At 43.5% G+C, this 70,066-nt stretch overlaps 5 protein-coding genes and 1 long non-coding RNA gene across 13 annotated transcripts in view; 3 read left to right on the top strand and 3 right to left on the bottom strand.

Annotated features, from left to right (window-relative positions):
• The window catches only part of LOC115152082 (zona pellucida sperm-binding protein 4), a 6,110-nt gene extending 1,612 nt beyond the window's left edge, over positions 1 to 4,498 (top strand). The window contains exons 4-8 of the mRNA XM_029696587.1: positions 854 to 1,011; positions 1,088 to 1,280; positions 1,609 to 1,756; positions 4,090 to 4,165; positions 4,292 to 4,498. Of these exons, the coding sequence (XP_029552447.1) occupies positions 854 to 1,011; positions 1,088 to 1,280; positions 1,609 to 1,756; positions 4,090 to 4,165; positions 4,292 to 4,395 (679 nt within the window). The 3' untranslated portion in view covers positions 4,396 to 4,498. The remainder of the gene's footprint in view (positions 1 to 853; positions 1,012 to 1,087; positions 1,281 to 1,608; positions 1,757 to 4,089; positions 4,166 to 4,291) is intronic.
• Positions 4,499 to 14,099: 9,601 nt separating this feature from the next.
• Positions 14,100 to 21,244, bottom strand: LOC115152081 (uncharacterized). 3 transcript variants are annotated; one of them, XR_003867419.1, is made up of 4 exons: positions 21,020 to 21,244; positions 15,853 to 16,001; positions 15,382 to 15,558; positions 14,100 to 14,301 (listed from the first exon to the last, which is right to left on the bottom strand). It is a non-coding gene; the product is annotated as an uncharacterized LOC115152081 (long non-coding RNA). The 3 variants fall into 3 exon arrangements; XR_003867418.1 differs by having other exon boundaries at positions 15,525 to 15,558; XR_003867420.1 differs by having other exon boundaries at positions 15,525 to 15,558; positions 21,047 to 21,244.
• On the top strand, positions 20,478 to 26,490 carry LOC115152080 (uncharacterized). Its single transcript, XM_029696586.1, has 6 exons — positions 20,478 to 20,813; positions 24,788 to 25,046; positions 25,232 to 25,420; positions 25,575 to 25,759; positions 25,915 to 26,266; positions 26,369 to 26,490. The coding sequence occupies exons 1-6, from the start codon at positions 20,731 to 20,733 to the stop codon at positions 26,393 to 26,395; spliced, it is 1,095 nt and encodes a 364-aa protein (XP_029552446.1). The 5' UTR covers positions 20,478 to 20,730; the 3' UTR covers positions 26,396 to 26,490.
• A 746-nt stretch (positions 26,491 to 27,236) lies between these two features.
• Positions 27,237 to 42,428, top strand: LOC115152077 (carnitine O-palmitoyltransferase 1, liver isoform-like). Of its 3 annotated transcripts, XM_029696578.1 has the most exons (20): positions 27,237 to 27,268; positions 27,362 to 27,431; positions 35,232 to 35,391; positions 35,652 to 35,791; positions 36,109 to 36,280; positions 36,427 to 36,528; positions 36,684 to 36,821; positions 36,999 to 37,076; positions 37,189 to 37,296; positions 37,528 to 37,612; positions 37,824 to 38,019; positions 38,140 to 38,325; positions 38,507 to 38,612; positions 39,497 to 39,613; positions 39,809 to 39,973; positions 40,169 to 40,303; positions 40,863 to 41,015; positions 41,130 to 41,243; positions 41,553 to 41,645; positions 41,770 to 42,428. In XM_029696578.1, exons 3-20 carry the CDS (start codon positions 35,251 to 35,253, stop codon positions 41,860 to 41,862), a joined length of 2,322 nt encoding a protein of 773 aa, XP_029552438.1. In that variant the 5' UTR covers positions 27,237 to 27,268; positions 27,362 to 27,431; positions 35,232 to 35,250; the 3' UTR covers positions 41,863 to 42,428. The 3 variants fall into 3 exon arrangements, with proteins under 3 accessions (XP_029552438.1, XP_029552439.1, XP_029552437.1); XM_029696577.1 differs by lacking the exons at positions 27,237 to 27,268; positions 27,362 to 27,431 and adding an exon at positions 29,284 to 29,482; XM_029696579.1 differs by lacking the exons at positions 27,237 to 27,268; positions 27,362 to 27,431; positions 37,189 to 37,296 and adding an exon at positions 29,283 to 29,482.
• Positions 42,429 to 43,956: 1,528 nt separating this feature from the next.
• LOC115152079 (selenide, water dikinase 1-like) lies at positions 43,957 to 57,612 on the bottom strand. 2 transcript variants are annotated; one of them, XM_029696584.1, is made up of 10 exons: positions 57,526 to 57,612; positions 54,543 to 54,671; positions 54,135 to 54,231; positions 53,946 to 54,049; positions 51,035 to 51,142; positions 50,779 to 50,933; positions 50,495 to 50,585; positions 44,928 to 45,027; positions 44,429 to 44,641; positions 43,957 to 44,318 (listed from the first exon to the last, which is right to left on the bottom strand). In XM_029696584.1, the coding sequence occupies exons 2-10, from the start codon at positions 54,636 to 54,638 to the stop codon at positions 44,104 to 44,106; spliced, it is 1,179 nt and encodes a 392-aa protein (XP_029552444.1). In that variant the 5' UTR covers positions 54,639 to 54,671; positions 57,526 to 57,612; the 3' UTR covers positions 43,957 to 44,103. The 2 variants fall into 2 exon arrangements, with proteins under 2 accessions (XP_029552444.1, XP_029552445.1); XM_029696585.1 differs by having other exon boundaries at positions 57,512 to 57,553.
• A 3,993-nt stretch (positions 57,613 to 61,605) lies between these two features.
• bend7 (BEN domain containing 7) lies at positions 61,606 to 69,421 on the bottom strand. Of its 3 annotated transcripts, none has more exons than XM_029696580.1 (12): positions 68,777 to 69,421; positions 68,337 to 68,497; positions 67,098 to 67,178; positions 65,798 to 65,875; positions 65,258 to 65,602; positions 64,492 to 64,973; positions 64,267 to 64,374; positions 64,076 to 64,193; positions 63,844 to 63,957; positions 63,700 to 63,744; positions 61,984 to 62,034; positions 61,606 to 61,834 (listed from the first exon to the last, which is right to left on the bottom strand). In XM_029696580.1, the coding sequence occupies exons 2-12, from the start codon at positions 68,338 to 68,340 to the stop codon at positions 61,776 to 61,778; spliced, it is 1,485 nt and encodes a 494-aa protein (XP_029552440.1). In that variant the 5' UTR covers positions 68,341 to 68,497; positions 68,777 to 69,421; the 3' UTR covers positions 61,606 to 61,775. The 3 variants fall into 3 exon arrangements, with proteins under 3 accessions (XP_029552440.1, XP_029552441.1, XP_029552443.1); XM_029696581.1 differs by having other exon boundaries at positions 63,700 to 63,741; XM_029696583.1 differs by lacking the exons at positions 68,337 to 68,497; positions 68,777 to 69,421 and adding an exon at positions 67,456 to 67,908.
• Positions 69,422 to 70,066: the final 645 nt, after the last annotated feature.

Raw genomic sequence — 70,066 nt, 5'->3', positions numbered from 1 at the left:
CTTACAAAATTCTGTGGTACGTGGAGATTCTAGGATTAGCTTGAGCAACAAATTATCAGGATCATTCAAACTGTCGAACGCAGCACATACTCATGTTTTCATTGATAAATTAGAGCCATACTATTTTTTTGCACTTGTGAAAATACAAATTGTTGTTAAATATTTGGCTTATCCTGCTTTGGTATAGGCTCTGAATTTAAATAGGCTTTGATGTTGCATTCCTAACAATACTGTAGCCTACCCAATTTAAATAGGCTACCGGTCTTCACTTCCGAGCATGTTTGGCTATTAAATGAGCGATGGATAAATGGTAGGCTAATATTTGTTGTGTAGTGGGAATAAACCAGACGTGAGAAAAGGAGAGACATAATTTAGGCCTATATAATAAAAGTTAAAGAAACACATTGGGCAACATACATTACCAATGGAAAATGTATAAATGTTATGATTAGGCCTGTGTTCTGTTCTTATTAGCCTACCATTATTATAATTCCAGTACACATTAATTTCCTTCAAATTAACAATATTTGCTTGCAATACAATTGATCAACCGCTCTAAGTACTGTGTACGCACAGTCAGAGATTTGCATGGAGATACCCACACTTTCCTGTCAACAAGGATAAATGCCAACCTTTATGGGAAAACTGGTGAACACAAGGTTTAGAGTCTCTTTTGTGTGCATTCACCTTCGATAAGTGAGGCCCCTGGTTGGTAATTTTAACAAAACACTGGAGTTAACACGATTGTTATTGTTAAATAAGCAATGGGATCTTTAGTCATCACCTTATATGTCCTGCTTTAAAGTCTCTCAGACACCTTCAAGATGTCTGACCACACGCCATTTCTTCCCAGTCTAACATTCCAGTGCAGATATAAGGGCAGCACCATTGTGGCTGTGGTTATTGATGTGAAGCCGGTTCCTCCTCCAAATCCTGAGATAGCTCCTGGACCCCTCACAGTTGAGCTCAGACTGGGCAGCGGAGCATGCCTTACCAAGGGATGTAATGAAGGTATGTGGCACTATATTCATTGATTGGTTGGATTAATAAATGGGTGAATGAATGAATCTTTCCTCTTTTGAAACAGAGGACGTGGCCTACACCTCTTACTACACAGAGGCAGACTACCCTGTCACCAAGGTCCTCAGGGATCCCGTGTACACTGAGGTTCGCATCCTGGCGAGGACAGATCCCAACATTGTGCTGACCCTGGGTCGCTGCTGGGCTACCACAACCCCAAACCCTCAAAGCCTGCCCCAGTGGGACCTTCTCATTGATGGGTAAATATCTGAATAGGTAGAAGTAGTAAACATTTTAGTAACTGTTTCGTCCAGTTGCTGTTCTGCCGTTCCTTGTGAAGATGAGGAAAATGTTCAGCAGCTCTTGGAGTTATTCACTTAAAAAATACCTCTTTATTATCAAAACCAATGTGTCATCTCATTGCCTTGATCAATGTATTTGCCGTTGCTGGTGTAAAGGGGGTAACGGCAAATTGAGAGTCGTAACATGGCATGCGGCATGCCAACCCTGATGCAGACAGAAAGATACTTGACCATGACTCTGTCTGTCTGTCTACGTCTCACTCTCTCTCTCTGTTCATATCATTAGATGTTCTTACCAGGATGACCGTTACCTGACCACTCTCATCCCTGTGGGACCCTCTTCGGGTTTGTCCTTCCCAACCCACTACAGGCGCTTCGTCCTTAAGATGTTCACCTTTGTGGATCCAATGTCTATGACCCCCCTGCGGGAGACGGTATGACCATAGAGATACATTTATGTTACATATTTACAGATATTGTTCTATTTAATTCTGAGGGTATGACTGTGTTCTAATTCTACTGGAACCATGGAGTTAAAATGAATCATAAGAGGGTTGAAACAACTACATTGATGTTGTTGATTATCATGCTAACACTGTTTATTAAATTAATTAATGTGTCACGTCTGTTGAAAGGAACGGACCAAAGTGCAGCGTGGTTGTAGTTCCACATTTTATTAAATCCGTGAAACTTTTGCAATACATAAATAACTGAAATTGACAAAACAAACCGTGACGCAGAGAGAAACAAACACTACTCAAAATATAATCACCCACAAAACCCAGGAAGAAAAACCCCTACATAAATATGATCTCCAATCAGAGGTAACGAGTACCAGCTGCCTCCAATTGGTGATCAACCCCAAAAAACAACAACATAGAAATAGAAGACTCCGAATGCACCTAAAACAAAAGAAACCACAAAACAAAAGGGAGGGTAGGGAGGGTGACAATTGTCTATGGCGGCTCAAATGCAGTCCACATAACGTTAACCTCCAGCAGAGAAGGTGGCTACGGTTCGGGGCGTACTCCCCGCTCCACCCGCTGATCCTTCTGCTTTATTACCACCTGACCATGGATCGTCGTCGAAAGAACCGCACTGTAGATCATTGCTGGAGGCTCTGGGCTGCAGGCCGCCGCTGGAGGCTCTGGGCTGCAGGCCGCCGCTGGAGGTTTCGTACTAGGGAGCGTCGCTGGAGGCTCCGTGCCATGGATCATCACTACAGGTTCCGCGCCATGGATCATCACTGGAGGCTTTGTGCCATGGATGATCACTGGAGGCTCCGGGCCATGGATTATCACTGGAGGCTTCGTGCCATGGATCATCTCTACAGGCTCCGGGCCATGGATCATCACTGGAGGCTTCTTTCGTGGAGCTGGAATAGGTCTCACCTGACTAGAGAACGTCGCTAAGAGTCCTGGACTACGGAACGTCACTGGAGGCCGGGTGCGCAGAGCAGGCACAGGGTAAACTGGTCCGTTGGGGCGCACTGGAGGTCTGGAGCTTATGGCTGGCACAACCCGTCCTGGCTGGATAATCTCCATAGCCCGACAAGCGCGAGGCGTTGTGACAGGTCGCACAGGTTTGTGTTGGCGAACTGGGGTTACCGTGCGTAGAGCTGGGGCAGGATAACCTGGACTGAGAAGACGCACCGGACACCAGGAATGCTGAGCAGGCATACTCCTTCCTGGCTCAATGCCAACTCTAGCACGGCACCTGTGAGGAGCTGTGAGGAGCTAGCACGGCACCTGTGAGGAGCGCACCGGGCTGTAGCTGCGCACTGGCAACACAGTGTGTATCTCAGCATAACATGGTGCTTGCTCGATCACTCGCCCCCCCCACAGTAAGCACGGGGAGTTGGCTCAGGTTTCCAACCTGACTCTGCCAATCTCCCCGTGTGCCCTTGTCTCGTTGTTGGTACAGCGCCTCACAATGACGTCGCTCCGCTTTAGCTGCCTCAATCTCCTCCCTCGGACGGCGATACTCCCCAGCCTGCCTCCAGGGTCCTTTTCCGTCCAGAATATCCTCCCAGGTCCATTTCTGTTGCTCCTGGGCACCCTGCGTGGTCCTTTTGAGGTGGGTGATTCTGTCACGTCTGTCGAAAGGAGCAGACCAAAGTGCAGCATGGTTGTAGTTCCACATTTTATTAAATCCGTGAAACTTTTGCAATACATAAATAACTGAAATTGACAAAACAACAAACCGTGACGCAGAGAGAAACAAACACTACTCGAGATATAATCACCCACAAAACGCAGGAAGAAAAACCCCTACTTAAATATGATCTCCAATCAGAGGTAACGAGGACCAGCTGCCTCCAATTGGCAATCAACCCCCCAAAAAACATAGAAATAGAAAAACTAGAACATAAACATAGAAATAGAAAACATAGAAAAACACAAAACACACCCTGACCTACTCTACCATAGAAAATCACATCTTACTATGGTCAGGACGTGACAGCATGAAATAGAAGTGCTGTACTTACATTAGATTTTTGATAACACTTTTCACTGTCCTATTACAATTGGTATTTGTGAAATTATTGCCACTAATTACTGGTAATTAATGATTTAACAAAATTGTATCGGCTTGCTTGGTCACAATTGGTACTTTCTGGTAGGCCTATTTCTTACAATTACATAAGTAATATAAAAGCATATAGTTTACATAAATATTAAACTACTCTAATTTATTCTTGGGTAGTAATTATCTGGCTAGATAATTATTGCATTTAAAAAAAACCTATCTGTACTGTCTCTTGCAGGTGTTCATCCATTGTAATACAGCTGTGTGCCAGCCATCCCTTGGAGACACCTGTGAACCAAGATGCTTCAGAAAGAGTTAGTTACTTTTCTCTGATAGGCTGCATTCCATTCCAGCAAATAGTTTAAATCCCCTCTACCCTTCCCTACAGTTTGAGTCTTGTCCCTCTTTCTGCAACTGACCTCATAAAATGTTTTTTCCAGGGAGAGACATTCCTGCTGCAGTTCAGAAGACATCCAGAATCAAGTCTAATTTGGTTTCCAGTGGCGAACTGATCCTGATTGACCCAAAGGAGCTTACCAACTAGAAAATCTTTTGACTTAACTCAAGCACTTTGTCACCGTGGTGCTGTCGGCTGTTATGATGACTTCACAGTGAGGCATGTGCAAATAAATCTGACTGTCCTCGAACTTGTTGTTCGTACATTTTTGGGTTATAGTTCCATTCATTCCATTCGGCCATTACAGTGAGCCTTCCTCTATTTTAAAGTGATACCAGCCTCCACTGGTGTGTGTGTGTGTGTGTGTGTGTGTGTGTGTGTGTGTGTGTGTGTGTGTGTGTGTGTGTGTGTGTGTGTGTGTGTGTGTGTGTGTGTGTCAGAGGTGAAGCACATAGTTTGAGCCCCAGTCCGTCACATTGGTGTCAGAAGTGACAGGCTTGGTCCAAGTGATGAGTAACCTTGTCTTGGAGATGAATTGTGTTAGCCCCTTCCTTGAGCTAGTGTATAGGCTTTAGATCAGTGGGCTAACACATTATTTTGACTCAGGATATATTCAAGCTATTGTTTTTAAATCAGAAGGGAATTACACAGCCCAAGCTTTTCATTCAAAATATTTCAGGAGTATGGCGTTGTATTTTTAAATTTGAAAGCCTATTGTGTCACGACCGTCGTTTAAATAACTGGACCAAGGCGCAGCGGGAGTAGAGTTCCACATTTTTATTGCTCGTGAAACTTCAAATAACAACAAAGATATAACGATCGTGCAAAAATGTAGCGCACAAAGGCACTCACACAAAACAATATCCCACATCCCAGGTGGGAAAAAGAACACACTAAGTGTGATGCCCAATTAGAGGTAACGATTATCAGCTGCCTCTAATTGGGAACCATACACATACACCAACATAGAAATAAACACACTAGAAATCCCCCTAGTCACGCCCTGACAGTCCCATACCCCCCCCCCCCCAAAGGTTCGTACTCCGACCGCAAAACCTGGGAGGGTTAGGGTGGGCAAATAGCATTGGTGGCGGCTCCGGTGCGGGACGTAGCACCCGCTCAGACCGCGGATCTGGCCATGGAGCTGGGCTGAATGCCGTGCCTGGACTGGGCACCGGTGCAGAGGAAGGCTCCGGCCATGGAGCGGGACTGGACGCCGTGCCTGGACTGAGCACCGGCGCAGAGAAAGGCTCCGGCCATGGAGCGGGACTGGACGCCGTGCCTGGACTGAGCACCGGTGCAGAGGAAGGCTCCGGCCATGGAGCGGGACTGGACACCGTGCCTGGACTAGGCACCGGCGCAGAGGAAGGCTCTGGCCATGGAGCGGGACTGAACGCCGTGCCTGGACTGAGCACCGGCGCAGAGGAAGGCTCCGGCCATGGAGCGGGACTGGACGCCGTGCCTGCACTGAGCATCGGCGCAGAGGAAGGCTCCGGCCATGGAGCGGTACTGGACACTGTGCCTGGACTGGGCATCGGCGCAGTGGAAGGCTCCGGCCATGGCACCGGCGCAGGAAGCTCCGGGCCGTGGACCGTCACTGGAAGCTCCGGGCCGTGGACCGTCACTGGAGGCTCCGGACCGTGGACCGTCACTGGAGGCTCCGGACCGTGGACCGTCACTGAAGGCTCTGATTTTGTTTTGTCATCAAAACAAAAGGCATACATCACACATCTTAATTTGCTATATCATTGTTGTACAGTTTTCACCAGAAGACGCTGTAGGTCAGCAGAAGATGTAGGACCAGAACAGCCTGTTTGCATTATGGACCATCCTGCAGAATGCCATGATTATCTACAGCACAGGTGTTAAACTCATTCCAAGGAGGGCTGAGTATCTGCGGGTTTTCACTCCTCCCTTGAACTTGATTGATTAATTAAGGTCACTAATTAGTAAGGAACTCCCCACACCTGGTTGTCTAGGGCTTAATTGAAAGGAAAAATAAAAAACCTGCAGACACTAGGCCTCCATGTATAAAGGGCATACGATAGGCCTCGGCATATCAAAAGACAAACACAGTAAATCAGGGTTTTCCAAACTCGCCCGCCCCCGCCACTCAAATAACTCATCATCAAGCTTTGATTAATTTTAAATCAGCTGTGTAGTGCTAGGGGGAAAAAAAGTGCACCCAGGGAGAGCCCCAGGATCGAGTTTTGGAAACCCTGCAGTAAGTAATACTTGCTATGTTAGGCCTTAGACGCAGAGGCCCATGGTATAATCTTCAGTTTCATCACAAAGTCTATTTCATAATTTTGCGAAATAGACTGTGATGATACTGGAGATTGATACGGGAGATTATAACTTGTAAAAAAAATTCAAATGAGTAAACACTCTTGAATTACACATTTTGGAATGTTTCTGTTTTTTTTATAAATAAAGAAACCAGACTGCAATGAAGGTTTGTTGTCATTCTTAAATTCTCGTTTCAGTTATTTACATTACATAATAAACAGATCGTAATCAAGGTTATAACGAAGGACAAAATCATGGCATCTAAGTACCTTTTCAAGTTAAAATAACACCTGTTTTAGTGACTGATGGTACTTTTCTCAAATTCAATGGAATTATCCATGATCAGACATTTGATCTGGATGGTAAATTAAACACAAATTACAGAAAGCATTGAGTGTTATAAGGAAAGACATGCACAAGTAATATACTATTAATAAAAAATAACTTTATTGAAATGAAAAGGATAGGGGAATATATCATTGAAACTTGAAAACAAAGTGCAAGTTACATCACTATCATAACCATAAAATCATACACAACCGCTTGCCCTCGCATTTACTTCATAAACTTCCATTTTATCTAACTTTGCTTTGGTCCAGACGGATTTGGCGTGTTGGGACAACAACCTTTCCTTGGACGCTTTCATAGCACTGGCCATCCGTCTGGATAACCTTCTTTGAGAGCGCCAGCACCCTCCTCGTCTCTCGCCTTCCTCCTTTGGCCATCCTGAAACAGAGCCTGAACCCATGGAGGTAGGGGCAACACACCTCCCTGCGGCAGAGCGGCATAGCCGGAAACAGCTAGGGCTCTGTTCCTATTGTGGTCAGGAACTTCAGCGGTGTACGGTGCGTTCCAACCGGGAGTCAATGAGGGCAGAGGGGCAGCCACGTGATCAACCGTCTCCTGGGGTAGGCGTGAGTATTACATCATCACTTTCCACTAAAACCCTTTCTGGTTTCCATTTCACTGGCTGGCTATCCCTCATGTGTTGTCTCTACAGCTCTAGTAGATTCCAGGGTCGGTGGGAATTTCATCGACCAGGCCCTCGCCTCCTCCCTAAACATCACCTTATACCTGCTCTCCTCTCCTTTTCCGGTCCAAGCACTGGATAGTCAAACATTGGGATCCAGCACCATAACCCAAATCACAGCACCACTCACCCTCACATTGGAACCCATGCATCAAGAAAGCCTTCCTCATCATGAATGCACCAGTACACAAAATCATCCTCGGCTTCCCCTGGCTCCAACATCATGATCCCACAATCTCATGGTCAAGCATAAGAATCACTGGGCACCCGAATGCCGGAGGACATGCTTTCCCTTCCCCTATGGTTCCACGTCGGTTGAGAGTCTTGTGGTGCCCTCCAGCCTAACATCTCGGAGGTATACCAGGATCTCAGGGAGGTTTTCTCCAAGACCCACGCCACCTGTCTCCCTCTTCATCGCCCTTGGGACTGTGCCATGGACCTGCGTGCAGGCTCTGCGCCTCCGCATCTACCCTCTTTCTGAGGCTGAAACCAAGGCTATGGAGGAGTACATCCAGGAGGCACTCCAACAGGGTTTCATCCGCACATCAATCTCCCTGGCGTCAGCAGGCTTCTTCTTCACAGCCTAGAAGGACGGAGGTCTACGCCCGTGCATCGATTACAGAGGCCTTAATTTCATCATCACCAACTGCCACTACCCTCTCCCGTTGGTGCTGGCCGCAATCGAACAGCTCCGCGGGGCCTGGTCTTTTACCAAATTAGAGCTGCGGAGTGCCTACAATCTCATCTGCATCCGGGGGGGGTGTATGGAAAGCGGCATTCAGCACGATGTCTGGCCACTACGAGTACTAGGTGATGCCTTATGGATTAGCCAATGCTCTGTCTGTGTTCCAGGCATTCGTTAACGAGCTGTTCCGGGGCATGGTTTGCCACCAGGTGGTCGTGTATATCGACAACATCCTGGTGTACTCGGTCACCTTGGAGGATTACGTTGCCCACGTCAGAGTAGTCCTGGAATGCCTCCTGGAGAATCAACTGGATGTGAAAGTGGAGTAGTGCCCGTTCCATCAGGTCGCTGTCTCCTTAGTATACCAGATCAGTCCACAGGGATTGAATATGGAGGAGAGGTAGGTTGATGCACTCAGGTCATGGCCAGTCCAAACCACCATAAAGGGGCTATAACGGTTTTTGGGGTTTGCCAACTTCTACAGCCGCTTCATTAGGAACTTCAGCTCCATCGCCTCTCCTCAAGGGCGGTCCCCATAAGTTGCTGTGGAGTCCTTCAGCCGAGGAGGCCTTCCGTATATTGGAGTGGAGTTTCACCTACGCCCCGTTGCTGAAACACCCAGACATATGCTGCCCTTCGTGGTGGAGGTGGAGACTTAAGAAGTGGGCATGGAGGCCGTCCTGTCCCAACATCAAGGTAACCCACAGAAATTGTATCCATGTGCATACTACTCAAAAAATGACAGAGAGGAACTATGACGTTGGCGACTGGGAGATCTAGGCAGTGAAGTTGGCATTAACTTTTCTAGAGTATGTGGGATGGTAGCGTCCCACCTCGCCAACAGCTAGTGAAATAGCAGAGCGCCAAATTCAAAACAACAAAAATCTCATAATTCAAATTTCTCACACATACAAGTATTATACACCATTTTAAAGATAATCTTCTCGTTAATCCAACCACACTGTCCGATTTCAAAAAGGCTTTACGGCGAAAGCATAGCATTAGATTATGTTAGGACAGCACCTAGACAAGAAAAACCACACAGCCATTTTCCAAGCAAGGAGAGGCGTCACATAAACCAGAAATACAGCTAAAAGGAATCACTAACCTTTGATGAACTTCATCAGATGGCACTCATAGGACTTCATGTTACACAATAAATGTATGTTTTGCTTGATAAAGTTCATATTTATATCCAAAAAAAAACATTTTACATTGGCGTGTAATGTTCAAAAATGTTTTGCCTCCCAAAACTTCCGGTGAATGAGCACATCAATTTACAGAAATACTCATCATAAACGTTGATAAAATATTAAACTGTTATTCAAAGAATTATAGATACACTTCTCCTTAATGCAACCGCTGTGTCATGTTTCAAAAAAGCTTTACAGCGAAAGCACACTTTGCAATAATCTGAGTACAGCGCTCAGTCACAAAACCAAACCCGCCATTTTGTGGAGTCAACAAAACTCAGAAATGGCATTATAAATATTCACTTACCTTTGATCTTCATCGGAATGCACTCCCAGGGATCCCAGTTCCACAATAAATGTTCATTTGTTTCGATAAAGCCCATCCTTTATGTCCAAATACCTCCTTTTTGTTCGCGCGTTCAGTCGAGTAACCCAAATGCACTGTGCTCGCACAGTAAGTTCAGACGAAAAGTCAAAAAAGTTATATTACAGTTCGTAGAAACATGTCAAACGGTGTATAGAATAAATCTTTAGGATGTGGAGACACTGGCTGGAGGCGGCCAAGGACCCATTTCTCATCCTCACCGACCATCAGAACCTAGAGTACATACGGACAGCGAGGCGGCTGAAACCGAGCCAAGCAAGGTGGGCACTTTTCGTCACTAGATTCAACTTAACCTGCATGGAGAAGCTGGGGGTCAGTGTCAGCCTCACTCCCGGGTACCAGCCTCAGTCCAACGGGCAGCTGGAGAGTATGAACCAGGAGCTGGGGAGGTTCCTTAGGAGTCACTGCCAGGACCGACAGGGGGAGTGGGCCCGGTTCCTTCCCTGGGCGGAGTACACCCAGAATTGTGTCCCTGTGTCACTCCTCCACCGGGCTGAACCCCTTCCAGTGTATCCTGGGATATCAGCCAGCCCTTGCTCCGTGAACCCCAAGCCAGACCGAAGCTCCTGCGGTGGACGAGTGGTTCAGGTGTGCAGAGGAGGTTAAGGAACAATGCCCACGTGAGCCTCCAACCCGCTGTTTACTGCCAGAAGGAGCAGGCGGACCGCCACTGCAGTGAGGCTCCCGTGTTCCATCCTGGTACTCGTGTCTGGCTCTCCCCCAGGAACCTCCCACTCCACCTGCAGGAAGCTGAGCCCCCAGTTTGTGGGGCCCTTTAAGGACCTCTGGAGGGTTAACGAGGTAACGTATATATTACAACTCGCCACTAACTACCGAATCTCACCCTATTTTCATGTTTCCCTCCTCAGGCCGGTGGTTCCTGGTCCTCTGGCTGGTGCTGTTCCCCGTTACAACCCTCCACCTCCCCTGGACATTGATGGGAGCCCCGCCTATGCCGTTAGGTCTCTCCTGTACTCCCAACATTGTGGGGGTCGGCTCCAGTACCTGGAGGACTAGGAGGGGTGCAGTCCAGAGGAGCGCTGTTGGGTCCTGGTGGAAGACATCCTGGATCCCGACATCGTCCGGGATTTCCACCTCCACGGTCCGGCCCGGCCCGCTCCTCGCAATCTGGGTCATCCCCTTGGCCGGCGTCGTCCTTCGGCTGGAGCCGCACATCAGGAGGCGGGGGGGTACTCTCACGCCTACTACTGCTCTACTAACCACCGGTCCAGGCAACCCAGATTAAGCACACCAGGCAACCATCATTGCACACACCTGAGCTTCATCACCCTGAATACTCTCCCTTTATGTAGCCCTCATTAGCCTCCCTCTTCAGGCAGTATTGGTTTTGTTTATGTTCAGTATGTTACTCCTATTTTGTTTATCTTCATGTTTCTTATTAGTAAACTAACCTTCTGCACCTGCTTCCTGACTCCCTGCCTTTACATTACACCACCGAGCTAGGTAAATGGGCTTTTAGTTTTAATGCACCGTATTGCTGGAACAAAATTTTTAAAATACATTTAATCTTGATGTTCTGGTGCTGTTCAAGCAACTTAAATGATTGATTTATTGATTTATTTGTGGAGGAAAGTAACTGTTTTTCTGGGTGATTTGGGATGTTTTATTTGTTCTCAGAATTATTTTTTAAATAATTTTTTAATTTAACCTTTGTGTAACTAGGCAAGTCAGTAAAGAACAAATTATTATTTACAATGTCGACCTACATCAGCCAAACCTGGACGGCGCTGGGCCAATCGCCCTAGGGGACTCGGTTGTCATACAGCCTGTATTTGAATGTGTGCATACAGTGCATTTGGAAAGTATTCAGGCCTCTTGACTTTTTCCACATGTTACGTTACAGCCTTATTCTAAAATGGATTAAATAAAACATTTTCCTTATCAATCTACACACAATACCCCATAATGACAAAGTGAAAATAGGTTTTTAGACATTTGTGCAAATTTATAAAAAACAGAAATACCTTATATACATAAGTATTCAGACCCTTTGCTTATGAGACTCGAAATTGAGTTCAGGAGCATCCTGTTTCCATGTATCATCCTTGAGCTGTTTCTACAACTTGGAGTCCACCTATGGTAAATTCAATTGATTGGACATGATTTGGAAAGGCCCACATCTGTCTATATAAAGGTCCCACAGTTGACAGTGCATGTCAGAGCAAAAACCAAGCCATGAGGTTGAAGGAATTGTCCGTAGAGTTCAGAGACAAGATTGTGTCGAGGCACAGATCTGGGGAAGGTAACAAAGCATTTCTGCAGCATTGAAGATCCCCAAGAACACAGTGGCCTCCATCATTCTTAAATGGACAAAATTTGCTTCCTAGACCTGGCTGCCAAGCCAAACTGAGCAATTGGGGGAGAAGGGCCTTGGTCAGGGAGATGACCAAGAACCTGATGGTCACTCTGACAGAGTTCCAGAGTTCTTCTGTGGAGATGGGAGAACCTTCCAGATGAACAACCATCTCTGCAGCACTCCACCAATCAGGCCTTTATTTTAGAGTGGCAAGATGGAAGCCACTCCTCCTCATTAAAAGGCACATGACAGCCCACTTGGAGTTTGCCACCTAAATGACTATCATACCATGAGAAACAAGATTATCTGGTCTGATGAAACTAAGATTTAACTCCTGAATTCCAATCGTCACCTATGGAGGAAACCTGGCACCAACCCTATGGTGAAGCGTGGTGGCAGTATCATCCGGTGGGGATGTTTTTCAGCGGCAGGGACTGGGAGACTAATCAGGATCGAGGGAAAGATGAACGGAGCAAAGTACAGAAAGATCCTTCATGAAAACCTGCTCCATAGCGCTCAGGACCTCATACTGGGACAAAGATTCACCTCCCAACAGGAGAACGACCCTAAGCACACAGCCAAGACGACGCAGGAGTGGCTTCAGGACAAGTCTCTGAATGTCCTTGAGTGACGCAGCCAGAGCCCGGACTATAACCCGATCGAACATCTCTGGAGAGACCTGAAAATAGCTTTGCAGTGATGCTCCCCATCCAACCTGACAGAGCTTGAGAGGATCTGCAGAGAAGAATCTGAGAAACTCCCCATGAACAGGTGTGCTAAGCTTGTAGCATCATACCCAAGACGACACAAGGCTGTAACTACTGCTAAAGGTGCTTCAACAAAGTACTGACTAAAGGGTCTGAATACTTATGTACATTGTTTATACATTTGCAAAAAATTCTAAAAACCTGTTTTTGCTTTGTCATTATGTGGTATTATGTGTAGATTTATGAGGGGAAAAAAACTATTGAATACATTTTAGAATAAGCCTGTAATGTAACAAAATACTTTTTTAAATCAAGGGGTCTGAAGAATGCACTGTATGTATATATGGTTTTTTTTTTTTGTTTACTGTGTATTTTAAATTGTATTATACAGGGCGCATTTGGAAAAGATACATAGGTCTCAATTTGTCTTCCCTGTCAAAATAAAGGTTATATAAAAAGTTGCCACACAACCAAACCACATCATATTCTCCTTTCTATCTTTCCTGTAACAAAGCCAATCATTTCTAGAGCAGTCACCAAGTAAATTGAAGTTTCACTCTTTCTGTTCTGAAAATCAGGCAAATGTTAGCTTAGTCTTCGATCTGTTTGTGCTGTATAGCCAACTGCTATGGTAACATGGCATGAGAACTATCATACATTAGGAGTTAGCAAGACAGCATGAACAGATCTGGGACCAGGCTAGACCATTTCTATGACCTGCACCACCAACTTGGTATGTACAGCAGCCACCTTCACCAGCATCGACTTAGGAGGGTTAGGGGGGAACCAGTTCAGCTACTTCTCTACCAGTCAATATCACCTGTCAATACCCCGCTCCTCCGCACACTCCACTGGCTTCCAGTTGAAGCTCGCATCTGCTACAAGACCATGGTGCTTGCCTACGGAGCTGTGAGGGGAACGGCACCTCCGTACCTTCAGGCTCTGATCAGGCCCTACACCCAAACAAGGGTACTGCGTTCATCCACCTCTGGCCTGCTGGCCCTCCTACCTCTGCGGAAGCACAGTTCCCGCTCAGCCCAGTCAAAACTGTTCGCTGCTCTGGCACCCCAATGGTGGGACAAGCTCCCTCACGACGCCAGGACAGCGGAGTCAATCACCACCTTCCGTAGACACCTGAAACCCCACCTCTTTAAGGAATACCTGGGATAGGATAAAGTAATCCTTCTAACCCCCCCCCCAAAAAAAAATATAGATGTACTATTGTAAAGTGGTTGTTCCACTGGATATCATAAGGTGAATGCACCAATTTGTAAGTCGCTCTGGATAAGAGCGTCTGCTAAATGACGTAAATGTAAACGTAAATGTGTGTGTCTCAAAATCTTCATCCTCTTTTTCATCAAGTAGCTCCTCATCAAAAGTATCTTCCTCCAAGAAGTCCATGACCTCATGGTCCTCCTCATCCTGCAGGCCTTCCTCAGCAATGACCCTTTAGCACATAAGAAAGGGGGTCATGAATGGAAGGGAATTGTGTAGCTAAAAGTTATCAACCTGTTTGCAAAGTTACATTGTATAATCTTAACATTTGAGAAAACATGTAACATAATGTAATATCTGTTTTATCTCAGCACGCTTCATTAATGACTTACAATGACAGAACACACAACAATGACCAAAACACATTAAGACAAAGGCACATGCACCAACCATAGTATCCCTAAAATAATAGTCTGATTCAAGTGTTGTTTTTTATCCTACTCTGGGGAAAACAGGAAACAACATTTTCCAATAGAAAGACCCCATAAAACAGTTAATCAATTACACCCATTAAAAAGCCTCATGGCTGTGGGTAAAAATGACTGTCTAAACCTCTCTGTGGAACATCTGGGCAGGATTAACCTGCTACTAAAGCTGCTCCTGTGTTGCAATTAGAGTGCTGTGAAGTGGGTGTGTGTCATTGTACATGACCATATGTGTTTTTACTTGCAGCCTTTTTTATGAACATGTCGTGCATTGATTCCAGGCTGCTGCCAATTGTAGCACTGGCTTTGTTAATGATATTGTCAAGCTTGTTAGAGTCTTCCTTAGCTAAATTCCCTTTCCAGCACACAATGGCATAGGTCATTTCACTCGCCACGACACTGCTATAGAACATACGAAGAATTTTGTCACATACATTAAAAGATCTAAGCTTCCTTAAAAAGTACAGTGTGGATTGGGATTTTTTGTAGACACTGAGAATTCTCCTTCCAGTTCAGTTTATTGTCCATTATTACACCCAAGTACTTATAAGAGTCAACAGTGCCAATTTCTTAATAGAAATGGGATTTAAAGCATCTTTCTTTTTCCTAAAATGTACCACTAGCTCCTTGATACTTCAGTACATTCAGGTCCAATTAATTGGCCTCACACCATTCCACAAAGGACTCCGTTATATCCCTGTGATGAGCATTGTCTCCTCTCCTGACACAGCTTACTATAGCAGTCATCAGAGAATCTCTCTAAGTAGCTCAGTTCATTAGTGTGTGAAGTAATTTGTGTAAAGGGTAAACAGAAAAGGTGACAGTACCGTCCCCTGTGGTGCCCCCATGTTTGTACATATCCGATCTGATAGTGCCTGGTTCAGTCTTACGAACTGTGGTCTATTGGGCCAGCAGTTGGGGTTGTGTGGTATTGAAAGCACTGGAGAAGTCAAAAGAAAATTGTTCTCACCACACAGCCGGGTTTCTTCAGGTGCTCATATACTCTGTAGAAGAGATCGAGCAGAGCATCTTCAACACCAGTTTTTGGGTGGTAGGTAAATTGCAAAGGATACAGATAGGCTGCCACCTCAACTCTTAAATAAGTGTATTAAAACCCACTCAAAGGTTTTCATTACTTGCAATATCAAAGCCACTGGTCTAAAGTCTTTCAGTGCTGTACATCCTGCTTTATTTCAGATGGGCACTATATAGGATGTTTTCCATTTAGTAGGAATGTCTCATAGTATTAGGGTTGAAATATACTGTATACTGCAGTATGAAAGTTGATTAGCACATACCTTGAGTACTCTGGCATTAACCACATCAGGCCCTGCTGACTTACTGGGATTGATCCTCTTCAGCTGCTTCACCGCTTGTTTCTCCGAGATTCTCATGGGCTCAGTGCTTCCCAGATCAGAGTGCAGCACCTCCCCTATCTGCGGTTGCTCTGTTGAGAAATCGTACTTATTGAATCTGGTAAAAAAAAACTGGTTATGGCCTCCTGAGTGGCGCAATGATCTAAGGCACTGCCTCGCAGGGCTAGCTGTGCCACTAGAGATCCTGGTTTGAGTCCAGGCTGGGATGTGTTTCAGAGGACGCATGGCTCTTGACCTTCTACTCTCCCAAGTCCATATGGAAGTTGCAGCGATGGGACAAGACTGTAACTACCAATTGGATACCACGAAATTGGGGAGAAAAAAGGCTCTGTCGCATCACTCTGTAGTCGGTTATCTTCTTCATACCATCCCAGACATCCTTCATGTTATTCGCTTGCAGCTTGCGTTCTAGCTTTAGTTCATATTCGTGTTTGCCTTTCCTGATCAGCTCTTTAATTTCCATCTGTACTACTTTCAACTCATTCCTATTTCCAGTTTCAAAAGCCTTATTTTTCCTGTTCAGTGCCTCATTGATTTTTTTTGTGACCCATGGTTTATTATTTGCATAGCATTTCACTGTTTTGCTTGGCACCACATTGTCAGTACAGAAGTTAACATAGTCTCAAATCAAATAACATTTTATTTGTCACATGTGCCGAATACAACATGTGTAGACCTTACAGTGAAATGCTTACTTACAAGCCCTTAACCAACAATGCAGTTAAGAAATAATAAGTGTTCAGTAAAAAATAGATAAGTAAAAAAAAAAAAAAAATGCTAATAATTAACTAAGTCATCGGCATGCCCCCAGAGACACAGACAGGACCTGGCGTCGTGACAGCCTTTTCAACGTTCAGTATATAAACCCCCAGCCAGGGTTTCTTTTTCCAGACCAGGCCTCCACTCCATTACGAGTTGGCTAATAGGTTTGACCATGCATCCCTCTACTGAACTTTAACCATACCACGTGGTTAAACTATTAGACTATCGATACAGAATAAGAACAAGTCTTTGATATTAATAATTACTAGTCTGCAGCTAGGAATTAGGTATCATTGAACGTGTAGACCGACGAAACATCCATTCTATAACAACATTAATGAATGTTGCTTTGAAAGATCCATTCTAACCGAGAGAGAGAGAGTGAACGCGAGGACAAAACTCTCCAACAGAACAGAACTTTTCAACAGAGATCTCGACGACACACTGAGCGTGAATATATATATATTGATTGCAATTGTTCCTGAATGAGTGAACAATTGTTTTTCTTGTAAAATAGCGATAATATTCCAACCGGGAGACGTTGTATTCGTTCAAACACTGAAAGAAGAAAATGGAGTCATCACATGCACGCGCGCACCAGTGCCATTGTTCTCAGAAGTACCACTCACCAAAACCCCTACTGTTTTTCGCCCAGAGACTGCAGAGTTATCATTCCACGTTCTGGCGCCTTCCTAGAGCCAATGAAAGCCTTAGAAAATGTCACGTTACAGCAGAGATCTTGTATTTTCGATAAAGAGGCTACAGAAGGCCAAGAAATGGTCAGACAGGGCACTTCCCATATAGAATCTTCTCAGGTTTTGGCCTGCCATATGAGTTCTGTTATACTCACAGACACCATTCAAACAGTTTTAGAAACTTTAGGGTGTTTTCTATCCAAATCTACTAATTATATGCATATTGTAGTTTCTGGGCGGAAATAATAACCAGATTATATCGGGTACGTTTTTTATCCGGCCGTGAAAAGACTGCCCCCTCAAACAGGTTAATTATGAGCTCTGATGGTGTTGAACGCTGAGTTGTAGTCAATGAACAACATTCTCATATTGGTGTTCCTTTTGTCCAGGTGGATAAGGTCAGTGTGAAGTACAATAGAGAGTGCGTCAACTGTGGATCTGTTGGGGTGGTATGCAAATTGGAGTGGGTCTAGGGTTTCTGGGATGATGCAGTTGATGTGAGCCATGACCAGCCTTTCAAAGCACTTCATGGCTACAGACGTGAGTGCTACAGATCGGTTGTCATTTAGGCAGGTTACCTTGGTGTTCATGGCCCAGGGACTATGGTGGTCTGCTTGAACCATGTAGGTATTAGAGACTCGGCCAGGCACAGATTGAAAATGTCAGTGAAGACATTAATTCGTCTGGCCCTGCGGCCTTGTGAATGTTGACCTGTTTAAAGGTCTTATTCACATCGGCTAAGCTGAGCGTGATCCCACAGTCATCAGAAACAGCTGGTGCTGTCATGCATGCATCAGTGTTGCTTGTAACACATCAGTCACTGGCTTCATCAACAAGTGCATCTATGATGTCGTCCCCACAGTGACTGTACGTACATACCCCAACCAGAAGCTATGGATTAAAGGCAACAACCACACTGAGCTAAAGGGTAGAGCTGCCGCTTTCAAGGAGCTGGACTCTAACCCGGACGCTTATAAGAAATCCTGCTATGCCCTCTGACGAACCATCAGTTCACCAATAATAGGAACTTCACCAACTAAACTATTTACAACAGGAGTTACATTTTGGTCACTGTGTCAATTCAACCTTTTCTCAATACTGCACCTTTCAGTTGGAGAATGAGCTTGTGGCGGCTGGCATAGCAGCAGTTTTGCTTTGTGGAGGAACTATCTGCAAATCCGATCGAGAAGGGCCGATGGACCGATATTGGTCTTTTCTGGTCTGATATATTGGCTCAGGTTCTCTACTCACAATGGATGTTTCTCAGTACAGTGTCTGACTTTCAGCTGACGCAGATGCACCTCCCAACTTCACTTGGCAACTTTTGTCGACAGTCGGATACTACTGCCTGAGGGAGTCAACCTGGTAACAGAGTGTTGCATTATGGGGATCAAAATTGTCAGACTTGCGCCTACATGTAGACTGCGTAAACTTTACATAAATCATGTGATTAAGGGTCATTAAGTTTTGACTGCAGTCCACTGCAAGTTTCTGCAGTTGCTCTTCACCAACTTCACCCTGCAGCCATCGTCTGCATTTAGGGAGGCTTTATTATCAACCAATCCCTAGGGTGTTTATGTTTGACCCACGCGAATGTGACCAAAGACTGACTGAAAAAAGGAAAAAAACTTTGCCGCGATTCATGTATACGGTGGATTATACAAATGAATGTGATATGAGTCTCTCTCTCACACTTTCTCAATTGATTTACAAAGTACACACACATGATTCCAGTATGTGAGTGTGTGATATGTGGGTTGGAGACATGTTTATTTCGACATTATAAAGAAAAACTTTCGTAAATCTTCTTAGGGCTAGGAGTCCCGCTAGTGGGACAACTTCCAGTGAAACTGGAGGGCGCGTAATTCAAATAAATAAACATAAAAATTATGGACATTAAACATGTAGGTACATACAAGTGTCTTACATCGGTTGAAAGCTTAGATTCTTGTTAATCTAACTGCACTGTCCACTTTACAGTAGCCATTACAGTGAAAGCATGCCATGCGATTGTTTGAGGACAGGTTTCATAAATTCACAAATAGCGATTAAATATTCACTTACTTTTTGAAAATATTCCTCTGATTTGTCATCCAAAGGGTCCCAGCTATAATATGTAGTGTCGTTTTGTTAGATAAAATCCTTATTTATGTCCCAAAAAGTAAGTTTAGTTGGCGCCATCGATTTCTGTAATCCACTCGTTCAACATGCAGAGAAAGGAATCCAAAAATCTACCGCTAAACTTTTTTAAAACAAGTCAAAATACGTTTCTATTGACTCCTCAAATACCCTAAAATGTAATCAAACTATAATATTTCATAAAAAGAAGTATGTTCAATAGGAAACCGATATTAGCAGGTGCACCTTGTCTTCCTCGTGCACCCAAACACGAATTTCCAATAGTGTGTCCCAATACTAAAACTCAAATTTCTTACTCGTTTTGGAAGAAACAAGCCTGAAACCTTGAACGTAGAGTGCTGACACCCTGTGGACGCCATAGGAATTGCATACTGGGAGCTAGATTTAATTATTTCCCTATACTTTCCATTGTAAGAGCATGGGCTCTCAAATTTGTTTTATTCTGGTTGGTTTTTCTTTGAGTTTTCTCCTACTATATGTATTATGTTATAGTCTCCTACATTATTTTAACATTTCTACAACTACAAACTGTTTTCTTTCCAATGGTACCAATTATATGCATATCCTGGCTTCAGGGCCTGAGCAACAGGCAGTTTACTTTGGGCATGTCAGTCAGGCAGAAATTGAGGGAGAAAAGACCCTAGCCCTAAATGGCAACACTCCCATGTTGATCTGAGCCTTGCTGTTGGAAAACCCCTTTAGTGTCCGACTTTCGGCTGTTGCAGATGTATCTCCCCCTACTTCACTCCTCGACTTCTGTCTTCAGTCAGTTTCTTTAGCCTTACCACACAAACGAGCCCAATGACTTCTCAAACCCCAGCCGGGTCTGCTTGGTCTGTTTTACAAACGTTCCCGGAAGTCTCGCAATGTTGCGCCTATGGGTTTAGAAACTCTGTGGGTTCACTGTCAGTGTATATCTTTTATTTCCTAATTGTGTTATGTACATTATGTCTGTCCAGTCTGTCCAGTTGTATGGAACTGTTTTTCTGACCACATCACCATCTAGTGGAAACAAACTATGTATGCACATTTCCAGAACTCGTGAAGTCAAACGTCTAATACAATGACACAATTGCAAACGCATTATTTTCAGGTTATTGATACAAGCCAGGGAAATCCATGTATAGATTAAATCTATTTGGTGTCCCTCATCTCTGAGCGAGTGTGTTTTTCTCTTCAGCTGCATTTCATTCTTAACTACCTGATGGAGATGGGAGGTTATTCGGAGAGCACTATGCACGAGGATCAAGCTCGTAAAGAGCTGGAGATGTTCGTCGAAGCAAATCGGTAAGACAAAAATATCTACCACAAATTAGCCCAAAAGGGATAGTTCACTCCTAAATCGAAGATTGATCTTCTAAATTCAAAAGTAATCTACACTACTTTTCATTATATGATTGTCATAATAATTATAATGATAATTGATTAGATTTATACTGTGCTTTTCAACCTAGGTGCTCAAAGCGCTTTACATAATAAGGTGGAAAACTCACCTTTACTACCACCAATGTGGTGCTTACTTTTGAAAGTAGTGCTTCAGCGTATTGTAACATCAATTAATGTAATTCGCATGACATTGCAGGTATAGGTGTTTTATGGTCTCTCCACTTCTCTTTCTGTTGCTAAGTGAGTTGTTCTATGACCTGGATAAACAGTGGCATGTGCTTCCAAAACACATCAATATTTACATTGTCATTTCAGGACTATGCCCAGTCTCGATTTGATGCTTACTTCGGCAGAAAAAGCTACTTTTTAGTTTGGTTAATTTATTATTCAAAGTATGTATAAAGGGAGTTGGGTGAAATGATAACATAGCAGAAACATGGTTAGCTAGGCAGATTTATTAAGTGGTGAAACCAAGCCAAAAAAGGGGAAAAATACCCACTAAGGAGTCTGAGGTGGATTTTTACAAGATAATCCATCCTTTGAACTTTTATATTTATAATATACCACTATACCATCCATATAGTATCTTTACTTAGTAGCATCCAATACTTTGCACTGCCTGTGACAAGTAACGGTGAAGCAGGGACTTATCTGCAATCCAACAAAATGCACTCATCAACCCCTGCTATGAAATATGAAATTCAGTGAAAAAGCACAGCAAAAATGTATGTTGTTTGTTTACATTAGTTATCTACTGGTTCCATACATTTATTTTCAAAACCTGTAGTCAGATTGTTCTCTATTCATGTGCTTTCTTTTACAGTCATTCAATTTACCTTATTTTGTTTACCCCACCTCGTAATTTAAATGATACATTTTGTACTTCAGTACACATTTTACTTCAGGGTCAAAATATGCACATTTTGTGTTGTCTGTTTTGTTCTTGACTTGTTTGTTAAATGTGTGTTCTTGTTTGTTATATGTGTGTTCTGTGCATGGTGTTGGGTGCTGGCATGGACATAATACAGAATGACAGAAAATCAAGCTGCAGCTCAGAACTCCATTCATACTGTAGTTATCCGTTGCTTTGTAGTACAGTATGGAACACAGACTGATGGTCCTATTCATTTACAAATAGTAACTAAGTGGCCGGAGGAACACAACAACTTTGTTGCCGGGCAAGATTGTATGTTAACATTTATGATCATCTTCATCTATCAGTGAAAGTCTTAACGCTGTGGAAAAAAGCAGACGCTCAATTGCATGGTAAGTCAAATATGTTCTTAAACAGGATGTTGTTTTTGACCTTTCTCTATGATGGGTTCTGATTGAATGGGGCCTAAACTCAATGTTTGGCCTACCTGTTTCAGCATTCTCTCTAGTCAAACTATATAGCCAGTCTGTTTTAAGAGTCTCTTGAGTCATTCTACTTCTTCACAACAATCAGGATGATTTTACACATTTTATGTTTGAATGACAAATGAGCAAATGTATAAAGGAGTGAAACTAAGGGTGTCACGTCCTGACCAGTATAAGGGTTATTTGTTATTGTAGTTTGGTCAGGACGTGGCAGAGGGTATTTTGTTTATGTGGTTCGGGGTGGTGATTTATGTAGTAGGGTGTTTGATTTATTATTTCCGGGTTTTGGTCTATGTTCTATGTTTTGTACTTCTATGTTCTTTCTGGTTTGTTGTATTTCTATGTTTAGGTTGATAGGGGTTGGACTCTCAATTGGAGGCAGGTGCTTTCTCGTTGCCTCTGATTGAGAGTCCTATATATGGGTAATTGTTTGGTTTGGTGTTGTGGGAGATTGTTTCTTGTTTTGTCTGTGTGAGCGTGGCAAGACTGTTTTGTTGTTTGTGAGTTCTTTGTTTTGTTATTTTGGTGTTCTCTTTATTTAAAATAAATTACAAGATGAGCATCCACATTCCTGCTGCGTTTTGGTCCTCTATTCCCGACGACAACCGTTACAAAGGGATTCAAAAAGTAACATGTTTTTGGTTATAGACAATGAAAGCTAATTGCACAACATATCTCAGAGAGCAGCTTTTGAAAATAATAATCTCAGTTATATACTGTACAGCTTTCAGTATCAGAATGTGCTAAATATCGTCATCCTTTTTGTTGTTGTTGCTGAACGCCGTCTGGCTTTTATGAAGTCATTGAAATCTGACTAGGTTTACCTTGCATTCTAAAGCTGTTCCATTACTTGTAAAATGGTATAGAACTGTCTGTCACGATTTGACTATGCCCAAGGTTTCGATGTTTGTCCTTTTCCATTTCAGACCAAGAACCACAATAGCTAAACAAAACTGTCCATGACTTTGAACAACAGATTTTGTGTCTGATTTAAATGTGTATTTGGCTACTGTTTGCGTATCACTAAAATATTATTTAAACCAAGTGTAATATCATCTGCATGATTTTTTAATTCAGGTCCAAAGATGATGGAAATGGGATCAGGTTGAAAGAAAAGTAATTTTTTTCCTTGGAATGGCAATCATTTGAACACGTCAAAATGTTGTTCAGTATAATTTCTAATGTTATAAATGATTTAGTATATTTGTTTGCTAAGTGCAGTACCCTCAGTTTTGGTATGTCAGTTATAATAAAGGTTTCCCTATGAATTGACCCTATAATATCAGAATTAGAATGTATGTTGTGGATGTAGGCCAATGTTAGATTTTAGAGAATATGAAACTGCCTACTTTAGAAGCCAGTGCGCCATCATCTAGCTAAATTTTTTTGTATTTTTCTTTCATTACATCTCAATCCTGTCCAAAATCCTCCTTGCACTGCAACTGTGGTGTAAATATGATAATTTAACAGCTAATAAACATGCTTGATACCTGATTGATTATGGATATTCATTTATTGATATGGCAACAGTTCTTTTTACCTTGTACGTGTACTGTAGTAAAACAATACATGTTCAGGAACCAGAGCTCCCCCTAATGGTACAATTCTTAGCAGATTTAGGGGAGTCGTATTTCACACTAGCATACTTAATGCTAATCTGTAAGGATTGGGTAGATAGTCAATATGGAAATAGATGCGCCTCTTAACTAGGTGGGAGTTTCACTATATCACTAACATCTATATTTTTTCCTTTCAGTGCATAGAAGTAAGGGGAATGGGGAGTACCTAGGGGTAGGGGCTAGGGGTTGATTTGGAATTAGGCACAAGTCCCCCATGATGCCTAAAATAGATCAGTCCTGTAGAGCTGTTTTTCTGCACCCAGTTCCATGTAAGCCCTGCTTGGACTGTCTATGTAGGAGAGGCTTTATAACTGACCTTGTCTACTCGCACACGGGGATCAAAGCTGGATTTTGGATTTATGCACATTTGGGATGTCATTGTTAGGGGTCCAAGCAACATAGTTGCTGTTGGCCTATTGCATTTCTTTCTTCTTTTGTGTGGCCACTGGTGTGTGGCATTCAGCTAGTATTATAGCTGCTTCTGCTGCTGGACTGTTATCTTATCAGACATGTGACTCTGAGCTGCGATGGATCAGGGAGATAAATGTGTGTTAGGACCCTCGAGTGTCTGTTCAGTGTTCAGTGTGTTTCCTTCAGGCTCAGTATTGTTTTTGTGTAATGCAAGCCCTTCTCCTTGAGTTCTCTATAGCAGGAGGTTGTTCAATGTTTCTAGGATCTAAGTTTAAATCTGGGTTTCTCACAGTTAGTGCCTAGCATAGGCCTGTTTTTCTTCCAATGACAAATAATTGGTCAAATGTATTACATAAATCTTTAAAAAATGGCACAGATATATTTTGGCTAGTCCCAACACAGTTTTGAGAGACAGAAAATAAGATTGATTTGTGAGATAGATGAGGTAACTCCCTTAAATATTAGTAAATCATCTTTTCTCCTCAGTATGATAAGTCTTCTCAGACCGTATGTGAAAGTTGTGGTGCTGTGGATCAGCGGGTGGTTGAAGTATGCTTTACAGAGGGTGTGGAGAATGCCGTTCTCAGTGCCACACACCTGGGTGACATCACCAAGCAACTCAGGTGAAGGACTGTATGACAGGGTGTCAAAGGAGTGGCTAACCAATGAGATGTATCGTACCTATCACCATGGAGATGGAAGTGGAACAATGGTTACAGTCCAGACCAGCACACATGCCTTCCACGTAAGTTAACAGCTGCTGTATGTCATTACATCATCCCTGCATTGCCTTTAGAAATGGTACACCTCACTTCTCCATTATGGAGATTGTCTCATCAGACATACTGCAGAATTGTTCCATAACTTGACATAATGACAAAGATAAACCTTCCATTTATGTTTTTTTGTTCTTTCATCTGGGTGTATAAGGTGAACCTTGGTCGTCTGACTGACTGTAGTGAGTACTTCAGAGCCCTGTCCCAGTCCAGTATGAGAGAGACCACAGAGAGCCTGATTGTCCTGGACCACATTCCCTCCTCAGTCTTCCATTCCCTCCTAGAATTCTGCTTCCGGAATGACTTCAGCGTTCCCCAGGAGGAGTTGGGAGAACACATCCAAGTGGGTGGACGTCTTATTCCCCATATATCATACTTATTTTCCACTCATATGGAAATGAATCTGTCCCAAGCTGGCACGTCACACAGAGCACCAGCAATTTATTGTTTTAAATCTCATATGTATGATAACTCTCTTTCTCTGTCTGACTCTGGAGGTGGGCAGCTACCTGCTGGCTGAGGCCTTTGTGTCACAGTGCCTGTTGGCCCTGTCTGGTGTTCTAACCCCAGACTCCTGCCTGTCCTACCTGGCTCTGGCCCGGGACATCTGCTGTACTGAGCTGGAGACGACTGTGTTCTCCTACCTCAGCAGACACCTGCTGGAGCTGCCTCACCTCACCAGGTACAGCATGACATTCCCCAATACCTGACCTCATTTAATCGGCCTACTTCATGGGTTTCAATTTCCACACCAAGCAAATAATCTTCAGTTGCAAGGAGTGAACTCTCCTTTCAATTGAAAACGGATTATTCTTCATATTGTGAATGCATGGCCAGGTGTTTGCCGGCTGAAGACAGGGCTGAACTGGCCCGTCTGAGGTGGCAGGGTGATCTCCGGCTCTGCTGCGTGAGGAAGGAGAACCTGACCTCCTGGAATGACCTAGAAACAGAAGCCGCCCGCCACCTCTTCACCCTGGATGGATCAGAGGTCCCTGGTGACTGGCGTCCAATAACAGAGCTCCCCTTCATGGCTGATAAGTGGTGCTTCACCACGGTGGTTCTACTCAACTACCTCTACCTCATCGGTGGCTACAGGCAGCGGGCCAAAAGGGGCTGGGAGTTCAAAATGGCCTCCTTTAGGTACAACCCCTTCACCAACACCTGGGTCTCCACTGCACCTCTCATCAAGGTACAGGAAAGACATCCACCTTATGAAAATCAATCATTGTTAATCATTGTTATATAAAACGTATATTAAGTGTCTGTATCTGTTGTCTTCCCGACAGCACAGGAGGCATTTCAGTGCGGTGTCATGTGATGGCTGTATCTATGCTGTGGGAGGCTGGTACTTGGACTCTCTGGTGACTCCTGACTCCAGCACAGCCCTGTACACTGCTGTGGAGCGATACCACCCCTGGGACAACACATGGACGTAGGAAACGGCTCCTACCTGGATGTGTATTATTATGTTGCTACTATGGCTGTCAAACGATAAAAACATTTAATCGACTTAATCACAGTATTTGCTGTTATTATTCGCGATTAATCAGAAATTCAGAATTTGAAGATTTTTTTATATATACAAAAAGCATTACAAGAATATTGATGTCTTGATTTTGTCCAAAGTAACTCGAGTTGACTGATTAACTCTGACAGCCCTAGCTGCTACTGTACCTCTTAGTCTAACCTATAGGTTTGTGTGTGTTCTCTGCTGCAGGTTTGTCTCCTCTCTGCCTCTGACTGACTTACAGTTCACCATGTCCCTGTCCCATGACCTCCCTCTGGCCACCAGCCTGGGCTCCTGTCTCTATGTCCTGGGGAACATCCAGAGGACTGGAGAAAAGCTGCTTCTACAGTATGACACCAGGCAAGGTAAAGCAGTATCAATCTTGAGTGGAGTTGTTCCTTGCAACCTTACATGTTGGTCAATTGCAGGCTGTAGTCTAATCAATAACAGCCTTTGAGCCCGAAACACACACATACAAACACACACAGACAGACATGCACACTCCTGTTTTCTCTGTCTTTCCCAGACTTATGGTCTGAGCTGCTCCCTACCCTAACCAAAGCCAATGCTGACCTCCCCAGCCTCTACTTCCTGGGTGCCACGGACCGGCTGTTTGTGATTGGAGGAAACAACTCAGAGAATGTGGTGACATCATTCTGTGTGGAGTCTGGGAAGTGGGGGCAGGTGAGACCACCACCTAAGTGTTCTCTTCAATGAGATTAAGTTGCTTTTAATGCCATAGGCCTATCTATCTAATCCTCTCATTTCTGGTCCTAGGTGAAAGGGGCTGAGAAGGTAGCGTTAGCTGGACAGGGAACAATGCTGGGTGACCAGGTGTACATGCCAGGTATAGAACACAACGCTGCTGTAAGGCTGGATCTCCACTCCCTATCTCTCACTGTCCTCCCTCCTCTACCCATCTGCATTCGCTATGAAGCCCTCCTTCACCTTTCCTTCTAAAACAACTTTCATCAATTAGTCTGATTTGCCTTGCCTTGCTGTTTCTGGGGTTCAGGTCAGGGTTTTTGTTTAGGGCTTCTGGACAAACGCAGACTCATCATCAAGGGGGTCTTTGCTACATGTGAACTTCACCATTCTGTGTCAGCAACAATATGCCTTGTCCTGCTTTCACTCTGCCTTACATGACAACTTTTTTAACTTAAGTAGGCCTACTCTAAAGGAGATAACTCACCGGACCGATTGTCGGTCTGTACAGTATGGGGCCGTGCACGGTGTCCTCCGGTTTGTGTTCAGTTTGCAATTTACAGCCAACACTCTGTTCAGAGGTGCTAAGCACTCTCGCCAGCAGATGCTAGACAATCCTACTGGTCTGGCCGTCTCTTAAATCTTTACCCGGAGGAGGATTGGCTCCCAATCTCGTTTTCTTCTTAGTCAGGTTCGTTTTAAAGGTTTCCTAGGGAGTTTTTCCCAGTAACCACGTTTCCTTCCAGTTTTTATGTGAGTGAAGTTATACCATATAAAAAATAAATCACGAGAGCTGTGGTTGAAACAGGAAGTTCTGGTACAATTGTATAAATGCCGACAGATAATTTGTGCATTCGACATGGTGGGATCTTTTTGTGTTTGTAAAATTCATTATGTGAGAAATGGCGGTGGAGTGGAAACAACTTAATGCCCAAATATTGATATATTATAACAATTTCGAAGGTAACTTGGAGTCACGTGTGATGATATGGTGTGACTAAGACTCGGGAAATCATGCAGTTTATTAGGATACAGATGAAATAAGTTATGATGAATTTTACATAAGTGCACGGTGATGAGTTTGATGCTCCTTTCCAGTAAATGTTGTGTGACATGATGATTGATGCTTGACTGCCATTTGACAAATAAAAATATTCTGTCTCTTATCCATAATAATCTCATCATGTAGACTCACTAGCCTACACATACATTGTGCACAGCCTACCCGCACTGTACAGTATCTGCCAGCTCTTGGCTAGAGCGCACATGCTAAGTACAGAGTAGGCACATTTGCTATTTAATGCAACAGTATTTATGACAAAATTATTGGTAGAGTCTGATAGGCATAGAAACACAATGAACTCTAGATATTTATTCGGTACATGAAAGCTTGTGTGCACTACATCATTAGTGTGCACTACATCATCACATACTGATTTTTAACAGAAAAATGTCAGTTTGGTGGAAGCACTGGTGGGAAAATGCACACATTTTCTATATGCAGAATTTTTAGTATTCGTGTTTGAAAATCAGTTGCCAATTGGATTGAAATATAGCTACTATTACCCTTGTTTACTCTTTTGGGAGGTTTACTTACTTATAAGCACTTTGTGACAAATGTATTTGTGATATAGAGGTTAAAGGAGAGTTAACTGCTTGGTTGACTGCCTAAAGCTTAAAGCCTGTCAAACCATAAAAAAAACAGTGTGTCCACAGATGTAGTGATAGAAAAATGGAACATGGTGGGTTATTACGTAACACAGCCACGATAGACACACTGTTCACAGAGAGATGAAACTCGCCTCAAAAGTTGGCTCATAACTAGGAATTATTAACCATTTGTCACAGGATACCATGGTAAAAACGTAGTATATACGTAAATAGATGGATGAATAAACATTAGGTATTTCTAGTGGTACTCTGTAGGTGTTTGAATGCTATGTGGTCAGCAGGCACATGAGGATAGTTTAACTCTAGATGGTGTCCAGCTACAGAAAGAAAAGGGGGTAGCGTTTTGCTCCCAGTACCTGAGGAAAGCTGCTTCAAGGGCATAGGAGTCACACACAGAGCACAGAGGCAGCACACACACAGAGAGAGCTCAGCTCTGGTCCAGAGGAATTCCACTGGGAGAAACCAAAGTCACTGTCTTCTTCTGTTTCACTTCAGCAAGCTTGAATTGAATCGATTTTCAAGGTATTGAATTACTGAATGTTTGGTTTTTGGATTGCTATTATGTATCAGTTCTTTGGCTACTGTAGCTGTCTATATCTCTGAGAAACACTTAAGTATGTAATGCTGTACTAGTGTAGTTAGTTACCATATGGATTTGTTGCTGGTGTTGGGTTGGGTGTCACCGTCTATGCACCTGATAGCTATGGGAAACATTTCAGATGTTTGACTAACAAAAGCAAGCCAAAAGTGATTTATTCTCTACCCCCCTTGTGCCACACAATAAGTGTGTGTAATAAGCTAACGGAAAGTTAATTCATAGGAAGTCTGCATCCTCACAATTGATTTGAAAAAGTAAATGTTAACTGAAGGAAATTGTCTCATTCTTCAGTTGATATTGTTAAAATCTAAACTTTTAGCTGACCGGACACATATTATAAAGCTATACTGGAGAAATATCCATTTGGCACTGATGGCACTGTATTATGTATTTGGCACTGTATTATGTATTAGGCACTGTATTATGTATTTGGCACTGTATTATGTATTTGGCACTGTATTATGGCCCTGATGATCAAACCTAATTATTAGAATATTCTTTATGAATACACCATGCAAAATGTTTCGTTATGTTGTCAGTGGTGTAGTAGACTGCTCTTCCTAGTCTGCAGTGTTTATATTTATAAACCGGTCCTACTTCTGAGCGCATTCCAGTAACCCAGGCTACACCGGCCTCTATATCTGCCATTTCAACTTTGCCCTACTTGGCTGCCGGCCCGGCATATGACATGGAAAAAGGAATTCAAGCCCAACTTGTCAGTCAACCGGGCCACAACATAAACAGATTTATGACCTCCAAATACAAATATTTAACTAATCCTTGAAATTACAAAAGGGCTGCTTAGGGCTATTTCTTAGTAATTGTTTCCATGAGTCTAGGAAAATGAACGTTTCTCTCACCTGAAATTGACGAAGGTTCGACTTCATTCCTGCATGCATCCATTCCCACTCGTTAGCCTAAAGTTGGTTTGGTTTTAACCGTTAGGCTAAAGCAATAGTAATGGCGTCTTTTAGTAGGCACTAACTCCGCCATGGCTCGTTGGCCAATGCCTATGGAAAAATTATACATTTTTTGGTGTGTTTTTGGACAAACGCCGAAAATGAGGTATGTGGTAAACACAGACTGATCTTATACGTTTTGTTAACAAGAAGATAAGAAGATAATCTTCATCGGCTAATGTAACTTTTTGTGAATTTTGAAGCATATATGTAATCAAAACAAGCACATAAAGGCTTCATATTCATACAGCTCATGTTAACTGACTGATATTATCTCATAGAACAAAGTATAAGATCTCCTAAAGGCGCATACATAGGTTCTGTTTGGTCCTATCAGAACTCGGCTAGGAGAAGTGAACGTCTGTGCTCGCATACTCCTTAAAGACCTTTGTTTGAAAAACTAGAAAAAAGCGGCAATATAACTGTTGTTTGTCCCTAGAGCCACCATGGCAACAACATTTCCATGCACTTCCTCAAAATAGTCAGAATGAATCAAAGAAAAATCAAGAAATCTGTAATACGTTTTTACGTTTTACATCTACCTAAGATGTTTGGTGCAGTACTTCTCAAGTGAAAAAATGTGCATGAAAACTAGTAGTGCACATACAGTAGGGCCTAGCTGCTGCTGCGCTCTCTTGTCTCTCGTTGAATGACAGCAAACACTTCATTGAACAATCCCGTCCATAGGTCCTACCCCTACTGTTGACCGATCACCAATGAAGGGGCATAGATATCGGCTACCAGACTTCAACTTGCCTCAAGAAAGATGTGTGTGGCGAAGAGCTGGAAAAAAACATGCCGAACACCGAAATTAACAAAAACGGCACAAAATGGCGTCATAATATATTTGTGCGACAAGCGTAAGCTTGTGTTAACTTTAGACCTTATTCTCGGCATTTATCCTAAAACCCCATTCTTTCCCCATTAATTTCTCCCGTAGGAATGGCTGAACAAACCAGAAATAACTAATTTCCTGGTTTTTAGGAATATAAGCTGACATGCTCTATTTGATAATTGGGCGAAGAAAATAAGGATTTCATATTTTAAATATATTTCCACACTATGAAGTTGGAATAATACTGTGAAATTGTGAAAATGATGATAATGTCCTTTTAGTGTATGAGCTGTTTGAAAAGCCCACCTGACATTTTTGCTTGTTTTGCATGGGTGGGGTTTTGAACCACCGGCAACAACACTAATATTGAATCCTACTACACCGGCTTTGATGCTCGTCAGATGTGGCAGGGCTTGAAAAATATTATGGACTACAAAGGGAAACCAGCTGCCCAGGGACGTGAGTGTACCAGACGAGCTAAATGCTTTTTATGCTCGCTTCGAGGCATGAGAGCACCGGCTGTTCCGGACGACTGTGTGTTCACGCTCTCCATAGCCGATGTGAGCAAGACCTTTAAACAGGTCAACATTCGCTGACCAACTGGCAAGTGTCTTCACTGACATTTTCTACCTCTCCCTGGCCAAGACTGTAATACCTACATGTTTCAAACAGACCCCCACAGTCCATGTGGCAAAGAAAGTGAAGGTAACCTGCCTAAATGATTACTGCCCCGTAGCACTCACGTCGGTAGCCATAAAGTGCTTTGAAAGGCTGGTAATGGCACACGTCAACACAATCATAACAGAAACCCTAGACCCACTCCAATTCACATACCGCCCCAACAGATCCACAGATGACCAAATCTCAATCGCACTCCACACTGCCTTTTCCCACCTGGACAAAAGCAACACCAATGTGAGAATGCTGTTCATTGACGACAGCTCAACGTTCAACACCATAGTGCCCATAAAGCTCTTCACTAAGCAAAGGACCCAGGGACTATACACCTTCCTCTGCAACTAGATCCTGGACTTCCTGATGGGTCACCCCCAGGTGGTAAGGGTAGGCAACAACACATCTGCCACGCTGATCCTCAACACTGGGGCCCCTCGGGGGTGCGTGCTTAGTCCCCTCCTGTACTCCCTGTTCATTCGTGGCCAAGCACGACTCCAACACCATCATTAAGTTTGCTGACGACACAACAGTGGTAGGCCTGATCACTGACAACGATGAGACAGCCTATAGGGAGAAGGTCAGAGACCTGGCAGTGTGTTGCCAAGACAACAACCTCTCTCTCAATGTGAGCAAGACAAAGGAGCGATCGTGGACTATAGGAAAAGGAGGGCCGAACAGGCCGCTATTAACATTGACAGGACTGAAGTGGAGCGGGTCGAGAGTTTCAAGTTCCTTGGTGTCCACATCACCGACAAACTATCATGGTCCAAGCACACCAAGACAGCTGTGAAGAGGACACGAAAAAACATTTTCCTCCTCAGGAGACTTAAAAGATTTGGCATGGGTCCTCATATCCTCAAAAACCTCTACAGCTGCACCATCGAGAGCATCCTGACCAGTTGCATCACCGCCTGGTATGGCAACTGCTCGGCATCTCACCGTAAGGCGCTATAGACGGTAGTGCGTACGGCCCAGTACATCACTGGGGCCAAGCTTCCTGACATCCCGGACCTACACTAACGTTAACAAGTTTGGGGTCACTTAGAAATGTCCTTGTTTTTGAAAGAAAAGCACATTTTTTGTCCATTAAATTAACATCAAATTGATCAGAAATACAGTGTAGACATTGAAAATATTGTAAATGACTATTGTAGCTGGAAACGTCAGATTTTTTTATGGAATATCTACATAGGCGTAAAGAGGCCCATTATCAACAACCATCGCTCCTGTGTTCCAATGGCACGTTGTGTTAGCTAATCCAAGGTTATCCTTTGAAAATGCTAATTGATCATTAGAAAACCCTTTTGCAATTATGTTTGCTCAGCTGAAAACTGTTGTTCTGATTAAAGAAGCAATAAAACTGGCCTTCTTTAGACTAGTTGAGTGTCTGGAGCATCAGCATTTGTGGGTTCGATTACAGGCTCAAAATGGCCAGAAACAAAGAACTTTCTTCTGAAACTCATCAGTCTACTATTGTTCTGAGAAATGAAGGCTATTCCTTTCGAGAAATTGCCAAACTCCTGAAGATCTCGTACAACGCTGTGTGCTACTCCATTCACAGAATCAATCAATCAATCAAATGTATTTATAAAGCCCTTCTTACATCAGCTGATGTCACAAAGTGCTGTACAGAAACCCAGCCTAAAACCCCAAGCAGCAAGCAATGCAGGTGTAGAAGCACAGTGGCTAGGAAAAACTCTCTAGAAAGGCCAGAACCTAGGAAGAAACCTAGAGAGGAACCAGGCTATGAGGGATGGCTAGTCCTCTTCTGACTGTGCCGGGTGGAGATTATAACAGAACCAGCAGGGTCAAATAATAATAAGCACAGCGGTTGCCGAGGGTGCAATAGGTCAGCACCTCAGGAGTAAATGTCAGTTGGCTTTTCATAGCCGATCATTCAGAGTATCTCTACCACTCCTGCTGTCTCTAGAGAGTTGAAAACAGCAGGTCTGGGACAGGTAGCACGTCCAGTGAACAGGTCAGGGTTCCATAGCCGCAGGCAGAACAGTTGAAACTGGAGCAGCAGCACGGCCAGGTGGACTGGAGACAGAAAGGAGTCATCAGGCCAGGTAGCCGTGAGGCATGGTCCTTGGGCTCAGGTCCTCCTCCGAGAGAAAGAAAGAAATAAAGAAAGAGAGAATTAGAGAGAGCATACTTAAATTCCCACAGGACACCGGATAAGACAGGAGAAGTACTCCAATATAACAGACTGACCCTAGCCCTGTCCGACGATACCCCCGGACAGGGCCAAACAGGCAGGATATAACCCCACCCACTTTGCCAAAGCACAGCCCCCACACCACTAGAGAGATATCTTCAACCACCAACTTACCAGTCTTACTTACTTGTCTTCAGGAAGGCAGTGAGCTGCTGCGCAACAGCTTTTTCTAACATTTTTGAGAGGAATGGGAGATTCGATATAGGCCGATTAGTTTTTTATATTTCGTGGGTCAAGATTTGGCTTTTTCAAGAGAGGCTTTATTACTGCCACTATTAGTGAGTTTGGTACACATCCGGTGGATAAAGAGCCGTTTATTATGTTCAACAAAGGAGGGCCAAGCACAGGAAGCAGCTCTTTCAGTAGTTTAGTTTGAATAGGGTCCAGTATGCAGCTTGAAGGTTTAGAGGCCATGATTATTTTCATCAATGTGTCAAGAGATATAGTACTAAAAAAACTTGAGTGTCTCCCTTGATCCTAGGTCCTGGCAGAGTTGTGCAGACTGAGGACAACTGAGCTTTGGAGGAATACGCAGATTTAAAGAGGAATCTGTAATTTGCTTTCTAAGGATCATGATCTTTTCCTCAAAGAAGTTCATGAATTTATCACTGCTGAAGTGAAAGCCATCCTCTCTTGGGGAATGCTGCTTTTTAGTTAACTTTGCGACAGTATCAAAACATTTTTTGGGATTGTTCTTATTTTCCTCAATTAAGTTGGAAAAATAGGATGATCGAGCAGCAGTGAGGGCTCTTCGATACTGCACAGTACTGTCTTTCCAAGCTTTTTGGGAATTAAAACCAATAACGTGTTACAAAAAGTTAATGAAAGAAAGTGTTACTACTTCACAGACAGTATCTTTTCACAGTCATTACCAATTTGGGGTAAAAATGTACCCCTGTTCGCACTTTTAAGATAAAAATGTGTTGGCTCAATTAGGGTTAAAAAAGTTGAACGCCTCTCTGTCTATATCTCTCTTTTTTTAACAGGGTCTTCGACGTCACCGGGATGGCAGAGGCACATCAGGCAGTTGGCTTCCAGTTCACCGTCACCCCAGACGGCATCGACCTCCACCTGAGCCGCGAGGTACTCAAACACATCTATCTGTCGGGAGTGACATCATGGAGAAAGCGTGCCATAAGATTTAAGGTTTGTTTTCCAATTATTAAGTAGCCCTACAGTTATTACCAATCCTGGACCTGATAGCTAGCTTGGTGTTTGTTGCAGTCCAGCAATAAAACAAATTATTAAAGTTATTATTAAAGTTATTATTATTGTCTTGATTGATTCAGGTGTGTGTAGCCTACTGCTGAGCTGGGACAAATGCTTGCACATCTAGGAATAGCCTAGTTGGTCTGTTTGTAGGCTAACTACCTAAATGAACATTGAATTATATTATTTTATTTCAGAATGGGATATTGACAGGGGTCTACCCTGCCAGCCCATCCAGTTTGCTGATCGTGGTGATAGCCACCATGAGCACCATATATGCCAGGATAGACCCATCACTGGGAATGATAGACACCATCAAGAGGACCATGCCTGTCAGGTCAGTGAGCAAATAACAATGATGAACAGGCATTGTGGAACAGCGATACGTCTTCTTTTCGGGCTGTGGTTATCTGTCAAAATAATTTCCTCGTGAAGGACAATAAACATAATTTTGATTGTTTGATGGTTCGATTTTTTTGCCTAATGCTATTTTGTTGTGATAAAATGAGGTAAAGTTGTGTTCTCTCCTGTGTCCAGTGGCTACATGACAGTGATGAGTACCATTCCGTTTGAAAAACAATTTTAAATAGTTTGCTTGCTGCAGTACCTGACTGGATTTTCTCCTTTCCACTCTTTCGTCTCCCCTCACTCCAGTGGCTACATGACAGTGCAGACCCAGACAGTGTTTAGTGCCATCCTGTTTTCCACAGGGCTGTGGCTCTCTCTCATCCTCATGCTGAGGTACACTCTCAAGGCCCTTCTCTCCTACCACGCCTGGATCTTTGAGTCCCACGGCAAAATTAGCTTCTGCACCAAACTCTGGCTGGTATGTCTGTTAAATGTCTCTATTTCAAAATCAACATGACCAAAAGAGCAGCTCACTCATAGCTCAGAATCAAGACAATATATTGTCTGAGCTCAGTATTTGATCATTCTGGCAATTAACCCAGTCATTGTGTTGTTTCTCCTCAGACTCTGGTGAAGATGTTCTCTGGGCGCAGACCTCTCCTCTATAGCTTCCAGACCTCCCTACCCAGACTACCTGTGCCTCGCGTTGATGACACCATAACCAGGGTGAGAGAAAGAGAGATGATTATGTGTCTCATATGCTTGGTTGAAATATAATATCAAACTGATCATTTGTTCAGGAGAGACCACGACCAGTATATAACCATATATGTACACTACATATCGGTATTATATCATATAACCTCTCTATGACCTTGCAGTACCTGGAGTCAGTTCGCCCCCTGCTGGATGATGAGCAGTACAACCAGATGGAGGTGGTGGCCAATAACTTCAAGAAGGACCAGGCACCCAAACTCCAGAAATACCTCATCCTCAAATCCTGGTGTGCTACTAACTATGTACGTATTCCGATTGTTTCAAAGTGCCATGTTAGGATACATTAAACAATAATGTTGGTAGCTTAATTTATCAAAAATAAATTACTGTATTACTGTTTTGGTGAGTGTTGAAATTGCTCTTTAAAACAAAATAGGTGTCAAACAAATGATTGTAATAGATTGCTTTACCTGTTGCAGGTGAGTGATTGGTGGGAGGAGTACATCTACCTTAGAGGCAGGAGTCCCATCATGGTCAACAGTAACTTCTACGCCATGGTAAGACATGTCTGTACTGTACGTGTACTGTAGACATTATACAGGGAACATGGCATTAATTAAGATGCATCCAGTAACGCTTCCCTAATGCCGTACTGATGATCTGATTTAGGATCTGCTGTACGTGACTCCCACACACAGACAGGCAGCTCGGGCAGGGAATGTTGTTCACGCTATGCTGCAGTACCGCCGCAAACTAGAGAGAGGAGAACATGCACCGGTGACGAAAACCCCTCTCTCTGTCTCTCTCACCCCTCTTCTCTCCCTCTCTCCCTTCCCCTGAGAGTATTTAGGTCCCTCCCCCATTTCCCCTTGGACCACTCTCTACCCCTTAAATAACCCAGGTCATCTCCCTCCTCCTTCTCTGTTAACCTAAATCATCCTCCCACTGCCTTTGACTTATTTCTGCTCTACTAAAGTAACCCCACTCCCTCTGTCTTTCTCTCACTAGTTGAGGGCTCTGGGGGTGGTGCCCATGTGTTCTTATCAGATGGAGAGGATGTTCAACACCACACGTATCCCTGGTATAGAGACAGGTGAGCACACTGCTGCCTGCTGGGGTCATAACACTATCAGACTATCGCTGGGTAGTTGCATGACTAAATATGAACATGCATTTGTGTAAGACACATCTTCCGACAATCGTAGACAAAAGCTATAATTCAAGAGAAGTTTTATGTGCCTCCCCCCACCCCCAAATAATGTTCTATGTTCTTTCCTCTCCCCCTCTCCTTCTCCGTGATCCAGACTTTGTTCAGCACCTGAGTGACCGGAAGCACCTGGTGGTGTACCATAAGGGCCGCTTCTTTAAGGTGTGGCTGTACTACGGGGGACGTCACCTCTGGCCCTCCGAGCTGGAGACTCAGTTCCAGAGGATCCTCGACGACACCACCGAGCCACAGCCTGGGGAACTCAAACTGGCTGCCCTCACAGCCGGCAACAGGTATATACACATATAGGCATGAAAGTGCAGACACACCTGCACACACACACACAGAGGGGTACATATACACCCCCCTTCCTTACACACACATCAGAAATAAAACAGCCACCTCTCCTCCAGAGTTCCGTGGGCACGAGCTCGTCTGAAGTACTTCAGCCAGGGTGTTAACAAAGCCTCTCTGGAAGCCATCGAGACGTCAGCTTTCTTCCTCACCCTTGATGACGAGGTGCATGGTTATGACCCTGAAAAGCTGAGGTCATTGGACCTGTATGCCAAGTCCCTGCTGCACGGGAAGTGCTATGACAGGTGAGACAAACAGGAAGTGCTATGACAGGTAGGACAGGACAGGAAATAAGGAAGAAAACATCCATTGTAAAGCAGGCCTATTTTTCACTAAACTGTAGTTTAGTGGTAAATTGTTGTTCTGTGCACTGCCTTGTGATGAGTGTGTTACAGTGTTTAACCCGATATGCATTCTTTCTCTCAGGTGGTTTGACAAATCTTTCACTCTGATCGCTTATAAGAACGGTAAACTGGGGGTTAATGCAGAACACTCATGGGCAGACGCTCCCATTATAGGACACATGTGGGAGGTAATAACCATATTATTGGTGGTGTATTAATGATGTATTGCATTAATGAACAAACAAGTTTTTCTAAAACACATTATAAACTGGGTGGTTCGAGCCCTGAATGCTGATTGGTTGAAAGCCATGGTATATCAAACCATGTACCACCTGTATGATGTTGGTAACCAGTTTATAATAGCAATAATGCACCTCGGGGGTTTGTGATAAATGGCCAATATACCACTGCTTAGGGCTGTATCCAGGCACTCCACGTTGCATCGTGCTAAGAACAGCCCTTAGCCGTTGTAAATTGGTCATATACCACACCCCGTGCCTTATTGCCTAAATATAGACTGAGTGTACAAAACATTAAGTACACCTGCTCTTTCCATGACATAGACTCACTTGTTAAATCCACTTCAATCAGTGTAGATGAAGAGGAGGAGACAGGTTAAAGAATGATTTTTAAGCCTTGAGACAATTGAGACTTGAATAGTGTATGTCTGCCATTCAGAGTGTAAATGGGCAAGACAAAATATTTAAGTGCCTTTGAACAGGGTATGGTAGTAGGTGCCAGGCGTACTGGTTTGTGTCAAGAACTACAACACTGCTGGGTTTTTCACTCAACAGTTTCCCGTGTGTATCAAGAATGGTCCACCACCAAAAGGACATCCAGTCAACTTGACACAACTGTGGGAAGCATTGGAGTCAACATGGGCCAGTGGAATGCTTTCGACACCTTTGTAGAGTCCATGCCCTGACGAATTGAGGCTGTTCTGAGGGCAAAGGGGGGGTGCAACTCAATATTAGGCAGGTGTCCTTAATATTTTGTACACTCAGTATATGACATTGTGATTAATTGGGATGTGTGTTGTGTGTCTAATGATTGTTGTGCTGTCTCTGTGTAGTATGTCCTAGCAACGGACTGCTTCCATCTGGGCTACACAGAGGAGGGGCACTGCAAAGGAGACATCAGCAACGGCCTGCCTCCCCCCATCAAACTACAATGGGACATTCCACTGGAAGTATGGCTTCTAATGTGTTAGGGATAAAAGTTGTAGCTTTAGTAAAGAGGAAAGGGAATGAATGCAAATTCTCTCTGTAGAGTCAGTAACGCTAGTTTAGACTGTGTTGTGTTCAGTAGACCATTCAGTAGCTTCTACAGGCTGCCCTGTGTCTTGCTGACCCTGTATGTCCTCTGGTCTCTCCTCGTCCCTCAGTGCCAGGAGGTCATTGAGGATTCCTACATGGTTGCCAAGGTGATAGCTGATGACGTGGACTTTCATGGCTGTCTGTTTGATGAGTTTGGGAAAGGCCTGATCAAGAAGAGTAGGACCAGTCCTGATGCCTTCATACAGCTAGCACTGCAGCTGGCCCAATTCAGGGTATGACTGCGTGTGTGCATGTGTGCGTGCGTGTGTGTGTGCTTTCGTCATGAATAGTCATGACACCTGACCTGATGTCAACGGATGATACCAGACAAACAATACAACACAATGATTAGGTTAACATTAACAACACAAGACACTATCAAGTCCATAGCAATGCATCTGAATGTATTTGTTGTCTATGCGTTGTAGGATAAGGGGGAGTTCTGTCTGACGTATGAGGCCTCGATGACCCGGATGTTCCGTGAGGGTAGGACAGAGACGGTTCGCTCCTGCACCTCAGAGTCCACAGCCTTTGTCAGAGCCATGGAGGACAAGAGCACTACGGTGAGGACACGCCTCAGTTAATCATGTCAGAGAAAATATAGAATGAACTAATGACAACACAAGAGCAGTAACACTCACCTTCCACTTACATGCTAGAACCTTCTAGACCATCAGACGGTTGACAGTATCTGATGTTAAACACAGTGTGGGTTCAGCACTGCAGATCAGTAGTTCCACAGTCAGTAGCCTTGTCTGTGGGAGTTACTGATAGAGAGTGACATGATGTAACTTCCAGTAAGGCTCAGGTCACTCTGACTGAAAACTAGGTCACCAGGACCCAAATGTCTGTTTCTGGACTCTGATCTCTGAACTTGGCCAGCTACTGGCTATGTACTTTTTACTTTTGCTCCAGCCCTGTGCTAACATACCTGATTTACCTAATCAAAGTGCTGATAAACAGCTGATAGGTAGAATCAGGTGTGTCTGAGTAGGGCTGCACCAAATACCTGCACACTCAGTAGCTTTCCAGGTGGAGGGTTGGCCACCACTGCTCTATCTGCTGTGTTTTTGAGCTGGATCTAGGTTTTGATTGAATATCCTCTGTTTTCTCTGTGGAAAGAGTGCCCAAAGGTTGGACCTCTTCCGGAAGGCCGCAGACAAGCACCAGAACATGTACCGTTTGGCCATGACAGGCTCTGGCATCGACAGACACCTCTTCTGTCTCTACATCATGTCTAAGTACCTCAGCATCGACTCACCATTCCTCAAACAGGTGTGTGGGTGTGATGTTAACACCATTATACATGTTAAATGATACTTTGGTGGCCAAGTGAAATGATATCAGAGATTTACGCTTACCCCCTCACCCTTCTCCCTCTCCGTTTAGGTGTTGTCAGAACCCTGGAGGTTGTCCACTAGTCAGACTCCTCAACAGCAACTCAACATGGTCGACATAAAGAGGTTCCCCAGATACGTGGGCGCAGGAGGGGGGTTCGGCCCTGTGAGTCAAACACACACACACACACACACACACACACACACACACACACACACACACACACACACACACACACACACACACACACACACACACACACACACACACACACACACACACACACACACACACACACACACACACACACACACACACACACACACACACGGTAAGAAATTAGCTGGTACCAGAATCTCAAGTCCTACTGACATTGTGTCCTTCTCTGTTACTTCTTCTATGTCTGCTTTTACTTCTATGTAGTGGTCAGATTTAGGGGTGAGTAGTACTGATGTGTCTCTCCTGCGCCCCCAGGTGGCTGATGACGGCTACGGCGTCTCTTACATCATTATAGGAGAGAACCTCATCACATTCCACATCTCCAGCAAGTTTTCCAGCCCTGAGACGGTGAGACCACTGTCTAACACTACACAAACCTACTGAACCATACAGTATATAGCCCTCACATATTACCTTAATGGCAATCTAGGTGAATATTTATCAGGTTAAACAACTGTCTTGTTCTCTGTAGGACTCGTACCGCTTTGGACAGAACATTCGACAGGCCATGTTGGACATTCGTGCGCTATTCGACCAAAAAGACAAGAAGGAGAAAGAGATGTGATGAGTAGACAGACTGGAAGGTCTTTATAGCCTTCATACCACATGTTTGTGCTCTGTGACTTTACAACATTGTTTCCCAAACGGCTGGTCACGACTAGTCTCTTCTGGGTAACAACTTTAGACTGGGTCAAGTTATAAAACTTCTGGATATCTACTCAGATAGCAGGAGGAATAGCTTTGCAGAAAGAATAAATATTTAATAAAGCATTTTACTATTTATTTCAGACACTATCCTTTCTATAAAAGAGCAGTGAATTTTGAGTATAGTTTTGAACCGATTCTGGCAAGAGCAATGGAGCACATGCCTTGGTGGCCATATAGAACAATTGTTAATCTGATTTTGATTGTAGTAGAATGATATATGAATGTAGCCTTGTAAGGATAGGCCACTCATCTGTTTAGACAGAGGTCATAGTATTTGCTTCTGATTGTAATATGTGTACACTTGTAAATACCACTGTTTTGAGTATTTTAAGTGTTGTAATATATAAGGTTGTATATGTGAATCTGTTATGCTTATGCATTTGTGTTTATTAGTATATTATAATAAAGGATATGTTGATTGTTTGACTTCTTCTTTGTACTCCAGGACAGTTAGAAATGAATACTCTCATACCTCAACTGTGTGGCCAAATGCTGCCGTTGCCATGTATAATAGAGGAATTATATTCTGGTGTACAAAGTGGTTAGTTACTATATGGCATAATGACAATTTAGGGCTCTATTCAATCTGGATCGCTGAAGCGTAAGATTGCGCACTGGAAATTTTAAGGTCGTTTCCAATTGAGCCGACATATGCAGCGTTTACTGTGAATGTAGTCTCCGCTAATGCTGGAACGTTGCCTTTAAATTTCATTCACGCTGTAATGCTAAACTTCCACGGGACAGATTGAATAGAGCCCTTGATGTTGCTGTGTGTAGATGGCTACTTCCTGCTTTAAGAAACAAGATGAGAGAGAACACACAGTCCTTCAGTGTAAGAGGATCCAGTTTTATTTCAGTTTGGAAGCAGTGCCATACAACCCTTTATGGTACCCGATATTAGAAAAGTCCTTATATCAGATGACTGGAGAGTATTAAGACTACACTGATCCCAACCAGGATGATTAGAAACAGATTGTAGATTTGAGATACTGTGAACAAAGTATACTACCGGTATACAAATGCTGGAACCTCTAGGTACTGGAAGATTATATGGAACATCAGAGTAAGCTCTGCTACAGATGGATGCACTGGTATTATTTTCATGGAGAAAAAAAGTGTCAACCAAGACTTGAGTGCTTTCCATTTCACCTGCCTCATATCATGACCCCTGCTTCCTGAAAAGGTAGTCGTACAATGCAACAGAGTTGAGACAGAATGCGCCGACTTCTTCAAAATCCTATTGTGTGACCACATCTCTATAGGTGAGTATATCAAATTATCCCAGCCCGTTGTGTTCATTTCCTGTAAAATGATTTAATGTCCTTGTTATGAATGATCATATCACTGACTTAAAGTTCAGGGCAGCAATGTGAACAGACGGAGTCCACCTTAGATTCCATCAGTTTGATAGTACTCTCGTAAAACAACGCAAGAAAATAAAACATCTATTTTATTTATTTTGGGGAAAAAATACAAAAAGTGAAAGTAAAAAAGCAACCCTTACGTTCACACTCTTTAAAGGCATTTTTCAATCTTTCAAGGCATCGCTTATAGCTTTCAACTTGAACTAGGCTTTTGAACTGTACACATAGTGAACGGACAAACAAAAACGCTATCTCGCTACCCATCACTTACACATGCTTAGCACCCTTTAAAAAGAGTCCAAAAGGCAACGGACACCCAGAGTCTCCAAAAGATTCAAAATGAATCAACAGTATCGGATAATCTTCATCATCATCAATTCTCAAACCCAGAAGCTGCCTGCCTCTACAATTAAACGTAACAGATTACAACAGACACAAAAGGCAAATGGATTTTTACTTTCGTTCTATTCTTTTGAGATAATTTTTCTTTTTAGTTGTGTGATGACCTGCCCCTAAGGCTTCTGTCTGAGGCAGGTGTGCATACACAGCAACCCAGTTAATTGTGCGTGTGTGTGTGTGTATATATATATATATATATATACACACACACACACACACACACACACACGTGTATACATTTAACACGCTCTAGTTTAAGAATATGCGAAAAAAGAAGAAAAAAAAACTTGTCCGAGCTTGTGGTTCTGGTCTGCGTTGCAGGGGGGTGGGGGTTATTATGAGGTTGCGCCGGGTGTGGGGTTGACATTCTGTGTGGAGAGCTGAGGAGCGACCTCGATGATTCGTGGTTTATCGATTATGCGGGCGGTGCGGTTGCCCTTCTCCACGATGCCGATGATCCAGGCCTGGTGGCCCTCGCCGTATTTAGGAGATTTGATCTCAGCGCAGAAACGAGCTGCCTGCTCCCTGGGAAGACAGATCAACAGACCCCCTACAGGTAGAGAGAGGTGGGTGATGATTATGTGTGTGAAAGACAAGCAAGACAGACAACAGACCGACAAAAACGCCCAGACACACACACACACACACACACACACACACCTGATGTCTCAGGGCAGGTTCCGTGCATGAGTCCGAACATATTCCCGCAGGCCTTGGACACAGCTGCCATCTTGGCGAGCACGGGGAGGTTGTGGATGACGAACGACACCTCGCTACGCTGTTGCCGTGCCAATGTCTGGGCGTGGCCCAGGATACCGAAGCCAGTGATGTCAGTGGCAGCGTGAGCATTGAAGGTGTGCATCAGACCAGCGGCTGTAGAGAGAAAAACAACGACATCAATATTTAAAATCACATTGGTCCAAACAATGGTAGAAGACAGGAGAGGAGCAGTAAGAGAAAGAAGGGAGGGAGAACAACTGGAGGACATGTACTTGGTCTGTCGAGTCAGGCTGTGTGTGTGTGTGTGTGTGTGTGTGTGTGTAAGACAAATTAAAGCTAACTAATCGTATCAAATCGACAGCTTCATATAAATCACGCTTCATTGTCCTTCATGAGGAAAAGTCCAGCCTCAGTATTTTACACACGTGTGCATGTGTACCTGTCCTGTTGAGCCGGGCCATGTTCATCATGGCTTCCTGATAGGCCAGCTCTACATCCTCCTGAGTCACCACTAGCTTGATCTTATTCCACTTGTCAGGCTGAAGGACAGACAGACACACAGACACACAGACACACACACACAATATATACAGTACCAGTTAAAAGTTGACACACCTACTCAATCAAGGGTTTTCCTTTATTTTTACTATTTTCTACATTATAGAATAATAGTGAAGACATCAACACTATAAAATAACACATATTGAATCATGTAGTAACCAAAAGTGTTAATCAAAATATATTTGAGATTCTTCAAAGTAGCCACCCTTTGCCTTGATGACAGCTTTGCACACTCTTGGCATTCTCTAAACCAGCTTCATGAGGAATGTTTTTCCAACAATCTTGAAGGAGTTCCCACATATGCTGAGCACTTGTAGGCTGCATTTCCTTCACTCTGCAGTCCAACTCATCCAAACCCATCTCAATTGGGTTGAGGTCGGGTGATTGTGGAGGCCAGGTCATCTGATGCAGCACTCCATCACTCTCCTTCTTGGTCAAATAGCCCTTACACATCCTGGAGGTGTGTTGGGGTCATTGTCCTGTTGAAAAACAAATGATAGTGGGACTAAGCACAAACCAGATGGGATGGCGTATTGCTGCCGAATGCTGTGGTACCCATGCTGGTTAAGTGTGCCTTGAAATCTAAATAAATCACTGACAGTGTCACCAGCAAAGCACCCCCTCACCATCACACCTCCACTTCCATGCTTCACGGTGGGAACCACATGCAGATCATCCGTTCACCTACTGTGCGTTTCACAAAGACACAGCGGTTGGAACTAAAAATCTAAATTTTGGACTGATCAGACCAAAGGACAGATTTCTACTGGTCTAATGTCCATTGCTTGTGTTTCTTGGCCCAATCAAGTCTCTTCTTCTATTTGGTGTCCTTTAGTAGTGGTTTCTTTACAGAAATTCGACCATGAAGGCCTGATTCATGCAGTCTCCTCTGAACAGTTGATGTTGAGATGTGTGTTACTTGAACTCGGAAAATAATTTATTTGGGCTGCAATCTGAGATGCAGTTAAGTCTAATGAACTTATCCTCTGCAGCAGAGGTAACTCTTGGTCTTCCTTTCCTGTGGCGGTCCTCGTGAGAGCCAGTTTCGTCATAGCGCTTGATGGGTTTGCAACTGAAGAAACTTTCAAGTTCTTGAAATATTCCGGATTCACTGACCTTCATGTCTTAAAGTAATGATTGTGACGACCCTCCCACTCTGTCTGCTGTATTTTCTCTCTTTGCTCTTGTTCCTCATTAGGATGCCAGTGGGCGGAGTTGGAAGGGTCGTCAGCTAGATGGGAAACACCTGGGCTCGGGTGTGTCCCAGGATAAAGACAACTCTTCCACAGTCATTGGGGAGACTCTCTCCATGCAGACACCTTGTTTTTGGTTGTGCTAGTTGTGGAATCTAATAAATATATATTTTTTATACTCCTTGTCTCCACGTTGTCTCCCTTTTGTTGCGAACTCTGAGCCGGTTCGTAACAAGTGGAGTCTCGTCCGGGATCTTGAACTTGTGTTTGGGAGAAAAAGTGGAGGTATGTTAAATTGAGGTGCTTTGTTTGTTAGTTTGAGTTTGGTGCTCAGTACTGGTTGCCTTTGGTTGTTTTGTTTGTGTGCTGCGTTGGAGAGAGTACATTGGTTAGTTTCCAGGTCCTGCCTAGCCTGAAAACGCTTGTTCTACTCGCTGTTGGAACATTGGTCTGAGGTGAGTACAATCAGCTGTGTACCTCAGTGGGAGATTTGGATAGGGTAGTGAAACTTACTACCCGGAGCTATAGCCTTTTTCCCCTGATAGGCTTAGCGACGTGTTTCATTTTGGAATATGTTGGGCATTGTTAATGTTTGTTATTTTTGTGTGGTGTCTGTGGACTGAGCAGTTGTCTCGGGGGCACATCCGTGGCTTGGTGGAATCTACCAGCGTGCTGGGGGGTTACTTCCTCGCCAGCGGGCTACAGTGCATGAGGAAAAAAAATGTTCCTGGTCCCGATGATTGCATACTGCAGGGTAGATTGAAAAATTCTGAGACACTGGATATTTTGGATAGCCCTTTTACTCAGCTACCTGTTGATGGGCGGAAAGAGCTGGTTGGTCTGATTCGGAAAATTCCAGGTTTGTTTTCTGTGACATCTACACGTACAAACTTGATAGAGCATGATATTGACATTGGAGATGCTGACCCCATTCGTCAGCGGTTCTATAGAGTCTCTGTAGAGAAACTGCGTTGTCTGGATGCTGAGGTCAGGTACATGCTGGAGAGTAAGATAGCAGAGCCTTCTTTCTCCAGTTGGGCTTCTCCCTGTATCTTGGTCAGTAAACCGGATGGAACGGACCACCGTAAGGTAAACGGAGTCACTAAGCCGGATTAATTTCCTCTTCCTCAGATGGAGGACTGCGTTGATCAAGTCGGCGCAGCTAAGTTTGTGAGCAAATTTGACCTGTTATTGTGCTATTGGCAGGTGCCACTGACGAGTAGGGCACATGACATTTTTGCCTTTATTACACCCTCTGGTCTGTACTCGTATTCGGTTATGAGTTTAGTGTCTATGAATCGTTGGAGTGACTATGAATCGTTGGAGTGACTATGAATCGTTGGAGTGACTATGAATCGTTGGGAAATGACTGAACCGTTGAGAAGTGCCTATGAACCGTTGGGAGATGTTGTTTGCGTTTGTAGCTGATACGGTCTCTTGTGTGCCCTGTTCCTGAGTGTTATGTGACTGACCATTGGTTGGTTTTGGTTTTGTCATGTTCTAACTTTCCTGTCTGTTCCCTCCTGGTCTTGTGTTCTCCTTTCCTCTTAAATGTTGCTTCCTGTGCGCAAAGGTTGCTGAGGTCTGGGGAGAAGGAGGTTGGCTGGGGCAAGTGGAAGGTGAACATGTAACCTCTCGTAAATTTGGGACGCAGAGGCCTGTGTCAATTTGGGACGCAGAGGCCTGTGTCAATTTGGGACGCAGCGGCTGGTACGTTGTTCCGGGGCCCTTGTTGGTCCCCGGTTTTATGGGGGGGGTGTGTGATGACCCTCCCACTCTGTCTGCTGTATTTTCTCTCTTTGCTCTTGTTCCTCATTAGGATGCCAGTGGGCGGAGTTGGAAGGGTCGTCAGCTAGATGGGAAACACCTGGGCTCGGGTGTGTCCCAGGATAAAGACAACTCTTCCACAGTCATTGGGGAGACTCTCTCCATGCAGACACCTTGTTTTTGGTTGTGCTAGTTGTGGAATCTAATAAATATATATTTTTTATACTCCTTGTCTCCACGTTGTCTCCCTTTTGTTGCGAACTCTGAGCCGGTTCGTAACAAGATGGAATGTCGTTTCTCTTCATTATTTTAGCTGTTCTTGTCATAATATGGACTTGGTCTTTTACCAAATAGGGCTATCTTCTGTATACCACCCCTACCTTGTCACAACACAACTGATTGGCTCAAACACATTAAGAAGGAAAGAAGTTCCACAAATTAACAAGGCACACTTGTTAACGGAAATTGATTCCAGGTGACTTCCTCATGAAGCTGGTTGAGAGAATGCCAAGGGTGTGTAAATCTGTCATCTAGGCAAAGTGTGGATACTTTGAAGAAACTATTTTGATTCGTTTAAGACTTTTTTGGTTACTACATGATTCCATATGTGTTATTTCATCATTTTGATGTCTTCACTATTATTCTACAATGTAGAAAATTGTACAAATAAAGAAAATGGAATGAGTAAGTGTCCAAACTTATGACTGGTACTGTACATACATACACACACACAGTGCATTTGGAAAGTATTCAGACCCCTTGACTTTATCCACATTTTGTTACGTTACAGCTTTTTCTAAAATGTATTTTTTATATATAAAAAAATAAATCCTCATCAATCTACACACAATACCCATTAATCACAAAGCAAAAACAGGTTTGTATCATTTTTAAATGTATTAAAATAAAAAAATAAATTTACATAAGTATTCAGACCATTTACTCTGTACTTTGTTGAAGCACCTTTGGCAGCAATTACAGCCTTGACTCTTCTTGCGTAGAATGCTACAAAGTTGGCACACCTGTTCATGGGGAGTTTCTCCCATTCCTCTCTGCAGACACTCTCAAGCTGTCAGGTTGGATGGGGAGCGTTACTGCACATCTATTTTCAGGTCTCTCCAGAGATGTTCGATTGGGTTCAAGTCCTGGCTCTGGCTGGATCACTCAAGGACATTCAGAAACGTGTCCCGAAGCCACTCTTGCATTGTCTTGGCTGTGTGCTTAGGGTCGTTGTCCTGTTGGAAGGTGAACCTCCGCCCCAGTCTGAGGTCCTGAGCACTCTGGAGCAGGTTTTCATCAAGTATCTCTCTGTACTTTGCTCCATTCATCTTTGCCTCGATCCTGACTAGTCTCCCAGTCCCTACCGCTGAAAACATCCACACAGGATGAGGCTTCCACAACCATGCTTCACCGTAGGGATGGTGGCAGGTTTTCTCCAGACAGGCCGTTTGGCATTCAGGCCAAAGAGTTCAATCTTGGTTTCATCAGACCAGAGAATCTTGTTTCTCATGGTCAGAGTCTTTCGGTGCCTTTTAGCAAACTTCAAGCGGGCTGTCATGTGCCTTTTACTGAGGAGTGACTTCTGTCTGGCCATTCTACCTTAAAGGCCTGATTGGTGGAGTGCTGCAGAAATGGTTGTCCTTCTGGAAGGTTCTCCCATCTCCACAGAGGAACTCTGGAGCTCTGTCAGAGTGACCATTGGGTTCTTGGTCACCTCCCTGACCAAGGCCCTTCTGCCCCGATTGCTCAGTTTGGATGGGCGGCCAGCTCTAGGAAGAGTCTTGGTGGTTCCAATCTTCTTCCATTTAAGAATGGAGGCCACTGTGTACTTGGGGACCTTCAATGCTGCAGAAATATTTTGGTACACTTCCCCAGATCTGTGCCTCGACACAATTCTGTCTCTGAGCTCTACGGACAATTCCTTTCGACCTCATTCCTTGGTTTTTGCTCTGACATGCACTGTCAACTGTGGGACCTTATATAGACAGATGTGTGCCTTTACAAATCATGTCCAATCAATCGAATTTACCACAGGTGGACTCTAATCATGTTGTAGAAACATCTCAAGGATGATAAATGGAAACAGGATCCATCTGAGCTCAATTCCAGAGTCTCATAGTAAAGGGTCTGAATACTCATGTAAATAAGGCATAATAATACATTTGCAAAAAAAAAAAAAAAAAAATGTTTTAGCTTTGTTGTTATGGGGTATTGTGGGTAGATTTTTCAATTCAATTTTAGAATAAGGCTGTAACGTAACAAAATGTGGAAAAAGTAAAGGGGTCTGAATACTTTCCAAAGGCACTGTATACATACACATGACATTAGACCACTTTGAATTAATGAAAACCACCGATAAAGCTGTAACTGTAGAGGTTGATATTTTGGGACAAATACAGACACCTTGTTTGTTGACAGTTTAGTGTTGAAGTTACAATATAGGCTATTAAATCAAATGAAAGGTGGTTTGTGTGTTGACACTTACGATGTCCAGCCACTGGTGTACAGCCACAGCCACCTGAGTCCCCAGAGGTTTGGTGAGCACCAACACATCTCCTGGCACTGCGTTATCTGGCCTGAGGGACAGCAGAGAACACATCAACATGATCAATTCTGATATCATGACTATCACAACGCAAAATACAGCTCACATGAACAAACTAGCAATAGTTCAGAGGCTTAAACAGAGAACAAGAATGAGACAGAGAGAGCGACCGAGAGGGGGCACAAGATGGACAAGAGGGTAGCTGTCTATGAGAGCGTTCTTACATGATGAACTCATTAGGTTGACAGACGGTGGTGGCCACACCCCCCATGACCACCCAGGGGTTAAGCACCGTCTGTCCCCCCGTCACAGACGTGCCTGCTTCCTCTGACGCGTCTTTGAAACCCTGGATGATCAGAGGCATCACCTTGTCCCGCTCCTGACAGGGGCATAGAGAAAAGAGAGGGACAATTTAGTGGCTGGGTGCTACCCATTGGTGGTGGTGGTGTGTGTGAGTGTGTGTGTGTCAATGCAATTTACCTTTTCTGACAGTTTGTTACTGATCCCCAGTAGCATCAGCATGTTGTCACATTCCGTCACTCCCATGGCATACAGGTCACTTAGAACGTTGGCACACGCAATTCGCCCCTACAGACAGTTATCAAGAAGGCATTATTGACATGATTTAGAAACACTACATGACCAAATGTAGGTGGAGACCTGCTCGTCGAACGTCTCATTCCAAAATCATGGGCATTTATATGGAGTTGGTTCCCCCTTTGCTGCTATAACAGCCTCCACTCTTCTGGGAAGGCTTTCCACTAGATGTTGGAACATTGCTGCGGGGACTTGCTTCCCATTCAGCCACAAGAGCATTAGTGAGGTTGGGCGATATGGCGTGGCTCACAGTCTGCGTTCCAATTAATCCCAAAGGTGTTCAATGGGGTTTAGGTCTGAGGTCAGGGCTCTGTGCAGGCCATTCAAGTTCTTCCACACCGATCTCGACAAACCATTTCTGTATGGACCTCGCTTTGTGCATCGGGGCATTGTCATGCTGAAACTGGAAAGGGCCTTCCCCAAACTGTTGCCACAAAGTTGGAAGCACAGAATCGTCTAGAATGTCATTGTATGCTGTAGCGTTAAGATTTCCCTTTACTGAAACAAAGGGGCCTAGCCCGAACCAGGAAAAACAGCCCCAGACCATTATTCCTCCTCCACCAAACTTTACAGTTGGCACTATGCATTGGAGCAGGTAGCGTTCTCCTGGCATCCACCAAACCCAGATTTGTCTGTCAGACTGCCAGATGGTGATACATCACTCCAGAGAACGTGTTTCCACTGCTCCAGAGTCCAATATCGGCGAGCTTTACGCCACTCCAGCCGACGGTCTTGGAAACCGATCTCATTAAGCTCCCGACGAACAGTTATTGTGCTGACGTTGCTTGCAGAGGCAGTTTGGAACTCGTTAGTGAGTGTTGCAACTGAGGACAGATTATTTTTACACGCTTCAGCACTCGGTGGTCCAATTCTGTGAGCATGTGAGGCCTACCACTGTTGTTGCTCCAAGACGTTTCCACTTCACAATAACTGCACTTACAATTGACCGGGGCAGCTCTAGCAGCGCAGAAATTTGACAAACTGACTTGTTGGAATGTTGGCATCCCATGATTCACGTCGAAAGTCACTGAGCTCTTCAGTAAGGCCATTCTACTACCAATGTTTGTCTATGGAGATTGCACGGCTGTGTGTTCCATTTTATACACCTGTCAGGAACGGTGTGGCCGAAATAGCCGAATCCACTAATTTGAAGGGGTGTCCACATACTTTTGTATATATAGTGTATGAATGAAGATAACACATACTCCGCTCAAGGTGAAAGACTCCTGTCCAAAGCTCTCTGTAACTACTCAATCTACAGTGCATTCGGAAAGTATTCAGACCCCTTGACTTTTTCCCCACATTTTGTGGAAATACATTTAAAAAAAATCCTCATCAGTCTACATCAGTCAACACACACTACCATCTACCCCATAATGACAATGCAAAAACAGGTTTTTAGAAATGTTTGCAATTATTATTTTTTTTTAAATACCTTATTTACATAAGTATTGAGACCCTATGAGACTCAAAATTGAGCTCAGGTGCATCCTGTTTCCATTTAAATATATCTAAAACTTGATTGGAGTCCACCTGTGGAACATTCAATTGATTGGACATGATTTGGAAAGGCACACACCTGTCTACATAAAGGTCTCACAGTTGACAGTGCATGTCAGACCAGAAACCAAGCCATGAGGTCAAAGGAATTGTCTGCAGAGCTCCGAGACAGGATTGTGTTGAGGCACAGATCTGGGGAAGGGTGGAACTGGCCGCCCGGCAAACTGAGCAATCGGGGGACAAGGGCCTTGGTCAGGGAGGTGACCAAGAACCCAATGATCACTGACAGAGCTCCAGAGTTCCTCTGTGTAGATGGAAGAACCTTCCAGAAGGACAACCATCTCTACAGCGCTCCACCAATCAGGCCTTTACGGTAGAGTTGCCAGACAGAAGCCACCCCTCAGTAAAAGGCACATGACAGCCCGCTTGGAGTTTGCCAAAGATACCTAAAGGACTCTCAGACCATGAGTAACAAGATTCTCTGGTCTGATGAAACCAAGATTGAACTCTTTGGCCTGAATGCCAAGCGTCACCTCTGGATGAAACCTGGCACCATCGCTACAGTGAAGCATGGTGGTGGCAGCATCATGCTGTGGGGATGTTTTCAGCGGCAGGGAACTGGGAGACTAGTCAGGATCGAGGGCAAGATGAATGAAGCAAAGTACAGAGAGATCATTGATGAAAACCTGATCCAGAGTGCTCAGGACCTCAGACTGGGGTGACGGTTCATCTACCAACAGGACAACAACCTTAAGCACACAACCACGACAACGCAGGAGTGTCTGAGTGGCCCAGCCAGAGCCTGGACTTGAACCGGATCTAACCTCTCGGAGAGACCTGAAAATAGCTGTGCAGCGACGCTCCCCATCCAACCTGACAGAGCTTGAGAGGATCTGCAGAGAAGAAAGGGAGAAACTCCCTAAATACAGGTGTGCCAACCTTGTAGCGTCGTACCCAAAAAGACCCGAGGTTGTAATCACTGCCAAAGGTGCTTCAACAAAGTACTGAGTAAAGGCTCTGCATACTTATATAAATGTGATATTTCCCGTTTTTCATTTTTAATACATTTGTCTAAAAACCTGTTTTTGCTTCGTCATTATGGGGTATTGTATGTAGATTGAGGGGGGAAAACGATTTAATCCATTTTAGAAAAAGGCTATAACGTAACAAAATGTGAAAAAAGTCAAGAGGTCTGAATAACTTTCAGAATTCACTGTATATGATATTCACAGGACCTAAAGCGTGTGGTATAGCTGAAAACAGTAACAAAGAGTGGTACAGAATGAAAACATACCATCATGTAGGGGTCGTCCACTATGGGGTAGATGTAGTCTGTCGTCTGGACGAGAGAAAGGCCTCCGTGTCGGAGGGGGATGACACAGGTGTCCATACCAATGCCTGCATAGAACAGAGTTATTATTAAACTGTAAAAGTTATCTTAAGAATGGATGTGATTAAAGTGCATATGTGTATGTGTTCATACCAAGTCTGGGCATGACAGCCCCAAGGAACTGTTCATCCTCCTGATAGTGGTTCTCCTGCAGGGCTTCTAGAAGCTTCTGTAGCACATCCTGGGGCACCTAGGGAATAACAAGCAGATTACCTTAGAAGTACAAGTCAAGCATAATCGTAATCATCCTAATGTTAACATTTGTAGTGCTTCTCACACTCATCACAGTTTACATTGTATAGTTATGAACATAAAGTACATGTCTGCTCATTGCTCCCAAACATTATTTAATATTGAAGCTAGGGATACAGCAAGTAATATTTGTAAGCAGCAAAGACTGAGTGGACATTAACATTCTATTTAATGCCATTATACCAGTAGGCAGTCTTAGATGTCGCCTAATAACTCTGTTTACAGCGCCAGGGGCGTAGGAAAACCCACCTTGCAGCCCGTTCCTTTGAGCTCAGTGAAGCGTGTGAGTCTGAAGCTCTTGTCTAGCTCGTAGCTCTCTGGGTTAAACGACTCTCTGACAGACATGGCTGGAAACACCTTGGGATCTCAGTCAATAACCTGAGGTGGACAGAAGAGCGGGAAAAGGGAAGAGAGGAGAGAGGGATGAGAAACATGTCTCGAGTAACACTGGACATTCACCACTGACTACACCTCTACTCTGTTCAACCAATCAGCATCTAGGATCAGGAAACAGTGACTAAGGATAACGGAACAGAGAAGGACTGAGGAATGAGTGAAGGAGAGGGTGTAAAACATGAAATATCCAGTTGTTGTGTAACTACGACTAAACTGAAAAGGTACAGGTATAGTGGATGTTGACATTTGGTTCAAATGTACCCTCAGGTATCAATAGTGTTGAAGAATGATTGACAACATTATAGTGCTATTAATGGAGATTAGGTTATAACTCCAACATGTCCAAAGTGAGAACTTGCAAATAACTAATACAACTAAAACTGCCTTTTAATTTATGTATCTTTTAGTGGCTGAATCAGTTGATTAATGTTTTTAATTTGTTGCAAAATCCTATCTAAAATCAATCATAAATGAATTACTCAAAATACATTTGAGGGAAAAAGTTAACTTCTTAGAACTGTCAGAGATCTTTAAAGTAGGATAAATCCATCTAGACAGATTGTTTCAAAGCCAGCATTGCTAAATCTTTTTTGATTGTTCTAGTGAGCTGCCTACCAGGGATGTAGTGCTGCCATAGGGCTGCATGGGGAGCACAGGCAGAGCCGCAATTTGAAAATACAAAGCTGGTGAAAATATTCCTGGAAATGTATTCTGATAAATTTTACTTAATTACGACTCAAATTCCATGAAAATGATAGTAAATGAATATGTAGGCTATATTAGCCTATAGGTAGGTAAATGGTGGTTTCTTCCCTGCCTTCCCTCTCTCTGGCGTGTGTGCAGAAGCCAGTCGGTCAGAGGCTTGACCATTTTGTGCGGGCCAAATCCAACATAACAAGAACAGCCACAGACACAAAACTCTACCAGGGGTTGCTAAAACAGCTGTCCTCAAAACAGGTTGTTATGGACTTCGGGATCACGTACGATGCACTTGAACTCGCCCTACTGTCCGAGTGCTTAGCTTTCAGCAACGAACCACCCCTATTCCATATGCAAACAAACGGATCCACCCCATGAATCATCAAACTAACAAGATCTAGGAACCAAATTCACTGTGCCTGCCTTGATGTTCATAAAACTCCACGGACCCCTCTTGCGTAGTGGAACCCAGAACAATGTGTGACCACTTGGTTAAGGTGCAGTCCTTTCACCACCACGATTCAAAGGGCCCTCAAATCGCTTACAATAACCCTGAACAAGATATGTTGCCCATGCTAATAGTCCTACTCATCACTTATTATTACAAATAGAAGATCATCAGTTCTCACAATGGTGATTGTTTAGTAATCAAAGCTGAATCAATGCCTTGCAAGCTCACAATTATTAATTAGTATGTTACATAACAGAACTGAAAACAATAGTAGGGCCTATATACTGTAGCTTAGTAGGCCTATTATATGTTACACCAAAAACACCTCCTCAGTTATTTCTTATCTGAAGCTGAATAGTCTTTTTTTCCCCCCCTTGTGGCCAAAACTAGGCAGGATATAGGCCTGTTTTGATTGAAACAATATTGGCCTACAAGAAAGGCTAATAGTTTGTTAACACCATCTGCTTTAATTTGCGTAAGAAACAGTAATTCAAGAAGATCAAAAAACATATTCCCATGAAACTTATTGAGATCAAATGATTGGCATGCAGTTTGGAGTGTCCACTGGTAAAACGTGAAGATTTAACATTCACAATTGACAGTGATGGCCTATATTGAAATGAGGTATGCTAAACTTGGTGTTTATGTGTATTAAAAATATTAAATGTTCTGACAATATGTGTGGGCATAGGAAGACGTTATATTTGGAGGATGCATTTTATGCATAGGCCTGTTCTACAATGATATTAAATAGGCTACATCTGTTGGTACAAACTTTAATTGAGAAATGATGACATCTTTTTTTTTGTTGCTCCCTCCCCTAAAAAAAATAGCACTACATCACTGTTTACAAACACCTTTATAGACATAGAATCAGACCTAACTCATGTAATTTCTTTGATAAATAAAACAGAAATAGAATACATTCTATGAAACAAAATCCCAGCAGCAGGCTAGGACTAGGAGCAAACTTTCCCTGTGTGATCGTGCCAGTATTTCATCATGGGTCTGGCTAAATTGTTGCGCTCAGGGCCTAGTTTGAAACGGTTTACAGGGGCGTTTTGGAGGCTCCTGAAACAGTGCGAGGAGGATGTGAAGTTGTGCTAGTGTGCGCCAGCTCCAGTTAAATCATGCACCAGTCATTTGCATCCAACTTTCAACTTCAGCAGTCAAAAGTTAGAAATATGAACTATCTACAGATAGCAAAATATTATGTTAACAATAATTCGGTGGGCTAGCTGCAAGACAGGAAAAGCCCACCGATTTCAACAAACCTGCCTGAGAGCTAACGTTTGCTAATCAAAGAGTTAGCTATCAATCAAGTGTGACTGACTGCGCCTCATACAGGATTTAAAAAGCGTATAAAATAGTACTGTATTCATCATTTCAGTTATCGAAACCAGAACAATAAGGAGCATTTTATGGTTCGAAGTAAGCGGGAGGCGCAGTGTATAAAAATGTCGGCGGTGAAAAAATTAACCCCTTCGTGTCCAGCGCCATGCGAGACGTGCAACAACAGACTTTGTAACAATAAAATAGCGCCATTACATGCAACTTGCACACAGTTTCTCATCATATGCTGCCTACGATATATTTAAAGTACCCCCCCTTGCATTTACAGGGCTGAAGCGGAGGTATATTCCTATAACATTTCCCCTTTAATTGCTCTCACCAGTTTATCCTTACCGGTTTTGCTTTAGCTTCGGGTCTCCCGATACAAGAGAAGGGACGGTACCAGAATGCATTTGGAGTAAATCGGGTGCCTCTGAAGATAGCCTGACGAAAAATACATTCCTTTTTATTTCTTGTTTTGTAACAGAATATTACATTTATTCGGCGTTGGGAGGTGCATAAAATAAATAGATGTACATGCGTCAGATTATATCGCAACGTGAGGAAAGTAATCACAACTGGGGCATTTTTTTGATTAAGCACGAGCAAAAATACTATTTTGTCTGTGGCACGAGATCACAAAGGGTCCTTCACAAGGAGACTGGCGGTTTTACCTCCCCTTTAAAGAACCGCAGAGTCTGGCAATAAAAAGTCAACAATGGATTGTACCTTTAATTTAGTATTTTCCCTCCAATGTGATCCCTCACTTCAGTAGTATTACATATGTTGTAATCTAGTTCATAGTATTCACAGTAGAAACAGTGCATGCATAATGTTATATGATTGTACATTCAATGTTAAATTACCTCTGAATTCCAGTATATGTTCAGTAGGCTATCGGTTTTTATAAAACGTGTCATTAGTGTGTGGTTTTAACCATGTGGGAAAAGACACTGATAACTTTGCAAATTAATGACTGAATGAATGATTTGCATTAATCGACTTGCTAAATGTAATTTTAATTAGGTCTTACAATTATACTCCTAATATGTCAGCACAAAGGCATTGATGCATCTGGAACTACGTAATGGTGCTGAAATGAGGGTTAAGCAATGGGAACATAAACTATAATTTATAGTAGACAATTCATAATGTTTAGGGGCACGTTCGAGTGGATCATTTTTGTAAAGTCGGTGACCATCTTTCAAAGTGTATTGCATTTTGGGGTTAAAAATGTCCGACTAGCTGTTGACTGTGAACTTTACAAAAACCATGTGATCAAAGGTCATTTAAGGTTTTGGTCGTGTTCCCCGGCTCAGACGTTGCATACCACGTCAACCGACTGTGCAGTTGGGCACAATATTGCTATAACATATGATGTGGTTAGCTGATACGTAACATATTGAGGTGTTTTAAGATCTGGCAGGCATCAGCAACGTCTGAGCAGCGTCTGATCCGAGGAACGGAACTTTTGACTGCAGTCGACTGCAAGTTTCTGCAGTTGTGACCAACTTCATCCTGCAGCCATCGCCTGCATTGCGGGAGACTATTGCCAACCAATCATTACGGTGTTTTTTTTGGACCCACGCGAATGTGACCAAAGACATGACTGAAACAGGAAACAACTTTGCCGTGATTCCTGTATACAGTGGATATGTACAAATGAATGTGATATTTGATGCTCTCACTGATTGATTGTACAATGTAAACACATATGATTTCAGTTTGTGATGTAAGGGTTGGAGCCATGTTTATTTCAACATTATAAAGAAAAATGTTTATAAACAAATGCAACACTGCAATGTGAGCCTTGCTGTTGGAAAACTACATTAGTGTCCGACTTTCGGATGTCGCATACACCTTCCCCGACTTCATTCCGCAACTTTCGTCTACAGTCAGTTGCTTTCGCCTTACCACTCAAACGCACCCAAGATGTTTCCACCTGTCTGTGGTAAGGAGAGGAGGCTTTTGATATGTTCCAACAGAACCAGAATGGTGTTGGGCTCCTGGCAAACACTAGATGGAGAAAATCACTGTTTTAAAAATGTTTCAACTTTTGATGATGTCATTGGGTAGAACTTTTTAACTTTGTATTTTCACATATACACTGGTATTGTCCTGGAGATAATGAAAATTAGGTTGGAAAGTGGTGGAATTGCCCTTTAACTCGAACCCTAATTTCACCCCAAAACTGTGTACTTGCTCATTATCAGTTCTGACAATCTCACTTGAACTCTTGTTCATAATTCTAGCACGACACTGATAATCAAAGGAGCTATCAATTACAGTGTTTGCTCTCAAAGCAGCACTCATCATCAACTAAAACACAGTACCATCAGATCATATTTAGTTTAATATGTATTATACACAGTCAACTGTACATGTACACAAAGGAGCCTTACATGAAGGTGTTGGCAGGTGGCACAGTGAACACAAATAAAAACAGTACTGTCCTATTGGTCACATTAATAACATAAATGGCACTGAGGTGCATAGTGAGTGGCAGGTTAGAATGCCATTAAGACAACACATTACAGTCTACATGGTATACAAAACCAGAACTATTTTAAAAGGCGCAATCCGTACATTTGAGGTTCATAAGTTCAAAGATGTCACCTGGAAGAGATGTTGTTTTTATTTTGTAGGACTGAGGGACTTTACAAGTGCAAAACAAAGAGTTACCAGGAAGTTATCCACCTTTGTTTTCAGATAAACAGTCATAAAGAGACAACAACCCTGCTGAAAAAAAAACAGCATAGACCAGCACAGACTGGTGACCAGCCTTCGTTGTGTTTTCACTGGTGACCAACAGGGTTGGGGTCAATTCCAATTGTATTTCAAATTCAATTCTCGAATTCAAGCAGGAAGTGGAGAATGTACTTGGAATTTGCAACCTGCATTTAGAATGACTGCCAAGGTAGGGAGAATTGGACAAAGGAGACTACCGAAACCAGGGATGGGCAACTTTGATTGGGTTGGGGGCCACAAAAAAATCTGAACTCATCATGAGGGGCCCACAGTGGCTCAAGGGTCTGCGTAACCACATCCATACCCACATATGCAGTCAGAGCCGGCCCTAACATTTTAGTGTCCCTGCTGGACAGAAGAAAAAAAACTGAAGGTAATTTCCTGAAATCATTTTTTGCCACTCTACATATTTTTCCATTGGGAGTATAGAATATTTTACAATTTTACAGCTAATTTCCTGCAAATCTTCACATTTTTTCCATAGGGTGGAGAGAAATGTTTGCAGTTTTTAATATGATATCTGAGGGAGAGTGCGGGCTTACAAAAAGGAGCCACCTAAACCATTTAAACTGGAACAACCATCTCAGTAAAGGGTGCAATAAGTCCAACTGCTAATGGATTGGATTAGTTTAGGAAAAGGTATGTTATTTAGCTTTGTACAGCATAAGATTACTCAATCAATCCATTTATCAGTCAACGTGCATGCAAAAACACAGATATTGAAACCAACAATTCAAAAAAATATACCTGCAATAAAGCATGCTGGGAAATATGATAGTCGTGGTTTTGAGTGTCAATGTTTTACTACAGAGTAGAAATGATACAATCACGCTCAACTCTGGTTATTAACACCAAGGGGTTATTTTACAACACTGTGTTAATTTAAGTCCTGCACTAAAAAACCTCTCATTAATTTTATGGAGAGTGGAATTCCACTCTACATTTAGTATTTTTTGTATTACTTAGACAGACACATAGCATTAAGGGTGGAGTCGGATTTTAACCCTGGTCTATGGTGGGAAAGCACACATTTGCTTGTTGCTTGGAGTGTTTCCCACATGACCTCAACTCTGGACAATCCTCTCATTTCTAACATGAATCTTGTTTCGAACAATTCAGTTAAAGGGATACGTGAGAATTTTGGCAATGAGGCCCTTTATCTACTTCCCCAGAGTCAGATGAACTTGTGGATACCATTTTTATGTCTCTGGGTATCTGCTAGCATGTTTTTCAATGATCACCAGTGTCCAAAACCCAGCAAAGGCTGGTCACCAGCGAAAAACACAACGAAGGCTTGTCACCAGCGAAAACACAACGAAGGCTGGTCACCAGCATAAACACAACAGAGGCTGGTCTGCCAGCGAAAACACAGCGAAGGCTGATCACCAGCAAAAACACAATGAAGGTAGGTCATCAGTGAAAACACAGCGAAGGCTGGTCTGCCAGCATAACCAGCTAGACCATGCTGGTCAGACCAGCTAGACCATGCTGGTCTTCCAGCATAACTAGCTAGACTTTGCTGGTCAGCCAGCAGAACTAGCTAGACTATACTGGTCAAACTGGTGTGTGTGTGTGTGTATTTCTGTGCGTGTCTGTGTGTGTGCATGTGCTGTGCATATGTAAAACAAAGCAGTCCATGGAAACTAACTACATTTCACTAACCAACTTATTTTGGTCACTGTCATGTTTTTTTCTCTACAACCACAATACAATTTTGACATAGCTGTAAAAGAACAATACATCTTCCAAAATTGACTTTCTAAAGTGGCACAACGCATCAAGTTAGTGGAGCAACAAAGACATAAAGTACAGTGCGTTGTATCTTCATTGAAAGTTGTTGGTTCACAGCACCGGCATCAATCAGTCACATTCTTCCCCACCTTAACCAAACATGCTGGCTTGTTGTAGTCACAGCCTACAGGACACATTTTCAATTAAAACATTGTTATATCAAATGTAATTAAATCATCAAATTATAACCTGAGTGTGTGTGTGTGTGTGTGTGTGTGTGTGTGTGTGTGTGTGTGTGTGTGTGTGTGTGTGTGTGTGTGTGTGTGGTGTTACCTGTTGTTAGAAACTCCCTCTCCTCCCTCTCTCCAGACAGCTGAAGAGATTCTATTGCAAGAATATGATATCACCATAGTTATCAATCCACATTAAAACATGTATTTATTTAACCTTTATTTAACTAGGCTCCCGAGTGGCTCATTGGTCTAAGGAACTGCATCTCAGTGCTAAAGGCGTCACTACAGACCCTGGTTTGATTCCAGGCTGTATCACAACCGGCCATGATTGGGAGTCCCGTAGGGCGGCGCACAATTGGCCCAGCGTCGTCCGGGTTAGGGTTTGGCCGGGGTAGGCCGTCATTGTAAATAAGGATTTGTTCTTAACTGACTTGCCTAATTAAATTAAAATTAAAACACACACAAGGACGAGAAAGAAAATAAAAGGTGTGTGGCCATTACAAAATGGGGAAAATAAAATGATAATGTGGAAAGTGTCACCTCACAATATGTTCACAGTTTACTGTGAAGCAAACATACAGATGTTCAGCATTTACTACGATACTACTGTCAGTGGTGGAAAAAGTACCCTATTGTCATACTTGAGTAAAAGTAAAGAGTAGATATATAAAAATTATTAGATTTGGTTATGGTTAGGTTATGAATATGGCGGTCTGATTTTTCGCTGGATGTTGATCCCGCATATGGGACCAGCCTTTCAAGATTAATAGAAAATGACTCAAGTAAAAGTGAAAGTCACCCAGTAAAATTCTACTTCAGTAAAAGTCTGAAAGTATTAGTTTTAAAATATACTTAAGTATCAAAAGGATAGCCAAAGGCCCACTCCAACACTCAGACATAATTTACAAATCTAGCATTTGTGTTCAGTGAGTCCGCCAAATCAGAGGCAGTAGGGATGAGCAAGGATGTTTTCTTGATAAGTGTGTGAACTGGACCATTGTCCTGTCCTGTTAAGCATTCAAAATGTAAAGAGTACTTTTGGGTGTCAGGGAAAATGTCTGCAGTAAAAACTACATTATTTTCTTTAGGAATGTAGTGAAGGAAAAGTAAAGTACAGATACCCCCAAAAAACTACTTAAGTAGTACTTTCAAGTATTTTTACTTAAGTACTTTACACCACTGACTACTGTTAATGTAGAGAGTTTGCTAGTCTCCAGTGTACTGCTGTTCTCATATGAGAGCTGCTGTTAAAGGGGGTGAGCTCAGTCCAGTCTAACACAGTTCAGTATATCCTCTGGACAGTGTCCACATCCCCCACCCTAATGTTACAGAACTTCTGGACTGATACACGATGAGGTAATAGAGAACTACAGACAGACAGAGGGAGTAAGGAGCAGGGTAGACAGAGAGGGAGAGAAGTCAGAAACAGATGTGGAGGGCAAAAGAGAGGGAGCGAGGGAAATAATAAGAAAGAGTGCGAGAGATAAAGATGGGAGACATGAGAAAGAGAGTAGACGGATTGGTGAAAGAGCGTGAGAGACAGAGGAGAGAGAAGGGGAGTGTCTGTGAAATAATAAGTTGAAATAGAGAGGAGCAGGAGAGAGAGTAGCACCGTGTGAAACTAATTAGCTGACATTTTGGGAGTCTGAGAAGAGAATGTCAGATGTCAGGGGGATCGCCTCACTTAAACATACCGGACAAAGACAGAGCCATTACACCCAAGGTGCATAAACCAGGGACGGATGGGTGAGCGAGGGAGGGGCAGGGGGAATGTCAGGTGCAGCGACTGTTGTCATGTGTGTGCATATGTGTGTACCTGTGCAAGGTCTGTTGAAGATATCCTGAGGGTCTGTAGCCTCTGCTGAGTCCACAAAACAACAGAGTTTCAGTAAGATACATTCTGAACCAACACACACACACACACACACACACACACACACACACACACACACACCCCTACCTCTCTTTAGTCGTCTGCGGGCAAGTTTGATCTGGTCCTGTAGTATCTGGACCCAATCTCGAGGGCCTGGCAGCTTCTCTATTCTGTGAGCTGTGCAGTACTTCTCTGTAAACACTAGACACAGCACGGGAGATTTACAGAAGACCCAACAAAACAAATAGATATTACATCTCTCTCTCGCTCCACGCCCGATCTCTCTCCACTCCACTCTCACGGTGTGTTTTTTTCCTACCTTTAATGGCTCCCACAATGTTCTGGTCCAGTCCTTTCCTTTGGTCGTTCAGACCTCTCTTTCTCTTGCCGTTGGGCAGTGAGTTAGCTAGCGTGGTGTCGTCAAAGAAGGCGCACACCTGTGACCAAGATGGTGTGTCAATCAACATAAATAAAGTGAATAAAGCCAGTGATAAGGTTAATAAGACCCACCAACTTCCTGAAGAGCAGGCTTCCAGAGCGTGTGTAGTTGACCAGGATTGAGTCCAGCTGGGCCTTGGGAATAAACACCTCATAGTCCTCCGCTAGACGCACCTCACTCTGGGGGAGAGAGAGAGAGAGAGAGAGGCATATTCGTCCCACAACAGAGACAGACAGACTGATAGTACACCCCCCCCCCCCCCACACACACACACCCACACCCACAGTGCACCATACCTCTGAGTTTTGAAGACCTTTGGGTTGTCTATAGTTAGGATTGTGTGTGTCGTCACCAGGGATGGGCTTGTTCTGCATGGACAGGGTTTGTACTGAGAGCTCGGGTGAGGTGGAGGTAGAGGGTGAGGCAGGGGTGTGCACAGGTCTCTCCAGCTCTCTGCTCGCCCTCTCCCTCCTTCCCCCAGACTCCAGGGGTACACAGGTGGGGGATGAGGGGGGGAGAGGGGGAACAGCTGCCCTCATGCTGGGTGCGCTCAGTGGAGCAACCTTGTGGACAGGACGTCTCTTGCGGGGTCTGCGACGCGAAGCTGTAGGAACAGGGCAAGGGGGGCAGGGAGGGGCCCTGTGCTCCTGCTTCTCCTGGGAACCTTTCTGTGTCTGCATTAGCCTCCTCATGGTGCGTAGCTCCTGTAGAATGGCCTGTAAGGTGCTCTTACAGTTACACATACAGCAGGGAGCCTCGACCACTGCAGGAGCCTCATCTGCACGGGAACACACAGACACACATACACATACACACGTGTCATTACATGGGACAAACGTTTTGCCCAGGCAGCTCTGACACCCCATGCCTCTGTCTGACTGTTTAAATGACACAAGCTTCTCCACTGTCTGTCTGCCTTACCAGACAGGGACTGATAGAGGCCTCTTTATGATGTCACTGCTCTGTATAATGATGTGGTTGTCTGGTTCTGCAGACATTGTCTGGATGGAAGATAGGCCTTCTGCTCTCTAGACCTCATAAAGAGACCCCCCCCCCCCTTACCATTAGTTTTGACTGTGCCTTTGGTGGTTGTGTTGAGCATCCTCTGGGTCTTGGAGCGTGTGCCGTATTGGCCAGACCCCTGGCCGTTGGGGACTGGATTGGGTATAGACATGGGACTGGGCTCTGTTTCCCCTGCTGAGCTCCAGACACTGATCTGGGGGTCCTCCAGGTCTGGGGGCAAAGCAGCTGGCTGCGCCCAGCTCAGGTGCTCCTCCTGGGGCTCCTGTTTGAGGCTGTTTCCCTCTGCTCCCACACGCTGGTACATCCGGCCGGCCTTGTCACTCAGCAAACGCATCATGCCTGTGATCTGTCTCTTAATCTCCACACCCTCATCACCCAACCAGGCTGGGGAGGAAAGAGAGGAGTTAGAAAGAGAGGATGTGTGTGTGTGTGTGTGTGTGTGTGTGTGTGTGTGTGTGTGTGTGTGTGTGTGTGTGTGTGTGTGTGTGTGTGTGTGTGTGTGTGTGTGTGTGTGTGTGTGTGTGTGTGTGTGTGTGTGTGTATTTTTCCTGACTAAAATAAAGAGCATGAATATCATACCTTCTGGTATGGCAGTATCTTTTGATGCTCCATTGACATGTATATTGATGGCATTGTCAAAACTCCTTGCGTCAAAATCTGTGAAAATAAAAATACCAGAGATCTGTAATTTGTAGGGTACAATCAGGGTAGTTTGGTGTATATCCAAAATAATGACATTAAAATAAATACAATTATGTTTGTTTGACTGATGATAATATACATATGAGGGTTGACATACAATGAATGTACAAAAATTTAGGAACACCTTTCTAATATTGAGTCGCACCACCTTTTTCCTTCAGAACAGCCTTAATTCGTTGGGGCATGAACTACAAGGTGTCGAAAGTGTTCCACAGGGATGCTGGCCCATGTTGACTCCAATGCTTCCCACAGTTGTCTCAAGTTGGCTGGATGTCCTTTGGGTGGTGGACCATTCTTGATACACACAGGAAACTGTTGACCGTGAAACACCCAGCTGCATTGCAATTCTTGACACACTCAAACCGGTGTCCCTGGCACCTATACCCTTTTCAAAGACACTTCAATCTTTTGTCTTGCCCATTAACCCTCTGAATGGCACACATACAAAATCCATGTCTTAAATGTCTCAAGGATTAAACATCCTTCTTTAACCTGTCTCCTCCCCTTCATCTACACTGATTGAAGTGGATTTAACAAGTTACATCAATAAGGGATCATAGCTTTCACCTGGATTCACCTTGTCAGTCTGTCATGGAAAGAGCAGGTGTTCCTAATGTTTTGTACACTCGGTGTATGTATGAAAACATTGCATTCCTCTGTCTAGGCCCACATCATGCACTATGCTATGGTAATTCTGTGGGCTGTGATGTAAACCAATGATTCTCCACCCTCCTCCCATTCAGCCCAGATTCCACCACCTGTGGATGGTATTGTATGACGAAATCTTTCTCACTAAAAACACTCTCAGTTGCAGCTCTCAGAAAGATTATTCTCACTAGTTCACAAAAAAGTGCCCTAAAGGCTAGCCAAATACAAGAGTAAAAAACATAAAATAATATTCTAATCATATTCTGTACAAAATCACTGATCCACTGCCTAAATGCTCTCTCGATTTTCTTAGTTCGTTGCGTTGGTTGAATTTCCTTTTTTTAATGCTCACTCACCTAGCTATTTTTTTGGAAACCATAACGAGTGAGTTATACATGCATAACAGGTACATACCTATGTACTGACGTAGCCATCTCTAGCCTATTGTTTACAGTGTAGCACTGACTTGCTCACAACGCCAGACGTTCACAGACACACAGACAGACACGCAGTCTCCCGTATCCCCTACCTTGCTCTTGCTCATGGACCAGTTTGAAGCTCTGAGATTTCCTTCTTCTTTTCCTCTCGCTAAACTCCATCTTTACAGGATCTGTGTGTTGTAGAGCCGAGGATGCCTCATCAGAAAGCGAAGCGCGCAGTGTATCCGCACACAGAAGATCACTGACCGTCTGCCCTAATAATGCTCCGTTAAAATTCTCCTTCAAGATCTTTTATAGTTCCATCAAACCTTCCCTCTGTAAAAGCTCTTCAAATAATAACTGAGGAACTAATTATTGTTTTTCAACACAGTCATCTTTTAAATGGGTTGTCCTCAGAGGGCTGTCCGTTTTTTGGCTATGTAAATAAATAAATGACTTAATACTTACAAATTCGTCACATCTATGCCTTTGCGCCACCTGATGGTCGCAACAATCCAGTTCTCTGCTATATTATGGACTGGAGGGTCAACACTTAAGTGATAATGTCCGAGAAGCCGGCTTCGTCTCCGCCTAACACCTGTGCCAATATATTCTCCAAACACCGGCTTCTCGGGCATTATCACTTAAATAACAATTGAAAAGATTAATAGGATTTAGAAATTAGAATAGCTACATCAATATATTCTATTCTATATTCTGTTGGCGATAGAGTATTGTTCTGTCTTGTGATGTAAATTATTTTATAAGACTAGATTATTCAGTCTTAATAACACATTCTTAATTTCATATTATAATAACTCTATTTTTCAACACAGAGTTTTGGTGAACGGTGTGTCTGCGGTTCCGGATTTTCTGGAACCCGATTTACAGTGGCTAATTATACATAGATTTCTGCACGTGTGTGATTCTTATGTAGCTGCTGCCCAGCTAGAAACAAGTACTTGGCCCAATCCTGGCGAGCCAGAACTGATTTAATCAGCAGAATCCGGGTGCCATATTGAGTGACTGCCCAGAATCGGGTTGATTCTGTCTACCAGAACTTTTTGGTATTTTTTATTTAACTAGGCAAGTCAGTTAAGAACAAATTCGTATTTACAATGACGGCCAAACCCTAACCCTGAAGACGCTGGGCCAATTGTGCGCTGCCGTATGGGACTCCCAATCAAGGCCGTTATGATACAGCCTGGAACCAGGGTCTGTAGTGACGCCTCTAGCACTGAGATGCAGTGTCTTAGACCACTGCGCCACTCTGGAGTCAGTATCTTGCCAGAATCCCACCAGAAGTGTACCGATGCAAAGTCATATTAATACATTCCTATTAATATTACCCATCCACCCCCCTCAAAGTCGACATGGTGTTGGTCCAGTTGACGACACCCAACGCTAACTCTCAGCGGATCATGCCTTCACTCAACCGAGTGTGGCTTGAGTCCTGGTGCTAGCTGGGTGCCCAAGTAGCTTCTGCTCAGTGCTCCGCTGCCTCTTCCCCCTTATTGAGACGGAGGGGAAACTTCATGTTGTACACTAAAGATATTGTCAACATGTTCGATATATGCATTCCATGGCTCAAGCGTGATTTTTTTTCATGTTGTAGCCTACACAAAAATACATGATAGACATGTTCGTACAAACTTTGTTGTAACAGTATATTTAGGCAAGAATATCAAACACAAGCAAGACACATACAGGCAGTCAAAATAGCGATGATTTTCTATCCGATTTTATTTCGGTATTACTGGGCTATATTTAAGCAATAAGGCATACTTACCACAGCTAAGGGTTGTTCTCTCAACGACGCAACGCGGAGTGCCTTGATACAGCCTTAGCCGTGGTATATAGGCCATATACCACTAACCCCCGAGGTGCCTTATTGCTTTTAGAAACCGGTTGCCAACACAGTAAGGCAAGGAACTACACATATAAATTGAAAATGTTGCTTTAATAAATCAATTCCGCCCGAAAATGTAGTCCAGACAAAAGTGTCATTACTATGCAACAACCACAGGCTAGCTAGCAAGCTTACATTAAATGTAGGCAAAAACCGAGCATTAGCGCCACTTCTAAAGTGACCAACACATTAAAATGATTTATTTATCAATGTTGATCTGAATGTTGCTATTTATTGTGTACAAATGAAAAAAATTGTCCCATGTTATCGTTGGTTGTTGGCTCCACGCTGCTGGAAATAGAAGCCGTTATTTTAGCTGGGGGAGCTGCTGCTGTTCTGTCTGAGAATAATGCTTCCAGATTTGGCCTGTAACTTTGAAGAGAGGTTGCGAATCTGTGTCCTCTTGACAGAGTATTCCTCGCGCCTCTAGTCAAGCAACCGCACCGGCGATTTTAGCATGTATATCTTGATGGGGCCAAACAATATGTGGGATGCATGGCAGCAAAGCCAGTACACAATACTAAACAATACATGATTTGCATTATAACGGTGACAAACGGTGCCCACAAACTGGTAGGGCCTACATAAAGCTGTCCCAACAGCAGAGTCCCAACACCTTCCTACTGCTAAACCTGGCTTTCAGCTGAGCCTTGTCTGGCAGCGAAACAGTTCATTCAGCCTCATTTACTGCCCTTAAAAAAACACATAGCTGATATGGCAGACTTGCTGAAACAAATGTGGTTTCTACTAACAGTGGAGATGTACAAATGATGGTATAAGAGGACGACAAACTGATGAGAGGCAACCCGTAATTTCGATTAAGACATTCATGTATTTTCTACTGGCTAGTCCCACCACCACAGAGAGCACTGAGCTAGGCTGAAACGCCTGCATTTTGGAGCTGCATAACTCAAGAAAGCTAACTGCCCGGTGCTTCTCCGCCCATGCATAGGCAGCCTACTCTATTTCATTGAGACCACACATATACTAGGACACTTGATCTCGCACGCCCAACGAGGAGAGGTAGGCTACTTACAGTAACTTCAAGCAGCGAATTCTGATTGTGTGAATAATTTGACAAAGATGTGCTTTTAATAATACAACAGGTAGGCTAACGCATACAAAGCAGAAAGACGAACATTTTCAAATAATCTACGAGACAACAATATA

The sequence above is a fragment of the Salmo trutta genome, chromosome 17, assembly GCF_901001165.1.
Source record: "Salmo trutta chromosome 17, fSalTru1.1, whole genome shotgun sequence".
NCBI lineage: Eukaryota > Metazoa > Chordata > Actinopteri > Salmoniformes > Salmonidae > Salmo > Salmo trutta.
Note: the sequence above shows the minus strand (reverse complement) of the source record. Positions and strands in the feature narration are given on the sequence as shown.

Bases quoted from the DNA above. Each gene is read 5' to 3' on its own strand.
- LOC115152080 (XM_029696586.1), top strand. From the start codon at position 20,731: ATGGAGATGGGAGGTTATTCGGAGAGCACTATGCACGAGGATCAAGCT. The intron at 25,421-25,574 runs GTGGGTGGACGT...CTGACTCTGGAG, and splicing joins AGTTGGGAGAACACATCCAA to GTGGGCAGCTACCTGCTGGC. The intron at 25,760-25,914 runs GTACAGCATGAC...ATGCATGGCCAG, and splicing joins GAGCTGCCTCACCTCACCAG to GTGTTTGCCGGCTGAAGACA.
- LOC115152077 (XM_029696578.1), top strand. From the start codon at position 35,251: ATGGCAGAGGCACATCAGGCAGTTGGCTTCCAGTTCACCGTCACCCCA. The intron at 37,297-37,527 runs GTGACGAAAACC...TTCTCTCACTAG, and splicing joins AGAGAGGAGAACATGCACCG to TTGAGGGCTCTGGGGGTGGT. The intron at 39,974-40,168 runs GTATGACTGCGT...TATGCGTTGTAG, and splicing joins TGCAGCTGGCCCAATTCAGG to GATAAGGGGGAGTTCTGTCT.
- LOC115152079 (XM_029696584.1), bottom strand. From the start codon at position 54,638: ATGTCTGTCAGAGAGTCGTTTAACCCAGAGAGCTACGAGCTAGACAAG. The intron at 51,143-53,945 runs GTATGTTTTCAT...AACTGTCTGTAG, and splicing joins TGGACGACCCCTACATGATG to GGGCGAATTGCGTGTGCCAA. The intron at 45,028-50,494 runs GTAAGTGTCAAC...TCTGTCCTTCAG, and splicing joins TACACCAGTGGCTGGACATC to CCTGACAAGTGGAATAAGAT.
- bend7 (XM_029696580.1), bottom strand. The intron at 65,603-65,797 runs GTATGATATTCA...TTTCCTCCCCAG, and splicing joins AGATACTGCCATACCAGAAG to CCTGGTTGGGTGATGAGGGT. The intron at 63,745-63,843 runs GTAGGGGTGTGT...TTGTGGACTCAG, and splicing joins CCGCAGACGACTAAAGAGAG to CAGAGGCTACAGACCCTCAG.